Consider the following 60,948-nt stretch of genomic DNA (forward strand, 5'->3'; position numbering starts at 1 on the left):
CATAACTAATGTTTTGTGTTTCAATTGAGCACCACAAGATCATGGTCACAAAGCCCGCTTCTGAGTTGATCAAGGAGCGCTGGTCTACCGACGTGGCACCGGAAATGTGGGCCAGGGCTGCTGCCAGGGTTTCCACAGGTCCCTTCTCCTCAATCAGCTTCTCAGCTGATTGCTTGAAGTGACTGATTGCAGTGGGAGGTACAGAGTCCAAGAGCCTGATAGCATCTTTGCTAGAAGCTTTTATTATCTCTGTTGCAGAAGGAACACCTATTCATTTAAATTTAATTCCTGCTTTTTGCTCCACTTGGACTAACTGGTATTCTTCTTTGTGCTGGTAAAAGCAGATGCAAACCCCAGTTCTCCCAGCTCTGCCTGTTTGCCCAGAATGATGAATGTAGGATTCAACATCCTTTGGTGGAGAACTTTGAACAACCAGATCAACCTCGGGGATGCCTAACCCCCGTGCAGCAACATCGTTTGCAACCATAACTCCAAAATCACCATTTCTAAAACCTCTCAGGGTGATTTCCCTTTGCTTCTGTGGAATGCCTCCATGTAACAACTGGGCATCCTGTCTTACAGCCACATTCTGTGACAACTCCTGGGCTTCTTTCTTCGTTTCACAAAATATGATAGTGCACCCTTGAAAACCACTGTACACTCGGATCACACCTCCAATAAGTGTTGCCCTCTGAGTCCAGTGGCACTTGATAGCCAGATGATCTACAGTTATTGCCGTTTTCTGTGTCTTTTTACCATTCAGGTCCACTTGTTCATATGTAGATTTCATGTATTTCTTAGCAACATTATACACCCAATAGGGGCAAGTTGCAGAAAAAAGCAATGTTTGGGGATTGTCTTCTGAATCTTTCTTGTATGCTACACATAAAATCTCTTCCACTTGATCAGCAAAGCCCATATCCAACATCTGGTCAACTTCATCCAGGACAACATGCTTAAGTTTGGTGAGATCTAGCTTGCCATTCTGCAGGTGGTCTTTGATACGACCTGGTGTCTCAATCAGAATATCCATCCCATTCCTCATGTGTTCAATTTGTCCTCCATAGGGAGTTCCACCATAAAAACAAGCCACTGCCAGCTTTTTTGTGATGTCACTGAAGTCTCTGCTTACTTGACTTGCCAACTCCTTTGTGGGTGCAAGAACCAGTACCCGAGGGGCACACCTCTCTTCCAGTCTTGCAGGTCTCCAAGAAGTTTCTCAACCAAAGGGATAGCCAAGGAGAATGTCTTTCCAGTTACTGTCTGCGCCTGTGCAATCAAATCCCTCCCACCATAGACATGGTGAAACGTCTTTGCTTGTATAGGAAACAGGAAGGTCACCCCACAAGCTTTGAGAAGTTTAATCATTTCTTCAGATATGGGGAAATTAGAGGAAGCTTCTTCTTTTTGCCCCACAGTCATTCCTGCTCTAACTCACTGTTTTCTTCACTGGCAGTTTCCTTGGAGTTGTAGTTAGGTCCAGAGTCAGGGGATCCATTCTTGAGGTTGGGGCTTTTCTCTCGAATTTCTCCATTTATTTCTTTTTCTTTCTTCATCTTTTTGGGCTTAGGTGCACCCAATTCTTCCTCAGAAGGCTCTTCATTTTTTATAACTTTTTTAGTTTTAGGAGAAACAACTGTCTTTTCACAGGGCTCCTTTGATTTTTTCGAACTTGTGGTTTTAGGAGAAATAGTGTCATCTTGAGCTGGCTTCTCTTTCTTTTTTGCCTTTTTAGATTTAGGAGAATCCACGTCAACCTCGGAAGGCTCTGCTTTCTTTTTAACCTTTTTAGTGTTGGGAGAAATCATTTCTTCCTTTTCTTCTGCTGCCTCTTCAGTCTTACTAGATTTTGGCTTCTCTTTTTACCTTTCTTCTCAATTTGTTTTCGTGGCATCTCCACTTTTGCCATGGCTGCGTCTGACTCCAAATCCACGTCTTCTATTGATAATGCTATCATACTTTGCAACAGAATATGTATAAAATTTAAATTAGTATTTACTTCCCTATAACTAAAAAGTTCTAAGTGTTAAACTTTTTCTTCTGGGTTGAATCACTCCAGACAGTGATTGTAGCCGTGAAATTAAGACAGTTGCTCCTTGGAAGGAAAGCTATGACCACCCTAGGCAGGTATTTAAAAGCAAAGACAATGCTTTGTCAACAAAGGTCCGTCTAGTCAAAGCTATCATTTTTTCCATTACTCATGTATGGATGTGAGAGTTGGACCTAAAGAAGGCTGAGCTCCAAAGAACTGATGCTTTTGAACTGTGGTGTTGGAGAAGACTCTTGAGAGTCCCTTGGACTGCAAGGAGATCAAACCAGTCAATCCTAAAGGAAATCAACCCTGATTATTCACTGGAAGGACTGATGCTGAAGCTGAAGCTCCAATACTGTGGCCACCTAATGCGAAGAGCTGACTTACTGGAAAAGACCCGATGCTGGGAAAGATTGAGGGCAAAACGAGAAGAGGGCAGCAGAGGATGAGATGGTTGGTTGGCATCACCGACTTCAGTGGACATGAATCTAAGCAAACTCCAGGATGTAGTGAAGCACAGGGAAGTCTGCTGGCATGCTGCAGTCCATGGGGTTGCAAAGAGTCACACATGACTTAGCGACTGAACAACAACAATAACAAATTCTCTTTACAATTATTAGTAATACACGATTGATAAAATTCTACCTATGTGTGGGAACATATATGCTTTGGTAAAGAATTTTTAGCAACTTAAAGTAATTTATTGAAAATGAATCCTTTACTCATATCTATTATGTTTTTAAAAAATTAATTTAGGTATCTATAAATGAGATTATTGCTAGAATGAGACAGGATTAGGTGAAAATACAGCAAAAAGGTGATTTAGAGTAGAATTCATAACACATTACCTGTTTACTAAAATGTTATGGGCATGTGGTGAAAATTAATAAGGTCAAAGAGGAAGTAAAAAATGAATATGTATTTACAGTACCTAATTTGGCAAGAGTTAATGAAAATTGTTTGTCCTGAAAATCTGAATAAAAGTTAAGAAAATGCAAATTTTATTCTTGATATTGAACTCTTTTACTGGGAAATACAATGTTAATTGTCAGAGGTGGAACTTTCTACCTCTTGCCCCTAGAAATAAAGCAAAATATGCAACAGACAGGTGGTCTTGAGTGAGGAGGTGTTCTCCAATAATATACTTTCAAACTGCATTTCAAACTGTCCCTTTGTCTGGAGCAGTTTAGCACTTAGAACAGTGCCGGGTATTGAGTGTCTGGGTCTGTTCCGGCTGCTGTAACAGAATGCCACAGGCTGGGTGGCTTATAAACAACAAGAATTTATTTCTCATAGCTCTGGAGGCTGGAAGTCCCAGCTCTAGGTGTCATCAGGGGTGTGTCTGCTGACAGCCCACTTCCTGGCTCACGTGTGCGCTGCGTCTCTTCAGTCGTGTCCCCAGGGTAGCCCGCCAGGGTCCTCTGTCCATGGGCTTCTTCAGGCAAGAATACTGGAGTGGGTTGCCGTGCCCTCCTCCAGGGGATCCTCCTGACCTCGTCTCTTATGTCTCCCACGTCGGCAGGCAGGTTCTTTACCACTTGCGCCGCCTGGGAAGCCCATCCCAGTTCATAGATGCCATCTTTTCGATATAACCTCACATGGCAGAAAGCTCTCTGGGGTCTTCTATTAAAGACACTAAACCCATTCACGACGGTTTTGCCCTGATGTCCTTATCACCTTACAAAAGGCCCAGATACGTCCAAATACCATCCCTTGGGGTATTAGGTCTCGACACATGAATTTTGGGGGCGCACAAACCTTCGGTCTGGGTCCCTCTGAGTGTCTTGTGAAGGAGAGCAGGAAGACAAGAAGGAAGGCCAGCAGAGGGCGCCACTGTCGGCGGCGTCCCAGGTTTACTTGCTCTAGGAGAGAGAACACGTGGAATCGGGGCAGCTGGGAATTAGTGCCCTTAAACCTTTCTGAATGCTCCGTTCAGTCTTTTTGTGCCCGAGGGGGTCTCAGTCTGAAGACTGCGATGAGCTAGTATTTAAACCTAAGGGCGCACCGCTGGGAACCTCCACCAGGTGGCGCTGCAATCCCGCCCTTGGTAAAGGATGCTTTGCGGCCTGCTCGGCCTCCCGTGGACAGAGGAGCCTGGTAGCTACAGTCCATGGGGTCGCAAAGAGTCGGACACGACTGAGCGACCTCACTGGTCTGGACAACTCTGATCTTTGTTTGAGGAGCTAAGTAAGCAAGTTTCTCTTCTCTGCTGGATTTTTGGGGGAACAGGGACACTGTAAGAGAAAATAAAGAATGAGGTATGTGGAGGGATACTTCATGAAGAGAAATGATGTGACTTCTGAGAACTTAGGGAGTACAAGCATTATGAAAGTTACTGTCGATTACAGATCCACTGATAAAACATTAGATCCTGCTTCCAATCACCACAATTTTCTGTTGACCCACCAGTGGCACATCACTCCAGGGTAAGGGCCATGCCCCGTGTGTCTTCTGAGCCTCGGGTTAGGCCTTTAGCTCGAGGGGGCGGGAGAACACGCAGGTGCTAAGATGGAAGGGGCTTTGTAGAGGGGGCGCCCACAGACTGCTGGGGGCATGCACGGCCGCGCCCCTGGATGCTGGCATCCACCCTGACAGCCCAGTAGTTACACGAGCCACAGCACTCGTGCCTTTGGTTCCTGCTCTGCTTGAGTCTGCGTCCACTTTCTACCTTGACTCTGAGAATTCACTTCCTTTGTCTCAGGTTGAAATTTGTCAAAAGACAGCATTTGATTGGTTTAGCAAGCCACCACGAGGAGTCAATTTCTCTGCCAGGAAGAAGGCCCGGCTGGGTTCTATCCAGGCCAGCAGCCCGCATGCTGATGGCTGCTTCTGGGTCGTGCACCCCACCAGGTGCGACCCCAGCCTGGCCAAGGGGGCGACATCACAGCTCAGCCGGGCGCTCTGTGCTGCAGGGGCTGAGATGGACTCAGTCTGCCCGGGACCGTGGACGGGGCATCACCAGGGGCCCCGCCGGCCCGTCCTGCTCCCAGCGCACAGGCACGGAATAGAACCTTTTAGCCGGTGGAACTCTGGGGCGGCCTGCTCCAGCTCTCCGGTGATTCTTGCAGAAGTGGCAGCAGTTTCCATCCCATGTGGGGTCAGGTCAGGATGCCATCTCTGCATCTGAAAACACAGAACTGCCCTTCTCTTCAGGACAAAATCTCCCCCTGACTTAGCACCAACTTCCTGACTCATGGTTTCCAAGAAGGCAGTTTCATCCAAGAATCTAGAGGTGCCAACCTGGGTAGAGAGGTATGAGCAGAAGTGGAAGCGACAGCTTTTAAGTCACTGCTTTGAAGGAAACACCAATTATTCTGATGACTCCAGCCCCAAATAAACAACAGTTAGAGCAGCAGCAGCAGCTGCCAAGTCTGGTTTTCACTTTTTAAATCAGCATTTCCTGCTCTCTGGCCTGTAACGATATGACACCTTAACTAGGAGTATATTTAAGAACATCATTTTAGTGAATTCATAAAAACCCCTGCCATTTGCTCTTCTAACCCAACGAAATCTATGTTGACTATGCCAAAGATTTTCAAGGTCAAAGAGCTTGAAAGAGCTTCAAGATGTAAGACTCTGCTGTTCCCACTAGTATTTATGAGCTTTCTACAGTGAAACCATCGTGGGGAACTGGAACAGTATCCATGTGCCACGTTTACATTCAGAGCCACGGTTCTGGCTCTTGCCTCATGCCGTCATGTCCAGATCCTCAGGGCAGTCTCCTGTGCTTTATGGAATGTATTCTGAGCCACGTAGTTCTCACTGGAGACCGAGTTCGGCTGTCGGTGTGTCAGTTTAGGGCTGAATTTTCTGCTTTCTTTTAAACGATTTAGCTCGCTTTCTGGCTGTGCTGGGTCCTCCTCACTGCGTGCCCTTTCCCCCAGCTGCGGCGAGTGCGGCCCGCTCTCTAGCGGTGACACGCAGGCTCCTCATCGCCCTCTTGTGCGCAGGCTCTGGGGCACACGGGCTTCAGAAGTTCCAGCTCCGGGGCTCGTGAGCACAGGCTCAGTAGTTGTGGCCCATGGGCTTAGCTGCTCCGTGGCATGTGGGATCTCCCCAGATCAGGGATCAAACCTGTGTCTCCTGTATTGGCAGGCGGATTCTTTACCACTGAGCCACCAGGGAAGCTCTGAATTTTCTTTTTTAATGTTTGCTTTTTCAGAAATGGTTTTGTTGATGATCTCAATTGCCACACAGATCTTCATGTTGTAACACTTTTGGAAAGAGTGTTCTGAAAATCACAGCTGTGTCACAACCACACAAAGCTGTAACTGAGAACACCAAATGTGGGTCACAAGCCCTGAATTAGTCTAGTGCCTGGCACGCAGCGGGTGCTCACTAAACATGGAGAGTGAGTGGACAAAGGAATGGACAGATAAAGCTATTCTTCCTTTTGTTCTGTCCTCCCCTGCCTCGGATGGTCCTCTTGAGCAGGTGTATCTTACAGGTGGAGTGACCTGGAAGGAAAGTCACAACGCTGTCCCTCCCCCCAGATACCCTGCATCGGCAGCAAAATTATACATACGGTAAATTATACATGCAGGGCACTGAACACTCAGTCTTATTCATCATCCAAGGCTAGGCCTCTGAATAAATGTATTAAATCCTACTTTTAAAAGTTACAAATGTCCACAGGCAATCGAATGCCTTGGAAACTGCATCCAAAGTAAAAAAATAAAAAGTATGACTCCCTCCACTCCTGCCTCACCCTCCAACAAAATTTCAACACAAACCAAAATTTCTGCCATACACATGGTCATTGGACATAAGGGGAAAAAAGCCTCCTCCTCAATTCTTTTACAGATTTTGAGATGCTATGAATTGTTACCAGCTTGGTATGTGACATCTATTTAAAGAGTCTCCAAATGGTTTTACATTATCAGGAATCCTTGAATGAAATCTCCAGGTTTAGTCTAAACCTCAATAGGTAGTAATATCCCTTCAGGTCTTGCATTAATTATATCTAAGAAAAGCACATAAACATTCATTTAAGAGCACTATTTCCAAAGCTTGTAATATTTACACACTCACAAAGCACAGTTACATTCTTGATTGGATACACGGAGGCAGTTTTTTTTTGTTTTTCCCCTTTATATCCCGCTACCTTTCTGCTTATTTTCATTCAAACTTTATAATGAGCTAAGCTGGTTGGGGCTTGGGGGTGGGGGGTTAGCTTGACAAAGAGAAGGGATTTCTCTGTCTATAGTAATGATAGCATCACCTTGATTCTTATAGAAACCCTGAAAGACAATGGAATCCAGGGCCTCACTTTTTTTTTTTTAAGTATGACTCTTAATATACTAAAAGAGTTAACTGCCAGAATTTCCAAAAAGTTCCTTTTTTACTTGTAAGAACATTTAATATGAAGTCTATTCTCTGGACAGATTTATAAGAGCACAAATAGGTACCACATTGATGTCTAGGGCTGATTAATCTTGCACAACTGAAACCTCACACCCCCTGAATTATAGCTCCATACTTTCCCCTCCCCAGTCCCTGCCTAACACCCATCTACTCTCTATGGGTCTGACTATCTTAGATGCCTCATGTAAGTGGAATCACGTAGCATTTGTCCTTCTGCGTCTGGCTTCTTTCACTTAGCATAGTGTCCTCAAGGTTCATCCTTTGTTGCATATATAAAAAAGATTCATTCCTCTTTAATGGCTGAATAATATTCCCTTATGGGTTTCCCTGGTGGCTCAGTGGTAAAGAACCCACCTGCTAATGCAGGAGATGTGGGTCCGATCCCTTGGTCAGGAAGATCCCCTGGAGGAGGGCATGGCAACCCACTCCAGTATTCTTGCCTGGAGAATTCCATGGACAGAGGAGCCTGGTCGGCTACAGTCCATGAGGTTGCAAAGAGTTGGACATGACTTAGTGACTAAATAACAAATATTCCCATATATTTATATATATACATATATATATATGTATGTATGTATATATATGCACCACATTTTCTTCATCTGTTCATCTGTCACTGAACATTTAGCTTGTTTCAAAAAATTAAAAGTAGAGCTACCATATGATCCAGCAAGCTCACTTCTGGGTATTTTATTCAAAAGAACTGAAATCAGGATCTTAGAAAGATACCTGTACTCACATGTTCGCTGCAGCATTAATCCCAACAGCCAAGACATGGAAACAATTCAAAAAGCATTTCAATTTCCATTTGGCACTTTTTAAGTAAAGACTTCACAAAGTCGTTCACTTTTTTATACTTCAGAGAAAAACATTAACTTCTTATCCAGTAGAGAGAAACAATGGCCCAGCATTTGTAAGTAGATATCTGGAGAAGAAAAAAGAAAATTGAAGTCATTGTGGGCCATCACATGGATGGAAATTTTCGAAAACACTTGGAGGTCTGGAAGTGGAACCGTAAGCAGTACCAGGTCCCCTGGTGGCTCAACTGGTAAACAATCTGCCTGCAAGAGACCCGGGTTCGATCCCTGGGTCAGGAAGATCCCCTGGAAAAGGGAATGGTAACCCACTCCAGTATTCTTGCCTGAAGAATTCCGTGGACAGAGGAGCCTGGCGGGATACAGTCCGTGGTTGGCAAAGAGTCGGACACGACTGCGCGATGGACTGACATGTAAGCAGCGCCCGCACCGCCCGCCAGCACAGGAGTGAGCTTAGAGACTCGGGGCTCCGGGTCACAGCAGGTCAGGGTGTAAAAGTCTGGAAAAATTGCTCATCAAGTTTACCTGCCTGGGCTCTATTTACACCTCTCCCTTTATTATGACACTAACCTCAATAAAAATGATCTATTTTTCATCTTAGTCTTTTGCATTTATTCAGGTGTGTCAATTTCTACACCACTGTGGGAATTTGATACTCACTTTGGAGATTTGCCACTAATGATACCAACTGAGATCTATCACTGATACAATGATAAATTGTCAGGATTCACCTGTGACCTGGTGATGAGTCTTCTGGGTATATATCATCTCTCTTGGCTAAAAGAAGACTAGTATGAACTTCTGAATCATAGTTTTAAAATACCCAAATATTTAGGGATTACATTTACTAATTAATCAAGAAAAAAGTTTTTGATGTTTAAGCCTGCTCCAGCATGCCCCATCTTGCACTGATTAACCTAGAAAGGATCCAGATGCTGAGTCTAATTAAAAGCATACAGCACTTGTTGTAACTTCAGATTTAAAATAAAGAGTATTAAGCATGATAGAAGCATGTTTGCTCACCAGAAAGTATACCCATTTACCAATAATTCACAGTAGATTTCTTCCAAAACAATTCTCTAGATACATGTTCTATCTTGTGGTCCATGATCTATTATATTTTCACCTGTTTCTAAGTAAGTACAGTTAAGTAATAAGAGTTTCCATTTTCCTTTTTTTTGTTTGACTGACTCTCCATTTACCTTTCATTTTCCTATTTGAGAAGCAAAACATATTCTTGGGGATTTGTAAAAATTCATGATTTATTTACATTTCACTGGCAGTTTGAAGCTACTTTCCCAGCTTATTTTTTAAGTGAGAGGGGAAACAAAGCAACGAAACCTATCCTGTTTCAGAATATAAGCAGTCTAAAGCCCCTCAACAAGCAAAGGGAAATTGAACATTTCAGCAAATATCAAGAACTGTGATCTAATGTTCTAGCAAATACCAAGAATTCTGCATGTTTTGGACAACTGCAATTTGTCTAAAGCTGGAAAAATAGATGATGTGGGAGAGGTCAAGCCCGCTAAATAGTTCTTTGTATCTACTGCAGAAACTCTGCAAACACAGGCTGCAATTCTCAGTTTCTTCCTTGGGACAAGCGAAATAACCAAACGTACAGAGAAACATCCAGCTACGTGACAGACATTTCTGCTCGTGTTCAGACATTTGCTTCCTCTGGTGCCGGCGGGCAGATGTCAGATGGCTGCTTGGGCAGAACAGGGTTTTGGCCTGAATGAGTCGTGCGCACCTCTCCTGGGCTCACGGGCTCTCGGGTCTCACCCCTGACGGTGACACACGCCGTGTGCGTGAGCTCCAGGCACCAACACAGTTCGGGCTTTTCCTCTCGCACTGCTGCACGGGTACTCGGCCGCCCCGAGACTCTTTATATATACGTGCCTGTTAGGTTCCGGGGCTGCTGCAGCAATCAGGGCGGTTGACAAACAACAGAAATGGGTCATCTCCCAGTTCTGGAGGCAAGAAGTCAGGGGCCAAGGCATCAAGGCCTCGGCAGGGATGTGGTCTCTTTGAAGGCGGTGGGGAGGACCCCTCCTGCCCCTCCCGCTATGGTGGCCCCTGGGGGCCCAGGCTTGGAGCCCCAGCCTCCAGGGTCTGCTCTGCCCTCCAGTGGCCTCTCCTCTCCTCTTCCAGACACCGATTTAGGGTGCCCCACCTGAGTTCAGTAAGACCTCATCTTCACTTATTACACCTGCAAAAGCCATGTTCCCAAGTAAGGCCCGGCTCGGAGGGTCCAGGCGGACGTGAGTTTGAGACGACACAACTCGCACCAGTGAGCGTGCGTTTCACCATCACGGGCTGCACGCAGGCTGGACACCCCCACTGGTGGGCCCCCTCCTACAGGAAGCAGCTGCTGCCCCCAGGACCCGTGGCCCCCCGATGCCACCCTGCCAGGCCTCCGTCCACTGAGTCATCCCACAGACACCCCGACAATCCAGGTCTCAAGCAATCTCTGACCCCCGCTGGCACCTCCAGAAGGAAGAAGAGAAATAGAAAGAGGAAGAGAAATGGGGAAAGGGACTGTCTAGTGGAGAGGAGGCATGGAGGCAGGAAAGCGCAGAGCAGGGCTTGCAGTGGCCGCGGTGTCTGGGCGGGAGGCCCAGGGGATGGGCGAGCCTCTGGAGCCCGGACGTGCAGGATGAATGATGCCCAGGGTGGAGCTTCTACTCAGACGGGGCATCTGTCCAGCAGGGCCCTCTGCTCCTCCTCACATCCCACCATGTGTACTGGGAGCAGCCCCAGGAGCTCCTGGGAGATAAGCCTCTCACCGCCCACTTTCTAGAACGCAGTAAACACGGAACATGTCAGTCCTTCCCCAGAGGGTTAAGGCCACCCTGCAGGGCATCACAGTGAGGAGGCAGCCAGGCCTGGACCCTGTGCCCGCGCCTGGCTGGCTGCCACCAGCAGAGCCGTGATGGGTGTCCGGGCCAAACTGGAGAAGATCACCTTGGAGTTAATGACATGCAAAGCCCAGGGCTCCTCTCCCACAGGCGCCTGCTAAATAAATAAGTATCCACTTGTGTGCTGAGTTTTTATTCCCAGTTCTCTGTTCCTTTTCCTAAAGAGATCCCCTAAATTCTAAGACCTAAATTCAAACCTGGGTCCAGGCTGGGCGAAGGAGCGACGGCAGAGCCGCCCAGACCCAGCAGGTGAAGCGTTTGGGCGCCCAGCCTGGATCCCAGCTGCTGCCTCGGATCCCCACTCGGACACCACGGGGGCTTCATTCCGGAGGCATCTGCCTGCTCCTCCTGACTCAAGCTGTCCTGTCTGTTTTTTTAAAAAAACTCATTTATCTTCTCACTCTACTTAATTTTACAGAAAATAAAAAGGGAGAAACTACAGGTGCCCGCAGTTCCGCTATTGCATTTCGCCTGGCCTCTTGATGATCCTCGAGAACGACCTCAGCCTATGGAACATCCCCTGGGAAACCTTAGGAAACACAGCTGTCTCCTGGGGGGGTCCTCACGCAGCGGGTGGGGGCTGGGATGGGAGCCCCAGGACCCCCAAAGCCCCCAGGCTCCTAGGTTGAGGGCATGGATAGGATCCAAGCTAGTTTACCTGCTGTGGCGGTGTCATCAGGAGAGGCCAGTGGGAGGCAGTGGGGGGTTTCTGGGGGAGTGGTCCGCTTGGGGAGGGTGATGGAGGGGAGGTAGTGGGGATGGTCTAATCCTCCTCCTCCTTGCTAAGATCCCTAGGGAAGGCTCTTCTTCCTCAGGAGTTGTGGATCCAGCAAGGATTTGGAGCAGGTGGGGGCACGGGGCAGGAGACAGAGGGTGCTGAATGTAGATGTGTTCTGAGCACTGGTGGGGAGCAGGCCAAGGACCAGGCCAGGTGGACTTGCTTCTCCACGGGCAGGAAAGAAGGAAGAGCTTCCAGATGAGGGCAGAGGATGGAGTGTGAGTGCCAGACGGAGTCTCAGACAGCGGAGGGAATCATGGGTCAGAGACCAGCCCCATCGCCACAGCCCCGGGAGAGTTATCTCTGAATATAAAGCATCTTTTGAGGAAAGAAATCAGCATTGAAATTCACCACATCCCAAGGGCCCCAGTGTCAGACGACAACCGTCCTCATCCAGGGAGCCCTCTTCCTCCCGTGGCCGCCATATATGTGTGAAAGCCACCCCAAGGAGTTGTGCAGTGCACAACCTGAGCCACAGTTCTCACCTTTCTTCCACAATGGGGTGAAATGAGAAATCAATAAGAGAAGATAATTTGGGGAAGTCACAAATATGTGGAAATTAAACACCATACTTCTTATTAATCAAAGAAGGAGTCATAAGAGAGTTATAAAGCTCTCTGAGATGAATTAGAACAAAACCACAACATGCCAAAACTTACAGGCTGCAACTTCAGCACTGAAATAAAGCAACGGAAGGAGTGAAATGTATAGGTGCAAATGTCTATATTAAAAAAGAAAAAAGATCTCTAATGAATAACTTAATCTTCTACGTTAAGAAATAAGAATAAGAAAAGCAAATCCAAAATCTAAATCAAGAAAGGAAGCAATTAGAGGTTAGAGTGTAATAAATCAAATAAAGACTAGAATAACAACAGAGACAATCAACAAAACCAAAAGCTGGTTCTTTGGAAAGACCAGTATAATCAACAACCTTTAGTTAGACTGACCAAGATAAAAAGAGATGATGTAAACTATTAACGTTGGGAATAAAAGAGGGGACACCATTGCCAACTCTACAGAAATAAAAAGGACCATAGGGGATACTATGAACAACCATATGCAAACAGATCAGACAACCTAAATTAAATGGATAAACTCCTAGGTAGGCAGAAGCTGCTGAAAATGAGCCTAGACAAAACAGAAGATCTGAATATGCTGATAAAAAGTAAAGAGATTGAATTAGTGATTTTAAAACTTCCCACAAAGACAAGCCCAAGTTGGTTTCACTGGTGATTTCAACCATGTGTTAAAAGACAAATGAATACCAACACTTCATAGCTCTTCCCAAAAAACAGAAGAGGAGGAAGCACTTCCAGTATCATAAGCCAGTATTACCTTGACACCAAAACCAAAGATCACAAGAAAAGAAACTACAGACCAATATACCTTGTGATACCATAAGGCATATTAACACAAGAACCCTCAAAATGCTAGCCAGCTAAACTTAGCAATATGTGAAAAGAATTACATCACATGACTGAGTGGGACTTATCCAAGCAAGGTTGTGGGTAGAATGAACAAGATGCTTCAGCGCCTTTATGTGTATACTATAATATGCATTTATACAAATATTTATTGCCTGAACTACTTGCATCTTTTAAAAAGAAGAAAGTAGAAAACCAGTGAACTAAGTTTCAGACTTAAGACATTAGGAAACATTATCTATAGATCAATTGAAAATAAAATAGATGTCAGGAAAAGAACATGAGAACTCAAAAAAATGTAAAAAGGAAGAGAAAAAAAGAAAAACCATATATCACCATAAGCTATAAGAAGGCTGATCAAGCCAAACATTGGTCATTTAAAACTTCTGGTAGATTCCTTAAAAAAAAAGAGTAATAGTGAAAAAATATATGAAGTAATAATAATACTAAATAAATAGTAATAATAATAACAGTAAATAAATAAATGAAGAAGAGGACAAGACTGAACAGAAGAGCTATTAGAAACTACAAAAATTTACTACATGTGGCAAGAAAAATAGAAAGCTCAAATAATCCTAAAGCCATTATAGAAAAGTAGGAGTAATTAAAAATTTTCCCCAAGAGAATACAAAAATTTTTTGGCAGATCCAAAAAATTTTGCCAAATTTTCAAGAAACAGATCATTCCAATCTCATAGAAGCTCTCGCAGAAGAAATGCTCTCCAAATCATTCTAGGAAGCCAGTATAATTTTGATACCAACACCAGATAAAAACAGCATGCAAAAAAGAAATTAGAGCCTTATTTTACTCATTAATATGGATGAGTTCTAATAAAATATTAACTGAATCTAACTGCACATGAAAAAAAATAACATGCTATGCTTAAGTTGGAGTCATAGGAATTCAAAGGCTCTTTAATATTTTCATATCTATACATTTGATTTATTACATTAAGAGATCAAATGATCCTAAGTGGTTATATATATATATATAGCTATACATACATATATGTAAAACCATATATGATCATATCAACAGATGCAGAAAAAAAAGCATGATAAAATTCAACATCCATTCATGATAAAAAGGCACCTTGACTTGATAAAGAATATGTATAAAAACTTACAACAGGGGCCTCCCTGTTTGTCCAGTGGTTAAGAATCTGTCTTGCAATGCGAGGGACACCGGTTCGACCCGTGGTCCAGGAAGACCCCACGTGCTGGGAAGCAACTAAACCGGCGCCTCACAGCGACTGAGCCCATGAGCCTAGAGCCTGTGCTCCGCCACAAGAGGAGCCGCTGCAGGGAGAAGCCCGTGCTTGCCATAACTGGAGAATGCCGCTCCGTGCAGCAACCAACACCCACCACAGACGAAAAACAATCTTAAAAAAAACTCGTACAACATAAGTCATTATAAATGGGAAACTAATAGAAGTATTCCCTTTAAAGGCAGAAACAACAAAGTCAGAAACAGCAGGATGTATGTGCTGAAAATACAGACTCTGTAGGCTGCAAACTGAAAATGTGATGAAAGAAATCATAGAATACCAAATAAACGAGGAAATGTATTATGTACATGGATTGGAAGACTGAAAATAGTAAAGGTGTCAAATCTTCCCAAAACAGTCTTCAGATTTAATGCAATTCCAAGCAAGACCCCAGAAGAATTATTTTGCAGATATAGACAATCTAATTTTAAAATTTATATAGACAGGCAAAAGAATTAGAAAAGTCAGTTTTGAAAAAGAAGAAAATTGGAGGAATCACATTTCTCAACTCTATGACTTAATGTAAAGACAACAGTAATAAATCACATCAGTGTATATTAGCAAAGGGATAAGCACATAAATCAGTGGAAGAGAACAGAGTCTAGAATTAGACCCACATAAATACAGCCACGTTAATTTCTGACAATGGCAAAACTGCAGTTCAATGGAACAAAGACTGTCTTTTCCAGAAACCAGTGTTAGAACAGTCGGACGTCCATATGCAGAAAAGGGACCTTATCGTGAGGCTTTATTAAAAAATTAACTGCAAGACTGAAATCTGTGGTTAGGAGAATGAGAAACTAGTGGGAAAATACCTGCCACATATCCGTTAAAGAACTTTATCCAGTATACATAAAGAAGCCTCAACTTCAATAGTCAGAAAACTCTAAAAATTAGGAAAAGACTCTGAGCAGACACTTCCCTAAAAAGGATCTACAGACAGCAAATAAGCACATATAAACATGCTTGATGTCACGAGATATTAGGGACATGCAAACTAAGGCCTTGTGCGTGGTCTACAAGCCTTGCAGGCCTCTTCCCAGTAAGGTCATCTCAGACTGTAAACTCCAGGAGGGCAGGGGACTTGTTCCTTCTACAATGGTTGAAATACAGGAATCCTTACCACAGCAGGTCTGAGCAGAGATGCACTGAGCATCTCTGCACTGCTGGCAGAGATAGGAAATGGTGCAGCCACCTCGGGAGACAATTTGGGCAGTTTCTTATAAAGTTACTGGAGAAGGAAAAGGCTACCCACTCCAGTACTCTGGCCTGGAGAATTCCATGGACCGTATAGTCATGGAGTCGCAAAGAGTTGGACACAACTGAATGACTTTCACTCCACTTTATAAAGTTAAGCAATCCCAATCCTAGGTATGACTTTCCTAGAGAAATAAAAATGCACATTCACACAAAATCCTGGACATGACTATTCACAGCAGGTCTATTCATATTCCCCCCAAACTGGAAAACAACTCAGATCTTCTTCCACAGGTGGACAGATAAGCAGCGATATATCCACACGGTGGAATGTGACTCAGTAATATACAGGAATAAGTTACTAGGCTTCCTGGTGACTCAGTGGTGAGGAATCCGCCTGGGATTCCCAGGAACTGCAACTGCTGAGCCCAAGTCTGAGCGCCCTGGAGCCCGTGCTCCACAGCAAGACCAGCCATTACATCTCACAGCCACCGAGAAGTTCGTGACACCGCTAGACATAGCCCCCGATCCCCGAAACTAGAGGAGCCCACGCAGCAGTGAAGACCCAGCACAGCCAAAAATAAATAAATAAATGATAAAAAATGTAAATAAAATAAACGCCAGCCTGAAATATGAGCCAACATGGCTCATCCATTCAGTCCCCATGAGGTTGAACACCAACAACAAAAAGAATAACTTACTGATACAAGCAACTACTTGTATGAACCTCAAAAGCATTATGTTGCATGGGAGAAGCTAGTCTCAAAAATCCACGGTTCCACTCCTATGACCGTCTCAAAAGGATCAGTTCAGTTCAGTTCAGCCTCTCAGTTGTGTCCAACTCTTTGCGACCCCATGAACCGCAGCACACCAGGACTCCCTGTCCATTACCAACTCCCAAAGTCCACCCAAACCCATGTCCATCGAGTCGGTGATGCCATCCAACCATCTCATCCTCTGTCGTCCCCTTCTCCTACTGCCCTCAATCTTTCCCAGCATCAGGGTCTTTTCAAATGAGTCAGCTCTTCTCAATAGGTGGCCAAAGTATTGGCGTTTCAGCTTCAACATCAGTCCTTCCAATGAACACTCAGGACTGATCTCCTTTAGGATGGACTGGTTGGATCTCCTTGCAGTCCAAGGGACTCTCAAGAGTCTTCTCTAACACCACAGTTCAAAAGCATCAATTCTTCAGTGCTCAGCTTTCTTTATAGTCCAACTTTCACATCCATACATGACCACTGGAAAAACCATAGCCTTGACTAGACCGACCTTTGTTGGCAACGTAATGTCTCTGCTCTTTAATATGCTGTCTAGGTTGGTCATAACTTTCCTTCCAAGGAGCAAGTGTCTTTTAATTTCATGGCTGCAATCACCATCTGCAGTGATTTTGGAGTAAAAGGATAAAGTCCAACAATTCCCAGGGGAGGTGGGAGGGGAAGCGCAGCATGAGGGGTTTTTGCATGGTGGAACTATTCCACATACACAGTTATATGACTCCACACACTTGTGAAAATTCTCAGACTGGTACACATGCCCACACAAAAGTCAGTTCCACTGTAAGTTGGTTTAAAAATCAAACAGAAGAAGCTAAGAGTGCAAGTTAGAACTTGCACCGATGATTATTCCCATGTACTTTCAATGATATAAGTATTTTCAAAGTCCTCATTATAGCAGAATTCCTTAAAGTGCCCAATACCAGTTATCTATTTTCTTCAGTTATACAAATTTGATTTATTCACAGGGAAAAAAATAATGTAGGAGTCAGACATGGATTGGAATAGGAAATGGCAACACACTCCAGAATTGCTGCCTGGAGAATCCCATGGACAGAGGAGCCTGGCAGGCTACAGTTTGTGGGTCACAAAGAATCAGACACAACTGAGTGAACCCAAGACATGGATGCTTATTACTACTGCTTCTAAACAACACTGATGGGAAGATAAAAAAACAGAAGACAGAAGGATTGGAAGGGAAGAAAGCAAATTATCATCATTTGCAAGTCGGGGGGAGGGAGGCTAAGAAACACACAGTAAAGGGGGTGTACCCCCTCCTCGACGCAGATGTTCTGGACCGAGGCTGACCTGAGCCAAGAAAGAGGGCATCTGTGGATGATCTCTGGACCCTTGTGTTGAACAGGATGAAAGACTTTACTACTTAGAAAACAGTTTATTGTTTTAGCACTGAAACTGACTAAGCTGTGAGAACCGCCAGACCATCTTCAGGAGCCAGAAGCTTTGAAAACACCACATGTTATGGGGAGAAAAAAAGACCAGGAAATCAGCTTGCTGATTGCTCTGAACGGGACAAGCCCATTCATTACGGTGAGGAGACGGTGAGGAGATGTGGAAGCAACAAAAAAGCTTGGGGCCAAGACTTGAGACCGCCCCACCCTGGATGCCTTCACTACATCCACCGTCCACCGCCGAGAGAGACAGGAGACACCGCAACGTCCCAGCTCACAGTAAACAAGACCAGTGCCTTCCCTTCCTTCTTGGAATTTACAACCTAAGACCACTGTGATATGAGTGGTGGGCGAGTCTCAGAGCCTAGATCTTCTGCATTAAAACCGAAACCTGTAGAAGCAAAAGGGTAAGTGCACTTGGCAGAAGGAGCACGTGAATCAAGGGAAGAAAATGACGTGAGAGAATGAGACGACCTTGACATGGGACTGAACAGGGAGCCAGGATGCTGCGGAAGCTGCAGGTGAGGGAATGAGGTGAGTTAACTTGTCTGCATGATGAAAGACAACTTTCCTCCCCCTCTGGCCAGAGTTACTCGACTATGTGCATCAACTGGCACTTGTTGTATGAGATTTTCTTTCTGAGTAATCCTGTACCTTGGCAAGCACGTGAAACATAGTTTTTGTAACTTAAGAAAAAACATTGCTGATATCTGTTAGCTGTAATCAGAACAGCCCTAAACTGTGCTTTGGAGAGAATCTGTTTTCTGATTTCACAAAAGCCGCCACGCTTTATCAGCGGGCTCACTTTCATTGTTGTTTGATGTTTTCCTTTATTAACAATCATGCATTTTAGCAGGGACTCACACAGATGTTAGTCCACCCATGTTCGCAGCAGTATTATTCGCGACAGCCATTGATTCATGGAATCAATCCAGGTGTCTGTGGAGAGACGAATGGACAAGCAAAATGTGGGCTAGCCATCCAACAGAACATGACTCGGTCATGACACCTGCTGCAACGTGGATGATCCTTGAAGACATTACACTCAGCGAAATTCGCCGGGTACAAAAGGAAAGATGCTGCAGGATTCCATCGATAGGGTACCTGGAGTAGTCAAACTCTTAGAGACAGAATGTAGAACAGTGGTTGCCAGGGTCTGGGGACAGGGAGGGATGGGGTTTTATTGTTTAATGGTGACAGAGTTTCAGATTAGGAAAATAAAAAGTTCTATAGATGGTTAGTGGTATTGTTTGCACAACAAAATGAGTGTCCTTAATGCCACTGAACTATACACTCAAAAATCTCTAAAATGGTAAATTTTAATGTTCTATATATTTTACCATTTGTTTCCAATTGAGAATTATATACATTTCAGGTTAATTTATCCTTTCACATACTGGTTGCTTCTAAGTGTCGGCCATCAGGAATAAAGCTGGCGTAAACATCCACATGCAGATTTCTGTGTGGAAATAAATCCTTTGGGTCAACACCAAGAAGCACAACTGCTGGATCATGTAGTCAGAATATGTTTACTCTTGTAAGAAGCTGCTAAACTGTCATGCGAGTGGATGAAACTGCTTTGCGTTCCCGCCAGCGGTGCACGAGAGTGCCCATTATCCCGCATCCTCACCAGCACTGGGTTTTGTCAGTGTTTCGGGTTTTGGCCGTTCTCATAGGTGTGTAGTGATATCTCACTATTGCTTTAGCTTGCAGTCCCCTGAGGACACGTGATGTTGAGTGAATTTGTTTTTAGTGAGGTTTGTGAGCACATGCTTGAATGACACAAAAACTCAAGATATTTGTCGAATGTGATTTAATTTTCTTTTGGATGGCTCATGAGAAGCAGGAGAACACTCATCACTGGGAAAGCTAAATCTGTTAGGCTTCCATGCAGTTAACTTAGGGCCAAGGGTTATCTTTACGCTCCCTTAGCTGGGGGACGGGACCGCGCTTCCAGTCTCGGGTCACTACAGGCCTCAGCGGGCCCTTCAGGCCTCTCAGCCACGCTTCCAGGACGACGGCCCATCCTCGCCCCACAGCTGCATCCAGCCCCACCGCACGGCGCTGAGAGCTGTCTTCTCGGGCAAGGAAGCCGACTGCCACACTCTGGGTCCTGGGCCCCCAGACGGCTCCGTGCTGGGCCGCCCCCCCCGTGCCCTCTGACACAGGACCCCCACCCCCCCCACCACCCCCCGTCTGCACCTCCGAGTCCTGCTCCTGGGGCCCCGAGACCTCCCTCACTGCTGGTGGCCCCTACCCAGCCGTCTAGACTCCCCTCCAGGACGGCCCCTCAGGGTCTCACCCGACGCCCCTCCCCTGGCTCCACCTGCCCGTGTCTGAATGCCGAGCACATGCGTGTCTCACAGACCTGCTTCTCCCTGACTGGGAAGAGCAGTGTCTCCTCCTCTTGAATTCCTTGGCATCCAGCCCGCTGCCCCAAGGAGCTGAAAGCTGTGTGAGGTTAAGGCTGGGAGACGCTGTCTGGGCTGCAGGCTTAGGGCATACGGCCTCCTGGATGCAATCGCACGGTCTTTTCTCTCATGAGGCCACCCCGTCTGTCAGCGCTTGCAGAGCCAAGGTTCACGGCGGGGAAGGGAACGAGGTGATGGACAACACCACGGTTTCTCATAGGCTGACACCCAGTAACCTGCTGAGAAGACCCTGATTCCAGAACCATCGGTATTTTCAGGATGCGTATTTGGCGCAGCAGCAGCAGCTGAGGTTTCAGGCTCTCCCGACTTCAGGGGCCCGGGCCCCCCAGAGCCGAAGGCCTTCTCCTTTCACCTGCTGGTGACGGAGACCCACCAACAGGACCCAGCTCCATGCTTGCCGAGCAGGTGGAGCTGCAGATGACTCCGACGCGGTTTACTTTCAGCATGTTCCGCGCGGCGCAGCTTGTCACGTGCCGAAAGGGAAGTATTCTGGCACGTCACCCTTTCCTAAGAGCCCTGGGGTAGGAGTCCCAAGGCCAAATCTCAGGATGCATTCTTTCCCTGAGAGAAGCTCTCACAGGAACAGAATGGGCTTGATCCCCTCTTTGCCGCGAGCTCCGTGATGACTGCCCCGCACCCGGGGCATGGGCTGGAGCAGGGGCGTCCACGGACAGGGAGGAGGTGTGATCACCCCCATCTCCCCTCTCACACTGGCAGGAAATCCCCACTAGCAGCTGTGTCTCCAACCGAAAGGAAAATGCAAGAAAGGAGGCCAAAAATGCTTGGAAAGCTCCTCAAGCTTGTCCCAAACAGTGCAGTGCAAGTGTGTGGGTGGGCAGGAGACCCCAGGGGCTTTACACACCAAGGCGAACCCTGCAAGGAACACGGCGATGTGTTCTGTGTGAAGATTTCAGGCCAAACTCAATACACAGCAAAGGCATCAGCAGAACAGCACAGCAAAGGCTGCAGAGGGAGGCTGTAGAGTCTCCTCTTCAGCACCGCACAGGAAACCGTGCCGCGAGCGTGCAGGTCTCCAGCTCATGGACTTAACCAGCATCACTGGTGCCCCAGACCGCAGGGCAAGGAGCCGCACTCAGGGCCCTCAAAGTGCATTTTCCTCATGAAGAGCCGTCATTTCACTTCCAAAGGCCAGAAGTGGCCCCACAGATTCTGTGGTACTTCTTTCCTGCCCTGCAGTTTGGTCCTTTTATGATAGAACCACATTTCAGGCCAAGCTAGGCATGAGCTAAAATCTTATTCTTACAGTTTCGCAAAAGGCTGGTAAAGCAGATAAATATCTGAAATGTTCTTGGCCTGAGGCAGGATACGTCAATAAATGATTGTGAGATGTACAAACATTCCACCCGCTGACTCCCAAAGTGGGCAATTCCAACATGGAAACAGGAACTGGAAAATCACACCTAGGACTTCCCTGGTAGTACAGTGCATAAGAATCCACCTGTGGATGCAGGGCCATGAGCTCAGCCCCTGGTCTGGAAGATTCCACATGCCTCGGGGCAGCTAAGCCCATGAGCCACAAATATTGGGCCTGCGTGGTGCCACCACTGAAGCACTCGCGTCTGGAGCCCGTGGTCCACACAAGAGAAGCCGCCCCACGAGAAGCCCGGGCGCTGCAAGCCAGGCCGGCCCTGCACGCCACAACTAGAGAAAGCCTCACGCAGCAGTGAATACCCAGTGCAGCCAAATATGAACCCATAAATATTGTTTTAGACAAAGAATATCATACCTAGAAGCAAGTAAGTTGGCCTCCAACCCTGTTACTCCCACTAACAGATCATAGATTTTTTTTTTAAAGTCTATTACTCTCTTCTGTAAAGTATTAGATAACAACATTCACATGCTGCCAGGTTACTGGGGGAATTGTATGAGTTAATGTGTGGGAACACATCAAGTATTATACACACTGAGGTCTATTTGTTGTTGTCAAAGTCCTTTTAGGAAAAAAAATACTTTAAAAAGCTCATAAAAATGTAGTAGGGAAAGCCGCTCAGTCGAGTCATTTATGAAAAGTGAAAGTCGCTCAGTGTCCGACTCTTTGCAACCCCATGGACTATATAGTCCATGGAATTCTCCAGGTCAGGTCAGAATACTGGAGTGGGTAGCCTGCCCCTTCTCCAGGGGATAGTCCCAACTCAGGGATCGAACCCAGGCCTCCTGTATTGCAGGTGGATTCTTTACCAGCTGAGCCACAATGGAAGCCCCAAAATGTAGTAGAATTAAGCACTCAGTTCAGTTCAGTCACTCAGCCATGTTCAATTCTGCGACGCCATGGATGCCAGATTTCTCTGTCCATCACCAACTCCCAGAATTAAGCACTAATAAACCTATATATCTAGTACAGTAACAGCCAAAACTGTAGAATTTTACTCTTTCTTCCAGGAAAGGCCTATAAGCAAAATATTCATACTCTGTTCTCAGTGACAAGTTCAACTGTCAGTAGATGAGTTCAGAACCCAGAAGATATGTTCAAACATATTCCTAACCCCATGACGTGTCTGGATCTCTCCATTTAGCCTAGGGAAATCAGAAAGATATACTTCTGTGTTAAAAGCACTTTCTCAAGAAAAATTCCACAGGGAGCTCAAAGTTTTCTGATGTTTCAGAGGAAAAGCTTGGATGCATATTCCACTCACTTTTTAGCAGCTCCTTAAGCACCTCCTGTGACTAAGGTACCCGATTAGATGCCGGACCCTCAAGTAGCCTCTGGTGTAATGGACATTAAATGAATGCATACAGTGCCGTCTCACTGCAGAGGTAAAACAGACACACCCTGGTTCCATGGGCCACCTGTCAGCCCGCTTTAGTGCTGCCTGAGTGTGGGCACAGGGCCCTGCGACCTGGGTCCCTTTCTTTGGCTGAAAGGACTTCTTGCCTCGTCTGGTTATAAAAAGCCACGCTTCCATCTCCTTCAAGACAAAGGAAAACCACCGTGTGCATTTCTTGTGAACAGAGTGTGACTGGCGGGATCATTGCCCTCAAGCCTGTTCTCATGTTGTGACTTCAGTTTTCATAGTTTGGGTGAGGGAGTGGGGGAAAGCGGCTCTTGGATTTCATTCGTTGTTTTTTTTTTAAGGAGTCAGACACTATTCGGATCAACTGGAAGTGAAGCCCGCACTGGGCCAAGCCCCTCCCAGCGCAGCTCTGCCTGCACCTGACCCTGACCTGCAGGCCCCCCCGCCAGGCCCCCTCAGGCTGCCGGGCTCTGGAGTTCCTGCTGGTGCTCCTGGCAGGCAGGACTCAGGGGAGAGGAGACCAGACTCGTCCTTCCTTGTTGGTTAAACCAAAGCTTCGTGTTTCATTGTTTGTGTGGTTATTTGTTTAGTTGCCTGCTGCTCCAGGGGAATATCTAGCACCAAGGGTATGGCTGGCCTGTGAGACACCGTCTGTGACTCCCCAGAAAAGCCCCCTTCGCACAGGTCATTTAAAAAGGCACCCCCTCTGGTCAGATGGAGGCCCCAGGGCAAGGGTCCCGTGGCCTGAGCTCTGGTGACCCCAGCCCCATCCAGCCCTCCTTGGCTTCGTGCAGTGCACAGACTGCACAACAGCGTGGCAGCCGGCTTGGGTTCTGTACTGCAGGCTCTAGAGAGAACCATCACCTCTGTGTTAAAACAACACTCATGTACATCAACTGTATTTCCATTTAAAGAATGCTGAATGTTTAAATACTCTCTTTACTGGGGGATTATCCTTTTCTTTCTTCGGTATACTTTTCTTTCTAAAATGCCCAAAGAAGTAGTATTAAAAATGTATTTTAAAAACTTACCAAAGTAGAACTTACCTTGAAAATCCTAATGTTAGTTTTGATTTCATGTTTTGCTTTTCCCCGTGGTTTTCATTCCTAGATTTTAAAGGATACGTGTTAACACTTCTTTATCTGAATCTTCTTCCTATCCTTGCCGCATTCCATAAAATTCCTGGGAAAGACAATCAGCTTTACATCATCAAAGAGATTTTAAAGGATTTTAAAGGATGCCTCCTTTGCTCCACGACTGTTTTGAAAGAAAGAAGAGACCAAGTTCTGACACAGGGGCCTTGAGGAAAATCCCCATGGGGTTCTTCTGGTGGGTGGGTTTCCCTGGTGGCTCAGTGGTGAAGAATCTGCCTGCCAATGGAGGAGATGTGGGTTTGATCCCTGGGTCGGGAAGATCCCCTGGAGAAGGACATGGCAACCCACCCCAGTATTTTTGCCTGGGAAATCCCAGGGACAGAGGAGCCTGACAGGCTACAGTCCATGGGGTCACAAACAGTTGGACAAAAACAAGAAGGAACTAGAACAGGCACTACCGCAACCAGGGGAGTGAACCCAAATGCCAAGTGTCTATTGCATTATGGAATAGTTGTGGTGTACCCAAAGTGTTCCTTAGGGCTGAACATTTAATTGGATGTTTCATAATTCCTGGAGACTCCACCAGTGAGCCATGAAACTCAGAGTGAAACCAGAGAGTTGCAGAACAGACGACATTAAGAAGTCAGTTTCTCAGGGGTAATTACAGGATGCTTCTTCATAAGGGTGAAAACAATTCTCTTAGCTCCTCGCTGTGGGTGGGGTGGGGAATAGGTGAAATTCAGGCGCAGCACAGTCAGGTGGGGTCTGACCAACCAGGACGCGCTGCCTGTACAACCGGCGGTGAATAAGCTTTTGTTGAACTTCTGGGGCGGGACGGCTTTCACGGGCCTTCAGCTGTGACATATGACCCGCCCAGGACCCTGTCTCTTTAGGGGAGAAACGCTTTCAGGGAGCCCAGAGCAGCTGGGGTTGGGTAGGGGCTGGCTGGCAAGAACCAAGGACAGTTCTGTAGGCCAGGGACTCCTGCCCATTCTATGTAAACCACTGCAGCTGGACGTTGAAGCTTGCTCCCCAAAGGCCGCTGCAAATACATATACACACATACTTAGAGACACAATCGGGGAACACTTTCTTCTCTATTGGGTAAGGGAATCTTTTAGAGAGTGCGGTGCTTTTTCACCCCAGGAAAGGCGGTCCTGGAGTTCTGGGCAGCCTTGGGGGTCGGCCGTGGGATTCCGGAGCTGCCTGGGAAGGATGGGCGGGGGTCTCCACGACCTTCGCAGGCTGTCCTGGACTCCCAATTCAGAACCTCACCCCGGGGAGTGCTCGGAGGAGACCCAAGTAGAGGGGACGGAGGAGTCTAGTAGAGGTAAAAGTGGGTGCAGCTACAGCAACCAGGGACCTAAGAGGTGGGGGAACCCGTAAAAAGAACAGTCGCCCGGAGAAGGGGCCAGCGTCTGTCTGAATTACAGTTGTGTGGACAGAGGAGCCGGGAGTCTAAACTCGGGAGAGCCTGAATTCTGCTCAAGAAGGGACCGGTCTTCTTGGGGAAAAGGTGCAAAGAAAAAAAGTGGAAATGGTGGCGGGGTGCGGCGCGCAGAGCAGGGCGCGGACACCCCGTGGCCCCCCGGTGCTCCGGCCAGCGCGGCTTGTGCCCGTAGGACTCCCCACCCCAACCCACCCCGCTGACGGCCTGGCGCCGGCCACCCGGCGGCCTCCCCTCCCTCCCCTCGCGCTGCATCTCCCCCGCGCCCCCTCCCCCGCCGGGCGGTGGAGCCGCGGAGCCCGGACGCGAGCGTGGGGCGCAGGCGGCGTGGGGCGGGCTCGGCGGGCGGGCCATGGCGCGGGCGCGGGCGGCGGGCGCGCGGGGCCGGCCCGGGCGCTGCGGGCTGGGCGGGCGCTGCGGGCGCCGCGCGCTGTTGGCCTGCGTCGCGTGGACCGCGGGCTGGGTGCTGGCGGCCGCGCTGCTGCTCCGCGCGCACCCGGGCGTCCCCTCCGAGCACTGCAGCGACGAGAAGAGCCGGCGCATCCTGGCCGCGCTGGTAGGTGCTGTGGCCGCACTGCCCCGCGCCGCGCGCCCCGGGGCCGGGGTGGGGCGTCCTCTGAGGGTCCTGGGAGCCGGGGACTCGGGCGCGGCCGTGGATCCACTGGGAGGGGGTCCGGACACCGGGCGTGGAATGCCCGACGCGTCCCACCCGGTCTCCAGCCCGGGACTCTGTCCGGGAGTCCTCTGAGCGCCTGGGGGGACGTCTTCCCCCATGTCGCCCAACTGGTCCTTTGTCCAAAGATGCTTTTCCTGTCCGACTGTTCTCCCGCCGGCCCCGAGACCCCGCTCCTAAGCAAACTTTACGGGTCCGCTCCCAGCCTTCTGACTCGGACCGCGGCGCTTGGGTCGAGCGGAGACCACGCCTCGGCCCCTGGGGTCCCGGTTCTCTCTCTGAGCTGCGGTTCTGTGATTCCGATCTGGGCTGCACCTCGCCGACCCCCTGCAGCCAGCCAGTGGGGCCCCTTCCTCCGCGCGCCGCAGAGCCAAGGCTCTCTCCGGCGCGGTCTGCGGGACCCAAGGCAGAGCGCGGTCCGGCGAGCCGAGCGCGAGGCAGGCGGCTCGGACCCCCGTAGACCTCGGTGCTGGGGTCCTGCCTGCCGTCTGCTAAGAGGCGAGGGCGGGGGCGCCCCTTAGACAAGACCCTCAATTAGGGAGAGAAAGAAACGCCCCCGCTGGCGGGCCGCAGAGCGCACCGGCCCGGTTGCGCTCTTGGTTGATTCCAAACGTTGGCTCCTCCTTGGTCTCTCTGGTTGGGAAGATTAAGCGCATTAGGAGACTTGGATAAAACTACGAATCCCTAGAAGGAACGCCAAAAAAAGTGAAGGTAACAGGCAACTATTGTTGTACTGATTGATTATTCACTTCCCAGAACAGTAACCTGTTCTGGTGGGAAAAGGGATCTATTTTCTAAGAAATCTTCAAGAAACGCACGGGAAGCTTTCAGCCCAGTTGTTTACATATGTGTGAGCCTTTGGGGACTGCAGGATTTCAAAACGTGGCAGCATAAAGGCTTTGAAGTAATTTTAAAAATTTTATTTATGGTTGTTCCAGGTCTTAGTTGCAGCATGCAGGACTGTTTTTCTTTCTCTTAGAAAACAGCAGCAGCTGTATTTCAGGACATAATCACCTGTTATGCAGGATCTTTAGTTGCTTGGCAGGTGAACTCCTAGTTGAGGCTTGTGGGATCTAGTTCCCTGACCAGGGATCAAACCCAGGGCCCCTGCGTCGGGAGTGCAGCGTCTTAGCCACTGGACCACCTGGGAAGTCCTGAAGTAAATGGCTTTTTAAAAGTGAAATTGTAAAAACTAAAGAAATGAGGTGAAATGGGCAGGCTGAACCGAATCATTTTCCCTGATTGAGCCTGACGTGTCATCATGAATGGATCATCTCACATTGGTGAGAGGTGAGATACTCACTGATTCCCTGCATCCTACCTATCAATAATCTATCATCTATCAAATTATCTGTTCACCTTTACACTGGCATTCTATCAAGTTTTCTTTAAGTTGCAAGAGCTCATCAGTTTTCTCAGTAACTCATCTAAAAATTCACTTAACTGGTAAAGATTTTTCCCCCTCCTTTTTGGGGAGACAGATTGACTAATTACAGTAAAAAATTAATAGTCTAGCCAGGATGGAACACTCATTTACAAAAACAATATAACAGTCTTTTTAGGTTAAAATAAAAAGCAAACACTCTTTTCATTTCTTTATGTTTGGTTAAGTGAGAGAAGGCCTAATGGAAATTAAATAGCCTACTATAACTTTAGTAATTACCAATTGTTAACTTTCCCAGCATTTCGGCTCATAAATTAAAACCAATTCTGTTTGGAGGCTGAACCAGTATACTTCCCGTGGCAGCCAGATGGCTCTTTTTTAGTCCGAAGAGATGCGTAATGAGAGGGTAACAGGTAGGAAGGCCAGAGGGTCCCAAGCGGTAGGAGGAAATAAACTGCAAGTGGCAGATGTTTTTTTCCCTTCTCTGTTGAAGAAATCCGTTCTGCCTAACACTAACCTTTTTCTTTTCTCAAACTTTGGGCTGATAATGGCTCAACAAACCATTATTCATGTCAATCGTTTTAAGGCCAGGGATGACACATGTTGTGCCATCCTATCTCAAAAATGCACGTTGCGGGAGAGGGGCCTGGTGAAGCTCCTTCAGCTTTGAGGTGTTTCTTTTATCTGACTGAAAGCTCACTAACAGACATAAAATGCCTTGCTAAAAACTAGCAGGGGGCACTCTGTCTACTTCTGATGTCTACAGCAGAAGCTTTCCCTATCTCTGTTGTACTTGAGTAAAACTTGGCTACACAAAAAGCTCCAAGTAGTCAAGCCTCCTCTCTGACCCAGGATTAAACCCTCTCCTCCGGAGGTCATGAACACATGGCTTGCAGCAGCAGCAAGCTCTCATCTCCGCCTCTGAAGGCTGGCAATCTTTCCAGCTGCCAAAAGAACTTGAAGTAGTGTGTCTGTCTGTCTGATTAAAGTTCACCTGCCCTGCTCTCAAATCAGGGGCCTGATTTGAGGGGGGCTCACCGGAAGGGGCCCCTCTGAGGCTGCTGTTCTCAGGGTCCGACTTGCCCTGTCCCCTCTCCACCCTGGGTTTGCTGAGCGGAGCACCGGGGCTCCCTCTGGCCCAGGATGCAGGAGTTTGAACAGGACCCTGCCCTCCACGTTGTAGACTCCGCCGGGCCCTGGCTGCCATGCAGAGGCGGGCATTGTGGCACCATACTCTCCCAGGACTGAATTGAGCCTCTGTCTCTTGGTTCCCCCAGCCCTTTCAATTCACCCTGCCTGGCTTTTATCCTTCATAATAAACTGGCTGTTATTTTTCTCACGGCCCTCCAGACTCTCATTAGCTTTCACTCTGAGTCCCAGGACACCAAAGGAATGGCTGCAGCTGAGCCAGCGGGAGCCCCCTTTTCTGGGGCGGAGCCAAGGGCCTTGTGAATCTCTGAGCAGTTCCTGGGCCCTCTGACCAGGCAGGTGACGCTGCTGGCCTGCGGCAGGCTGGAGGCTGGAATGAAGCTGAGGGGCTGAGGCCCCTGGGTGCTTGTGCCCCTGAGCCACACCCCATCCCTGGAGGGGGCCCCCACACGCCACTCTCAAGAGGGAGTTTTGGAAGAGCCAACTGGAGTGCTTCCAGAGCTGATCTCGGGTCCTCCAGCTTTGGAATTTTCTATGCAGACAGCAGCCCTCCTTTTTACTGCGGCTTTTCAGCACATCGCATAATCAAAACATCTCTGTAGGTTTCTATAGCCCCGCTTTCCCAGGGAACCGTGTCAGAAGGCTAGGCCGGAGCTTTGGGTCCGGCCATTAGCAGGCCTGGGTTCCGGTTCTGCAGGCGGAGCACTTCCTGGGGCGGTGAGGATGTGAGCTGTGGAGCCGCGGATGCTCACAGGGGGCGGGCCCTGTGCTCAGTCCTTTCACATGTAATATTCCATCTAATCTCAACCCCTGGGAGCCAAGTGCTTTTATTCCCCCATTTCACAGATGGTGAAATCGAGCCCCAGAGGGGTGAGTAACTTGTCCCAAATCACACAGTGACTGTGCCGTGGAGCCAGCACGTGACTCTGATAGTAGAGACACGGTGACGCCACTGGCTTCCCCAGCGCTGAAAACCCGAAGGAACAGCTGGGCGTGGGCTTCCCCAGCGGCTCCATGGTAAAGAGTCTGCCTGCAGTGCAGGAGAGCTGGGTTTGATCCCTGGGTCGGGAAGATCCCCTGGAGAAGGGAATGGCAACCCACTCCAGTATTCTTGCCTGGAGAATCCCATGCACAGAGGAGTCTGGTGGGTTATAGTCCATGGGGTTGCAGAAGAGATGGACGCTACCTAGAGGCCAAGCAGCAACAACAACCCTCCCGCAGCATGTCAGTTTCAAAGCATCTCAGAAAGATTCCCACAGACTCTGTTATTCAGGAGGTTTTATGTCCCTTTCGGCTAGTTAGGTCTTCATGTACTTTCATTTAGTTGCCTGCATGTGGGCTTTCTTTTCAACAGGACTGGCTTATCTGTCTTTGCTCTGATAGAAACCCTGGCCCAGCGGGACTGCGGCATCCAGGGCACTCACCAAGAAAGATCATATCGCAGGGGCTGAGCCTGCTTCCCTGAGCACTCTGGCCATGTCTGTAATGTCTGTCTTCTAAGCTGTCAGGGGTCAAGAAGGGTTGCAGAGTGGCCTGGCTAATTGCACAGCGTAACCGTTCAGTTGGGGAAATCCACTGTGAGAGATGAATGCTATGAACCACATAGGAACTTGATGCTCCTGAAAAACAAGAAAGCAAACACACAAAAGAAAACCCAGCCCTTAAGCATGACCTCTGAGAACTCTCTCTGTCACCAGTTTCTCAGACTAGAGAGGACAGGTTTTGTTTTTGCCTGAGAACCGTGATACAAGCTGGAGAGCTTCTACTATCCACCACCAAAACAACGCTTCCCACCAGAACCGGGGCTGTTAAGAGTATGCATTCTCACAGTTGTACACAATCTATAAGAAATATGGGCTTCCCTGGTGGCTCAGATGGTAAAGAATCTGCCTGCAACCTAGGAAACCCAGGTTTGATCCTGGGCCAGGAAGATCCCCTGGAGAAGGGAATGGCTACCCTCTCCAGTATTCTTACCTGGAAAATTCCATGAACAGAGGAGCCTGGCAGGCTACAGTCCACAGGGCCACAAAGAGTTGGACACGACTGAGTGACTAAGACTATAAGAAATACAAATTCACTGTTTCATTAATTAAAAAAAAATGCCAGTTAACTACAATGAGACTTTATTAACTTGTTTTTTTCCCAGCTTATCTTAAAATCTGATACCTGCAGATTTTGTGTGCTCGCACATTTGGGTACAGAAGTGTACCTGTTCAAGCTGGTTCTTAGGGCCTTCATCAGTCAGAGGAAAGTGATTTTTTTTAAAATGGAGTTAAAGTATATAAAGTACTTCTATTGAGTTAAAAAATTAGTTATCTCAGTAGGGCATGCTGCTAAGAAAATAATTTCTCTTGTCTCTAACATGATGATCGTTTTTAGTTAGCCTGTAAACTTGTAATCTGTAAGTTTACTGTTTTTTTAAGTGCTAAGCTGTCTCTCTCTGGGTTTAGTAAGCACAGGCACGCATCCTGATGCTATAGACTCGCTGAACACTGGTAACCACATGGGCCACAGAAGAGATGAATCTTACATTCTGCTTCTGAAGAGCAGGGACTGATGTGCCAAAAATACCTCATCATAAAGGAGGAAGACACAGAGTAGCTCTGTACTACTTCATGGACACCTTGCTTTAGTGTAGACTCTCTCCTACAACAAATGAGGGAGAAACCCAGTTCATCACCTCTAGTAGCCGGCAGACCAGGCAGGGTTCTAGGCACCCCGCCCAGCCTCTTCCCTTCCTGATTCAGAGCATCCCCCAGGCATCTGGGAGGCAGGCTTACACCTCAACGTGCTGCTCTTTAGAAAAACAGCCAAAATTAATGTTCCCCTCCTGAAATCAGTAGCTGTTATCATTGTTCAGCCACTCAGTCACATTCGACTCTCTGCCACCCCACGGACTGCAGCACACCAGGCCTCCCTGTCCATCACCATCTCCCGGAGTTTGCTCAAACTCATGTCCTTTGAGTTGGTGATGCCATCATCACCGGTAGACTATATGCCACATTTCCTGCAACCCTTGTGTGGAATTGCCTTCTAAATGTGCAGGGGTGAATCTCATATAGATTCTATTTGAATTTGATTTCATGGACGTGGTACAGTTTTGTCGAAAACACAGTGCTGTGGGGAGCCAGTGGGGTGGGGATGGCACAGAGATTCGGGGAGAGGGCTTACTGGATGGAACCCCGGGCGGAGTGGGGGCAAGGACTCCCAGCGGCAGGTGAGGCGGCCTCCTGGGCAAGGTGGAGTTGACTCTCGCACGGGGGAGGCATTTTGTCACTGTGGCCTTTTGGCAGGACACACACTGGCACTTGCTCTAACCTTGCCCTCCACTCCCCTGAACCGTGTGGTCCTCTGAACACACGAGCGACTTTGCACGTCTGGGTCCCTGTGCAGGTGCTTCCCCGAGCTCTCCCTCCTCGTGCGCTAGGGAGACTTGCAGCTCACCTTTCAACACTAGGCTCAGGTGTTTCCCCCCAGAAAGACACATCCCCGGTCCCCTGCCTTCTAATGACCAGGGCCAGAAAGGGCAGGCGGGAGCTATCACAACACTCATGCAAACTGCTAGGGCTTCTGCATCCGTGACCTTGGTTGACCTTCACAGGTCTCCCATGACACAGCGTCATCCTCCCACGTTACAGACTTGGAAACGAGCCACACGCCAGCCCCAGGTGCAGCTGGGAGGCAAACCTGCTCTGCCCCAGAGCCGAGCCTGGCCACCTTCCTTTAGCGCTTCACCCTGATGTCATTTGGGAGTCCTGGAGGCAGTCACCTTGCTGTGACTCCCGAGACAGGGTCTGTCACCGGATCGTGGCCCAGCTCATACACAGTACTGCTAACTGGAGGGTGGCCAGGGGCGGCCGAAGCAGCTTGCCCACAGCCACTCCCCGCCACAGGTATCTCTCACGGGCAGTGACAACTTTGTTCACGGTTCCAGATGCAGAGAGTGAAGGCCCCAGCGGTCACACCTGAGCTTCCGGGTTTCCACTCACAGCGCCGTGCCTGGGCCAGGCCACATGTGTCTCCTCCCCCATGTCCTGCCCCGCCCCGCCCCCCTGCAGGATTCTGATGGTCAGGACCCACCTCCTCCTGCCCATCTCGGTTCTATCACCCACTTTTCTTTCTTTTTCACAGTTCTGCTCTCTCCCTCATAGAAAAGCACTTTTGATGACACTACAACTTTGATGACACCCTAAAGATGACTATGGGATTGCATTAAACCATTTTGGATCTACTGAAAGGGGATGGGGGCCTTATAAGGCAATCGAGAAGAAAAAAATATTGCCTTTTCTTATCAGGCTTATTACAGAGGTATGAAACTGTAAACACCAGATAAAGTAGGAAGAAGCTGCACTGAGTAACATGAACACTCTGTATTATTTCTGTCATTCACGTCTTTCTACTCCTGAGACTCTCCATCCCCACTTTTCATCCCCACTTTGCATGCATTCTCAGTCACTGCAGTTGTGTCCAACTCTTTGTGACCCCATGGACTGTAGCCTGTAAGGCTCCTCTGTCCATGGGACTTTCCAGGCAAGAATACTGGAGTGGGTTGCCATGCCCTCCTCCAGGGGGTCTTTCTGACCCAGAGTTTGACCCGCATCTCCTGCATCTTTGGCATCCCAGGCAGATTCTTTACTGCTGAGCCACCAGGGCAGCTCCATCCCCACCTTCCAAGATTATCCTAAAAGGGCTCAGAGGAGCTGGAATGGGCGGGTGCTTTCCTGCAAGGCACCGAAATATGGAAGCGATTCCAAGCAGAGAAAGTCTGCCATTCACAGGGTCTTGATCCTCAGCTGCTCCTTTCAGGACCCCAAACCTGGAAAGAGGGACCAGAATGAAGAGTAAAAGGCAGGCATTTGACCAAAGTTGTGTTACATTAAATTGCAAGATGAACACTGCATTACGCATATTTAGAGCAGTTTCGTGGGTGTTTATGAATACAGCTGCATTACGGCTGTTGGTGTTCCAAAGACAAAAAACCAGCTCCAGGCAAACAGGGTGGCGTTGTTCCCAAGCTCCAGGGTCAGGACTCCACCACTTGTACCTTTGAGTCTGGCACGTGTGACACCCCCACCACCTAATACAGTCTTCGGAGATCTAATGCTGGGCAGAGGAGCATCAGCTTGAGGAGTGCCCTCAGTAGGGGGTCAGGTCAGATAGCGTGACTTGCGCCTTTTGGACTGTTGTCCAGTACTGCCTGAAAGGGTCCCTAAAATCCAGATACTTGTTTTAAGAACCAGGAGTATAGCTTTTTAATAAACATTTTGGTCATATGCTTTGAACAGTTCTCTGAGAGTATTTACAAAGATCCACCATCCCTTGGCCAGTGCTCTGCAGCCAGGCCTGTTTTGGAATTCACACTGTTTTGGGTGTTAGATAATATGCAGTATATATATTTATATCTTCTGGTGAACATGAGGATATGCCAGGAATCAAACAGATCCAATTAATTAATAATTCTGCATCAAAGTATATGCAAAGTCACAGGTCAAATACATTCAGACTATAGATAGCCTCATCTTCTGGGTGGGGTTTGACACTCCATGAGAGTGAATGAGTCATGAAAAACTTGTTTTCAGGGTCTTTTGGACTTTGGGATTATTCACATATCCAGGCATTTTTGGAGGCGTATTATCTGACTTGAAGGATCTGTTTATAATCCACTTGGGTTAATAAAGCCAAGCAGCACAGAACGACCAGCAAGTCTATGTGACCCGCCTTTGCCCATGTGGAAGGAAGATGAGTTGTGGGGAACAGGTGGGCTCAGAAAATATGCTCAACCCCTCATAAAAGTGGGTCCAGAGGTTTAGGTTTCCTGAAAAAGATTAAAAAAAAAAGAGAGAGAGAACAGAGTCACACGTCCTCCTTTGAATCAGTCTCACACCAGCTTCTCCTGCTCCTCTACTAGGTCTGAAGGGCAGGGCCTGGATGGACCATCTTCTTAGGAGAGGTGTTTGCAGTGTGGTGGGATTGGGGGTCACCAGTTCCCCCACAGCACAGGAGGGCCTGTGAGCCCCAAAGCTTAGGAGAAACTCCCCTCCTGAGGGCTCCTGAGTGCCTTCCTCACCACCACCAGGAATCCAGCACCACCTGCTTGCAGGATTCACCCCGCGTCCTCCCTGGCAGGCCTGCTGATGCTGCCAGCCTCCAGGCCAGTTCTAAGCCCTGCTTCCTGCCGCAGGCGCTGTTGAGCCGTCCTACCTGAAGGGTGGTTCCTGGGGTCGCTCTCCAGGGCTGGCTGTGCTGTTCTTGGCTGGGGGCTATTAAAAGCTCTCCAGGTGACCCAACGTGAACCCAAGAACGGGGAACCACTGGCCTGGCTCTGTCCTTCCACTGATGGTCCAGGACACCTAGCCGAGAGGCAGACGGCCTTTGCCAGCATCACCCAGCTCCGGAGAAAGGATGGGGTGGGGGCGGGTCAGTGGGGGGCACCTGCTTCCTAAGACCTGGTCCTGGGCCTGATGGAGAAAATAACAAAGGTGAGATTCTATCACAAACCTTTCACTTCAAAATTCTTCTCTGCCCCGAGTAGCCCTGTGGACCGTATGCCCGAGGGTTCTCTCCGGGACTGTCAGGAGCATCCTGGCGCGGGGCCCAGCCTCCGCGGGGTGACCCGTGCCCCTTCCTTCCAGTGCCAGGACTACCGGGGCGGCGCGCTGGGCGGAGACCTGTGTGAGGACCTGTGCGAGGCGGGGAAGCTGCGGTACCGGCGCTGCTTGTACTATGAGCGCGGCAAGAAGGTGCTGCAAGCCGACTGGCGCGGCCGGCCCGTGGTGCTCAAGTCCAAGGAGGAGGCCTTCTCCAGCTTCTCGCCGCTCGGCCTCCTGGACGGGCAGCCCGGGGCTGGCGGTCAGGACTTGCCGGAGGCCGAGCTGCTGGTGCTGGCGGCCGGGGAGGCGCGGAGCGCGCTGGGCCTGGCGCCGGCCGAGGGCGGCCTGGGCCGGCTGGGGCTGGCGCGGCGGGGCCCGCGGCGGCGGGGCCAGCTGGCCAGCCTGTGGGCGCTGCTGCAGCAGGAGGAGTTCGTGCTGCTCAGCCTGCTCCGCGGCCGCAGCCCGCACGCCCCGCCCGTGCTGGGCTCCTGCGGCCACTTCTACGCCGTGGAGCACCTGGCGGCCGGCAGCCCCGGCCACCGCGCCCTCTTCCCGCTCGGCCCGGACGGCGGGCGCCGCGGCCAGGCGCGCGCGGTCAGCGGCGTGGCGCTCAGCTTCCTGGACATGGTCCGCCACTTCGACCATGACTTCGCCCACCGCCTGCACCTCTGCGACGTCAAGCCCGAGAACTTCGCCATCCGGAGCGACTTCACGGTGAGGGGAGGCCGGGGGAGGCTCTGGACCTCGCGGGGGGCGGACTTCGGTCCGGGGGGTCCTAGACCAGAGGGAGCTGAAGCCCCCCCATCCCCCTTCTCTCCCCCGCCCCCCGGGAAACCGTGCGGCGTGATGCCGCCTTCTGGCCTGGACAGCTCTGACCCACCGGACCTTTGCGAGTGGGAATGAGCGCATTTAAAGGAGGAAGGTGCCTGGCACCCCGGGAAGGGAACGGTAAGGCAAGCCGTCACAGCAGAGGCTCAGTGGGTCTTCCTCCACTGCTGCCCTGGTTCCTCCCAAGCAGCTTAGCTCTGTCCTTCGGGCTTATCTGGCTTCAGATGGTGAAGGATCCACCTACAATGCGGGAGACCCAGGTTCCATCCCTGGGTGGGAAAAATCGCTGAGAGAAGGAAATGGCAACCCACTCCAGTGTCTCACCTGGGAAATCCCAAGGACAGAGGAGCCTGGAGGGCTACAGTCCATGGGATCACAAAAGAGTCGGATACGACTGAGCGACTGCACTTTCAGGAGATGAGGGAAGGCTGGCCTTTGGGGGCTTCGGTACAAAGGTCCAGGGGGCGGGGACACCGGTTTCCAGCCGCCCAAACTCTATGACCACAGGCCACGTCTCTAGTTCTTTCTTCTGGAGAGGTTCTAGTCCGTTCCCTTCCCTGGGTAGGACTTCTAGAGGAACAGATGAATCTTTGCTGCTTTACACGAGAAGATTTGTCCCCCGGTGGACACGTAAGCCTCCATGTTGCCTTCGAGTGGCAGGTGAATTTTATGTCCCACTCCAAGCTGTGCAGTTTAGTCACTAAGTCCTGTCCGACTCTTTCCCAACCTTGTGGACTGTAGCCCACCAGGCTCCTCTGTGCATGGGATTTCCCAGGCAAGAATAGTGGAGTAGGTTGCCATGCTGTCCTCCAGGGCATCTTCCCAAGCCAAGAATCGAACCCGAGTCTCCTGCATTGGCAGGCAGACTCTTCACCGCTGAGCCACCAGCGACGCCCTGACTCCAGGCAGTGCCGGTATGCGAAGAATTAACCAAGGTGCAGAAGCAGCAGGAGGACTCAGGCCCCAGTGGTGGGATGTGGCCATCTGAGTTTGGAAGCCAAGCCCTCAAGGCAGTTACTGATGCACTCAGTGTGAGAACTAGTGAACTTGGGGTCCAGCAGATGGGCCCCCCTTTGGGCCATGTTGCAGTGTTGCCCAGGTGGATGGGGGCATGTCTCTCAGGTAACCTGTGAGAGCTGATGACCCGCAGCCATTCACTTTTTTCAGGTCTTCCCTTGCAGGTCTTGAGAATTTGTCCAGTGGTTTCAAATGAACTAGGAACCCCTCTTTACTTCTTGTTCTCAAAATGCCACCAGAAAGCACACTTTTCAAACAGATTTCCTACTCTAGAGGCACAGTCTTAAGTAGAGAAGGAAATAATTCTCACCAGTCCTTTCCAGTCTGATGCTAGGATGGAGTCTGATGATGATGCAAGTTAGGTAATTTTGTGCAGGAAGAACTTTACAATTCATTCTGATGTAATCTAAGAAGGCTTGTGCAGGTTTTTCTGCTCATTTTGTTACTGTTGTTATTGTAGGTGCATAGAGTTATGCTTCCAGTAGCTATAATCCATTCTATGGACTATACTAAAAATTAAAAAATAAATCTAGCTCTTGTTGGGAGATGAGAAGGGAACAATCAGAGCTGGAAGGTCCTGGAGGAAGCTGGAGAGATGACCAGGGATTATCAAAAGAAGGGTCTCGCAGCTCCAAAAATAAATTATGAAAAACAGTAGACTCATTATTGGTAAAGAATCTGCCTGCAATGCAGGACACCTGGGTTCAGTCCCTGGGTCAGGCAGATCTCCTGGAGAAGGAAGTGACATCCCACTCTAGTACTCTTGCCTGGAGACTTCCATGGACAGAGGAGCCTAGAGGGATGAAGTCCATGAGGTTGCAGAGTTGGACACGACTTAGTGACTAAACCACCACTGATGTATTTTTAGTGTGTTAACCAGGATAAATAATGAAATGAGCTATTCTTTTGGCTAAATAGAGATAGAGAAAATCAATTAAAATGATAATTTCTGTTTGCAGTCCCTGAATTAGTAATTAGGCAAAGCTCTCAAATAGGGAAAAGTTCCCTGTTCATTTTTTCCCTTTTTCTCCACATATCTTGAAATAAATTATTTTCCCTCCTGTGTTTTACTGAATAATCCCCACGAAACTTTACTGCCTTCTGGCATCAATCGTGAAGAAAGAAGAGAAACAAGCAGCTGGGAATGTGCCTCCTGACTTTGCATAGATTTGAGGAGAAAATGAACCCGTTTTTGAGATGCTACCAAAGGGAGAAAGCTGGTGTGTTGAGGCTGACCTGTGAAGGCTTGTGAAATGCCACAGACGCCGTCAAACTCATCCAGTCTTCTAATAGCTCTTTAATACCTTGAAGCTATACATTACCTGATTTGGGCAGAGTCCAGGTTTTCTCAGGTTTGAGCTCATCTTTTTTTTTTTTTTCCCTAATTCAGGTGGTGGAGGAAAATCTGCATAATTTAAATGCTCTTCTTTTTTTCTGGTTTTGAAGCCTGTTTGGGTTGAAGCCAGGAAGATAAATATGAAATTCCAGGGGGTCATCACATTTTCATGCTGATAGTGGGACTTAGTTTTTGATGCTGTTGCGTCTGGGTCCATAAGTATTGATCCTAATTCGACAACTTTGGCCCTGCCACTTGCCCCTGTCAGTTGGAAACTAGTCAGCTCAAGGAACAGGCCATAAATAGACAAGGTACACGTTGCCCACCTCATTCTCCCCATCACACCCTCGCCCTGCCCCTTGAATGTAGTTTTCTTTTGTTGCTTATATTCATAGGAATAAATGACCTGTGTCTCATAGCTTTTATATTCCTAAACCTTAAATGTCAGAAGCCAAGTGGTAAAGCAGTGGAGGGGGCGTCAGTTCATTAGTAAGAAGTTTCAGAGATTCACCGTTAAAATCTGAGAAAACATTCAACAGTGAAGAGCGATCCTGGTTGCACGTTCCCGACCCCCGGTGACCAGAGTGGTCCTCTTGCAGTTAAAGCCGTGCAGCCAGGTCTGTGTCCCTGGCCCGGCCCGGCCCTCCTCGCCGAGGCCGGAGTCCTGTGCCCCGTCCTCCTGAGAGCCGCTTGCTGTTTCTGTCGTAGGTGGTGGCTATTGATGTGGACATGGCTTTTTTCGAACCTAAAATGAGGGAAATTCTCGAGCAAAACTGCACGCGGGATGAAGACTGCAATTTCTTTGATTGTTTTTCAAAGTGTGATCTGAGAGTGCACAGGTGCGGGGCCCAGAGAGCCAACAGCAACCTGCAGGTGAGCGGGCCGTCCTCTCCGGGGGCCGTCTTCTCCGGGGGCCTGTCCTCTTTGGGGGATCCTGTCCTCTCTGGGGGGACCCTGTCCTCTCTGGGGGAGGCCTGTCCTCTCGGGGGGATCCTGTCCTCTCTGGGGGGACCCTGTCCTCTCTGGGGGATCCTGTCCTCTCTGAGGGATCCTGTCCTCTCGAGGAGGGCCCTGTTCTCTCTGGGGGGCCCTGTCCTCTCGAGGGGGGCCTTGTTCTCTCTGGGTAATCCTGTCCTCTCTGGGGGACCCTGTCCCTCTTTGGGGGTCCCTGTCCTCTCTGGGGGGCCCTGTCCTCTCTGCGGGAATTCTGTTCTCTCTGGAGGGGACCTTGTCCTTTTGGGGGGACCCTGTCCTTTGTGGGGGAACCCTGTTCTCTCTGGAGGGGACCCTGTCTTCTCTGGGGGAGGAGACCCTGTCCTCTCTGGGGGAGGGGACTGTGTTCTCTTAGGGGAACCCTATCCCCTCTGGGGGGCCCTGTCCTCTCTGGGGAACCCTGTCCTCTCTGGGGGAACTCTGTCCTCTCTGGAGGGGACCCTGTCCTCTGTGGGGGGGACCCTGTCCTCTCTGGGGGAGGGAACCCTGTCCTCTCTGGGGGAGGGAACCCTGTCCTCCTTGTGGGGGGAACCCTGTCCTCTGTGGGGGAGGGGGCCCTGGCCTCTCTGGGGAAGGGAACCCTGTCATCTCTGGGGGAGGGAACGCTGTCCTCTGTGGGGGGAGCTCTGTCCTCTGTGGGGGGAGCCCTGTCCTCTCTGGGGGAGGGAGCCCTGTCCTCTCTGTGGGGGGAACCCTGTCCTCTGTGGGGGGAGCCCTGTCCTCTGTGGGGGGAGCCCTGTCCTCTGTGGGGGGAGTCCTGTCCTCTCTGGGGGAGGGAGCCCTGTCCTATCTGTGGGGGGAACCCTGTCCTCTCTGGGGGAGGGGGCCCTGTCTTCTCTGGGGGAGGGAACCCTGTCCTCTGTGGGGGGAGTCCTGTCCTCTGTGGGGGGAGCCCTGTCCTCTGTGAGGGAGGGCCCTTGCCTCCTTGGGCCCTCTGCCCCCTCACCATGGCTCCTGCTGACGCACCTGGAGGCCGTCGCCCTCTCCCCACCACCAGGGCTCTGCGCGCCCAGTGAGGGCAGGGATGGGGGTGGGGATCGTTCATTCTTTGTCTACCTGGGGGAGGGGCTGTGGGCAAAACAAAATTACAAAAAATTTGAGTATATTTAAAAGTTAAATGAGAAAACTGGCAAACTGTCTGCAACTGCTCTCACAGATGAGGCTAGAGGACAAAGGTGGCCTTTACCCCCAGCTGCTGAGATTCAGTGTCCCCCAGGATCATCCTTGGCCCACCAGACATTCTCCACTGTGGTTACCCCACATCCCAGGATCAGTCTAGTGACTGGTCAGAGGGGGCAGGGGGAGATGCAAAACCCAGCCCCCTTGACCTGTATAAGGAACAGCTCTATAGGGCATCCCACCACCAGAAGTTCACCTTCTCCCTCAGTTCCATGGAAAGATGGTTCCTGAGAACACCTCTCAATAAATCCCTGCATGCGAACCTCCGTCTTACAGTCTGCTCCGAAGGAAACCAACCTAAGCAAGGGGCCAGTGTCCTTAATATATAAGGAGCATTTACAAATCAATATGAAAAGGCCAACAACCTAACAGAAGTGTGGGCAAAGTCTATCAATTTGACTGGTCACTGGAAAGGAAGAACAAATACTTTCAACCTGACTGATCAGAAGAGTGATACAAATCAGATTATTTTTCCATGGACAAAAATGAAAGTCAACACACATTGTTGAGGGTGTTCTTCGTGTACATTGCTGTGAGAGTGTAACTTGGTACACCTTTTATGGGGTCAATCTGGTAATACCTATCAGAACAAAAATGTGCATACCCTTTGGCCCAGAAATTTCATTTCCAGAAGTTTAGTCATGTTCAAAATGAAAATGACATATCTGCAAGATAGGCATTTTTCATAATAGCAAAAGTTAGTGAGCAACCTAAATTTCCATCAGTAGAGAACAAGCTAAATAAATTATGATACGCATTTGAGGTACAGTCATTAAAACAAATGGAATAGCTTTATAGTGATTTGGAGAGTCTCTCTGATATTTGGTTAAATGAAAGCTATAGAACAGTGTGTGTAATATACTCCCATCCATGTAAAGTAAAAGAAAAAGGAAATGCATGAAAAAATAACTCTCCAGAAGGACATTCAAGGGAGTGGGTGCCTCTCTGAGCTAAGAGCTGAGTGTCTGGTTTTTAGGAGTTGGATGGAGCTTAAGATTAAAGCCTATTTGGGGGAACATTTTCAATGTTTGCACCTGAAAATGCATTATCAATTCAAAAGAGAAATAAGATTATTTGTTTTTAAATAGAATCCTCATCCTTGCAGAGATTAGGAAATGAAAGTCAAAATTATTTGTCTCCCATGAAACAATAGATCTATAAAATTGAGGCATTTGTTAAATGAGTCCAATATAAAGTGTGATGTAGAAAAATAGAGCAGAATATTAATTATGTATGAATTGTGCTCCATCCAACAGTGAGAAAATCAGGAAGGCTATAAAACAGCAGAACAGAATGCTTAAATTGAGAATTTAGAGATCTTCAGCCCCGTAAATTTCATACCCAAGGAGAATTAAAGACTGTGAGAGAGAGGCTTCATTTTTACTTCTCCTAAAATAAAGCATCTTAAAGGCTCCTTGGGCTTCCTGGGTCGGGACGATCCCCTAGAGAAGGGATAGGCTACCCACTCCAGTATTCATGGGCTTCCCTGGTGGCTCAGATGGTAAAGAATCTGCTTACAATGTGGGAAACCTGGGTTTGATCCCTGGGCTGGGAAGATCCCCTGGAAGAGGGCATGGCAACCTACTCCAGTATTCTTGCCTGGAGAATCCCACGGACTGAGGAGCCTGACTGGCTACAGCCCAAGGGGTGGAAAAGAGTCCGGACATGACCGAGTGACTAAGCACAGCACAGCACACAAAGGCTCCTTAAAAGAAGGAGCCTCTCCCTTCCAATATACCTTTTTCTCAGGGAGCCGGAAAGTGCTATCACATTCACATACCCTTTGTCACCAGCGTGTCCCGTGGCCTTGGGGACTACCTGCCAGGTGGTGATGACTGTCACTGTGACCAACCTTGAATGAAAAAGCGAGGCCTGTGATTGCAGGGCTGGCAGCCTAGGGCCGCCTGGGGCCTACTCCTTCCACGGCAGTTCCCGGCTGTGACTTCCTGCTGCACGCTCCTCCATGGTCTCTGAGCATCACCTGGAGCTTCCCCCTTGACATCTCTGCCCCTGCGGGGCAGCCTTCTAGTCTCCAGTGTTGCTGAGCGGGTGGGGTTCTGGGAGAGGTCCCTGGGGAGGGACAGGTGCTGGAGGCAACCCCCCCATGCCCTGAGCTGACCGTCCCCCTCTCCCCCAGGTGGTCTGCGACAAGATCTTCCGCCACTGGTTCTCCTCACCCCATGGCAGCTCCGCGATGTCAGGCCCGCTGCGGGGGCAGCTGCAGGCAGCGGTGCAGGAGTGCGCGGCCCCCAGCGCCCAGGGCATGCCCCGCATGCTCGGGAGGCTGCGAAGCCTGCTCCAGGCCGCGCTGCGGGAGCTGCAGGATGGCGAGGAGCTGCACCCCTGGGCGAGGAGCCGTCCGCGAGGGGACACTCACCGTGGGACCCCGGGCGCTACCCGGAAGGCCCCAGCCGGCCTCGGCCATCACCCCCTTGAGTGACGCGAGGGACGGGTCTGGCGCCAGGGTCTCCCCTGTGCAGGAGCAGGAGTGTCCACGGGGCCCTGCAGACTCCCAGTGCAACAGCGTGCACAGGGGTGTGCGCATGCATGTGCACAAGGGTGTGCAAGTGTGCATGGGCACATGGCCGTGAGAGCTGTGCAGGTGTGTGGACGTGTGTGAGCAGGTGAGTGCCTGGGGCGTGTGCTCCTCCGGGCGGGGAAGGCACTGTCTCTGGCGGGTCCTGGAGCTTAGGGCCTCCGGAGCAGAATCACCTTTGTTTGATTGAAAGCATTGAAGGAATTGAAAACATTAAAAAACACAAGTCTGGGAGCTGTAGTCTGTACTCTGAGCGTGTGGAAGCACAGTTTATTGTACTTTTCATTGTGAGAAATGCATGGCTTTCCTGGATTATAAAATCAGGAGCACCTCTTATCTCAGTCCGTCCTTCCTCAGAGCAGGGCCTGCAGGCTTGGTGTGCTCGGGGGCGGGAGGGCCAGGTGGTGGGTGCCCGCCGTCTCTGCCGCTCCAGTGGAGACCAGGCCGCAGACCTAACATCCTGCATCTGTGGGCAGAATTGCTTCTGGTGGGCTCCCGACCACTGTGCTCTGCTGCAAGAGACCAAATGGGAGGAACCGCATGCCAGTCTCTCCCTGGTCGGGCAGCTGAAGCCAGGCCAGACGTCTGTCCATCCTGGGGAGACATAGTTCTGCTCCACGTATGGGGACCATGACAGCTCAGCAAACAACCACCCTGAAGATTGATCCAGAAAGACGCCAAGAGAGGATAAGGGATTCTGTTGAAGATTTACAAATAGAAGACTAATTAATTTGAAGTTTTAAAAAAGATCATTGTTGTTTAGTTGCTAAGTCATGTTGACTCTTTTGTGACCCTGTGGACTGTAACCAGCCAGGCTTCTCTGTCCATGGGATTTTCCAGGCGAGAATACTGGAGCGGGTAGCCAGGGGATCTTCCCGACCCAGGGATCGAACCCGTGTCTCCTGCATTGGCAGGTGGATTCTTTACCACTGACCCACCAGGGAAGCCCCATACTCCCATAAAAGTGTTTTGGAAAAAGAAACTAAGTTGGAATATTTGGGCTGACTTGAATTCTTTGTGGGCTTCCCAGTGTCACTAGAGGTAAAGAATCTGCCTGCTAATGCAGGAGACATAAGAGATGCAGATTGGATCCCTGGGTCGGGGAGGTCCCCTGGAGGAGGGCATGGCAGTCCACTCCAGTATTCTTGCCTGGAGAATCCCATGGACAGAGGGATTGTGGGCTGCCGTCCATGGGGTCACAACAGAGGCAGAAACTGAGTGAATTGGTATGCACAGCTGCTTTGCCCTTTGTTCTCTCCAACAGAGACTGGAGAGGAGAAGAATGGTATGCACCATCCTTATCAAGCAAGAGTTGGGACAGATGGTCAATCCCAACTTTCACAATGTATTAACGCAAAAAGTACACAAGTAGAGCATTTACTGAATCATTTATGAAAAGTGAAAGTGGCTCAGCCGTGTCCGACTCTTTGTGACCCCATGGACTTCTCCAGGACAGAATACTGGAGTGGGGGATCTCCAGGGGATCTTCCCAACCCAGGGATTGAATCCAGGTCTCCTGCATTGCAGGCAGATTCTCTACCAGCTGAGCCACAAGGGAAACCCAAGAATACTGGAGTGGGTAGCCTATCCCTTCTCCAGGGGATCGTCCCGACCCAGGAATCGAACCGGGGTCTCCTGCATTGCAGGCGGATTCTGTACCAACTGAGCCATTAGGGAAGCCCCCGTTTATGGAAAGGGATATACTTACTGGAAATTACAGCTGCCTTGGCGACTGCCAGGTGGTTGGTCAGCACATTTCTGGAGAACAAGGAAACACAGAACATTCAGAGAACTTTCTGGAGAAAAGCACCTTGAGAAACACTCCGCTCTTCATTTTTATGTTGTTCCAAAGCAGCTTGTCATCTGGATACCTTTTCACAAGAAGGGTGAATTTTCTCTTAACCACTTAAATTATTTTCTGTCTTTGGTCCCAGTTTTTTTTTACTGCTGTATGTCAGAACTTACAGATTGACCTGGCGTTTGAATGATAGTAAATATGCGCTTATTGGAAGGCTCCTGAACTTGGAGCCAGAAGCCTGGGGCTAAGGTTCTGGTTCTCATGCTAACTAATTGTGTAACTTTAGATGAGGCAATTGCCTCTGCTTCAGTTTTCTCACCTGCAAAATGTGATGTAAATGTTCCTTGGGAATCGAACGAGCTGAGTAGTCAAGAGAATTAATGCGCAGATGCAAACATTCCCCTCTAAAGTATGTGTGTTTTAATCCACTTAGCCATTTAAGTCAATCCCCTTCTGGCCCATGTTACTGAAGGGGGCTCTTCAAAGAGCAAGGACACAGCAGAAGAGGGAGGGGGTCGGTGGGGTCTCTGGAATGGCCCTGGGTGGGGCTGGCTGGAGCAGAGCTGGGAAAGGCTCATGAATATTCCATGATCGGCACAGAAAACGTTTCTACTTATCACTAATTTTTGAACTCCCCAAAGTCAGATTTTCCGTCATCTTTTCATTTTAGAACTGTAGAACCCTTTCTCTTGTGTCAAGAGAAAGGCTTGGCTCATAGAAGATATGCTGAAAAGTGCAGTGGTTCCAAGTATGATTCAATCTTTATTAAAACTTCTACAAAAGGCACTTGTACTGTAGCTAACAGGGCTTCCCAGGTGGCTCAGAGGTAAAGAATCCACCTGCAAAGCAGGAGACACAGGTTCAGTCCTTGGGTCGGGGAGATCCCCTGGAGGAGGGCACGGCAACCCACTCCAGTATTCTTGCCTGGAGAATCCGCATGGACAGAGGAGCCTGGTGGGCTACCGTCCATGGGATCCCAGAGAGCTGGAGACAACTAAGTGACTAAGCAACAACAAAAAGCTGTAGCTGATGTGGAGAATTGAGCCTGACAATCCTGGAGGGAAGAATGCTACTTGGACCCAGTCAGGCACAAAGCGGGGATCTCAGTCACAAACGGAGCTGGCAGAGACATTGGAAGCGTTGCCATCATGGCAGCTCCCTCTGAATAAGACTGGTTGACAGAAAACAGTGGAGCAGGGGTCCTCCGTGGGTCGTCCCAGAAGCATCTAGAAGCACCTTTGAAGTGGGAAGGTCCCAGGTGTGGAGCCAGAGTCTCTGGGGCTGAGACTGCACTCCAAGAGCTGGAGGACAGCGTCTGCATCTGCACTAGGGAAGGCCTCTTACCGCCTGGCTCCCGGGGCCTTGGCTGGGGTGTGAGGCCTCCAGCTGGTGTTTGCTCAAGCAAGATCCTCTGAGCTGCAGGGCATTGAGTCGGTTTGTCCGTAAAGGATCATCTCTACGTAAGAATGGCTGCCCGAGCGATTCTGCATAGTAGACATGGAAGGACTTCTGTACTCCCAACTCCTATTCCTGACGTCAGAGTCAGCCATCATCAGCCCATTTATCAGACTTCCAACCGGTGCTCCAGGGGTGTGTCTACCCCGGCCCTTCAGCCCCCTGTCTTAGCAGGGAAAGTGCCACTCTGCCCCCATTTTGCTGGGAACTGCCCCCTCCTGTGGCTCCTTGCTGCTCCGTCTCACAGCCCTAAGAGAATGCCAGGGCAAGAACAGAAGATATGCAGGCACCCACTGGGTGTGTGATTGCTAAGTGAGAAAGGTGCCCCCGACCCCACTGGGACCGTTCTGACTCATTCACTCCTCTCCCTCCGCCTTTGCTGCCAAAGCTTGAAAGAAATCTCTGGTCTGGGGCAGAGTCCAGAGTCCACTTACCAGGCGTCACATTGAAAACACGTCTTAAGAAACTGCAGGACCATTTTCAGCGGCTCTGGAGGACTTCCCTGGAGGCTCTTGCCCCCTTCTCAGCAGGAGCGCGCTCTCTCCCTCGCATTCCTGAAGACTACAAGCCTCTGGACCTGGTTTCCCAGAGGCGATGATGAGATGGACCCCCATCCCCTCTCACCTGTTTCTCTTCTGAGCAGGGCACCCCTGTGGGTGTTCTAGAACTATCTGCCTAGCTGGAGGGGATCTGACTGGCTCGATCCTCACCTTCCTTCCAACCACGTCTTCTAGGCACCGCACTCCGTTTCGGAGCCTGGAAAGAGCAGGCGAGGCTCCGTCATTTTGTTCCGCTTCATATCAGACCTCACACTGCTTCCCCGAGCTGGAGGCAGAGTATCATCCCCAAGCCTCTTTTCTCCAGACTCTCAGCACCTCAAACCCACTACTTTCCTTCTCCCTAATCACTTTTCCTTTCATCCTATCCAGCGTCTGACCAGCCTTTGAAGGCAGGGAGATGAAACTGGAGAGGTCTAACCAGGAGTCGTGTCCCTCTGAGAAAGCTACAAAATGAATGAGTGCTTTTAATTTGCGCTTTGACTTACTGTTAAAAGCTTCCTGCTTAACCTCTTCTCCTGCCACATCTTTAATTTTCCTCTTTCCTCTGAAAGTATTTGGCTGAACCCTCTGCAAACCGGGGGATTCCCAGGTGGCTCAGTGGTAAAGGGTCCACCTGCCAATGCAGGAGATGCAGGGGACGTGGGTTCAATCCCTGGGTTGGGAAGGTCTCTTGGAGGAGGAAATGGCCACCCACTCCGGTATTCTTGCCTGAAAGACAAGTAGCCTGGTGGGCTACTGTCCATGGGGTGGGTAACGAAGAGTTGGACACGGCTGAGCAACTGAGCACGCACCTTTGCAAGCTGGGGCCCCAGGCCCTGTGGCTTCTCTGCTGTGCAGAAGCCAGGGTTGACCTGGGGGCTGCCCCGTGAGGAGCGGCCGGGTCCCCTGGGGGACAGCCCCCAGGTCAACCGCTTCACAGAATCAGGGTGTCCGTAGCAGCGGAGGAGCTGAGCGGCCTCCAATCCCTTTTTCTTGCCAGGCATCCTGCTCCAAGGGTGTTAACATTGAGGGCTTTAAGTTCTAAGAAGGCAAACTATGAAGCTTTTATAAGCGGTTCTGATTTATTGCGTTTCTTTCACGCACGTTTTGTGGAGTTCTGTGCGCCTGGGGCCTCGCCTCGTAGCCACAAGTTTTCCTGCAAAGGGGTGGATTTCTCCAGCAATGCTCAGGACAGAAAGAGGTGCGGAGCAGGCAGGGACCTGTAGCTTGCACGTGACGGGTCACGTCAGGGCACCCCGTGGCGTTTTTCACTTGTGGTAAGTACATAGATATGAATAATTGACCATTCTCCAGTGTATAGTTCGGGGGCTTTATGCACCCTGACGGGGCTGTATGACCATCTCATGATCCGTTTCTGGTCTGTGTGTCTGCACACGGAGACCAGAGCCTGCTCTGGGGCCGCCAGGCTGCTGGGCCCCTAGCTGGGGTGGGGGTGCCCGCCACACGGCGGTGCTCTGGGACCCTCCCGATCAGCCACCCCAGAGCAGGCTCCCACGCCAGAGCTCTGTGAACCCGGGTCTGTTTAATTCTCACCACAACGCTGAGGCTGGAACGAGCTCGTGTTAGAGATGAGAAAGCAACATGTGAGGTCAGATCTGATTTCTGCCCAAGGCAAAACACCCTGGTCTCTTGAACTTCAGCTCCACTGGACCAAGATTAAAAATGCTTCATCAGAATCCACCTACACGTCCTGTGTGGGGCCGACGGTGGCCACGATTCCAGGACTTCAGAGAACTGTGGGCGCCCCTGAGCTGGGCCGTGAGTCAATGCTTCTCCCAGGGGCCACTCCTGCAGGGGGCCCTCTCTCTGCAGCTCCGGGATCTTTGGGGTGCACAGGATGCTAGGGGGACTGCTGATGAATCCAAACTCCAAGGAGGTCTAGGATGCAGGTCGGGTGACTGTGAGGCTGTGCTCGGAGGGCGGGGCTGGCCAAGAATGAAGACCCTAAAGCAGGCTGTATGTGGCTGGGGTCTGTCTGCAGGAGGCAGGACCGTGTCTGACCCCGCCGAATCACGCCCCTTTCATCCCGTTTGCTCTGCCAAGTTCTCTGCATCTCAGTCCCAGCAGGGCAGGTTCTTAGGAAGGATCCGTCACAGGAGGACAGTGCTGCCGCTGTTTCAGCGCTAACTGCAAGTCTGTTCAGTGAACACCTCACGGGGCCTACGCCATTTAATCCTTTTGATTCTAACAGGGAGGGATGACTAATGCGCACGTAACACAGAGCTGCAGCCCAGGGCGAAGAAAGGCCAAGAGCTTGTCTGGTCTCACGCGGCCCATACACGCTGGGTTTGGTGCCTGGGCCCCGCGTTGTTCAGCTCCAAAGCTCTCGGACTGAGCAGCAATCATTCACGACGGGGTTCGGCCTTCTCATCGGAAAATGGAGGGATCACAGGCCTGAGTGTGACAGGCAGGGGTGAGGCCTGGGGCTCCCCCGGAGGGCTGCCTGCTCCCCCAGAGTTAGGGCGCTGGAGGGAACCCAGGGGAGTGGTCGCTGCAGTGACGGAGCCCGAGTCCTCTCCCGCGGAGGCTGGGTTCTTGGGCCTCCCCGTGCTGTTTGCAGGCTGAGGTTCTCGTGTTGCGGCCACCACAGCCCCTCGCACCAGCAGCTCCAGTGGCCTCTGGCCATGCCACCTGGTTGGCATGGGATCACGAAGGACAGGACTCAGTTAGGTGCCCGGATCTGGGTGCAAGGTCAGGAAGACGGAACTACGGCCTGGGAGCTGAGTGCAGAATGGAGCACTCAGCCCGGGACAGAGCACACGGCCCCACGCAGAGCACACGGCCCCAGACAGAGCACACGGCCCCGGACAGAGCACACGGCCCCACACAGAGCACACGGCCCCAGACAGAGCACACGGCCCCATGCAGAGCACACGGCCCCGGACAGAGCACACGGCCCCACACAGAGCACTCGGCCCCACGCAGAGCACACGGCCCCAGAGAGAGCACACGGCCCCACGCAGAGCACTCGGCCCCGCACAGAGCACACGGCCCCACGCAGAACACTCGGCCGCGGACAGAGCACACGGCCCCGGACAGAGCACACGGCCCATGCAGAGCACACGGCCCCGGACAGAGCACTCGGCCCCACGCAGAGCACACGGCCCCGGACAGAGCACACGGCCCCGGACAGAGCACTCGGCCCCACGCAGAGCACACGGCCCCGGACAGAGCACACGGCCCCACGCAGAGCACACGGCCCCACGCAGAGCACTCGACCCGGACAGAGCACACGGCCCCGGACAGAGCACTCGGCCCCGCGCAGAGCACACGGCCCCAGACAGAGCACACGGCCCCACGCAGAGCACTCGGCCCCAGACAGAGCACACGGCCCCGGACAGAGCACTCGGCCCCACGCAGAGCACACGGTCCCACGCAGAGCACACGGCCCCGGGCAGAGCACGCGGCCCGGACAGAGCACGCGGCCCCGCGCAGAGCACGCGGCCCCGGGCAGAGCACGCGGCCCCGCGCAGAGCACGGGGCCCCGCGCAGAGCACGCGGCCCCGGACAGAGCACAGGGCCCCGCGCAGAGCACGCGGCCCCGGACAGTGCACTTGGCCCCACGCAGAGCACACGGCCCCGGACAGAGCACACGGCCCGGGACAGAGCACGCGGCCCCACGCAGGGCACTTGGCCCCACGCAGAGCACGCAGCCCCACGGAGAGCACACGTCCCCGCGCAGAGCACTTGGCCCCACGCAAAGCACGCGGCCCCAGACAGAGCACAGGGCCCCGCGCAGAGCACACGACCCCGGACAGAGCACACGGCCCCGTGCAGAGCACACGGCCCCGGACAGAGCACAGGACCCATGCAGAGCACACGGCCCCGGACAGAGCACTCGGCCCCACGCAGAGCACACGGACCCGGACAGAGCACACGGCCCCGCGCAGAGCACACGGCCCCGCACAGAGCACACGGCACCGGACAGAGCACTCAGCCCCGCGCAGAGCACACGGCCCCGCACAGAGCACACGGCCCCGGACAGAGCACACGGCCCCGCGCAGAGCACACGGCCCCGGACAGAGCACACGACCCATGCAGAGCACACGACCCATGCAGAGCACACGGCCCCAGACAGAGCACTCGGCCCCACGCAGAGCACACGGCCCCACGCAGAGCACTCAGCCCCACGCAGAGCACACGGCCCCGGACAGAGCACACGGCCCCGGACAGAGCACTCGGCCCCACGCAGAGCACACGGCCCCGGACAGAGCACTTGGCCCCGGACAGAGCACACGGCCCCGGACAGGGAACTTGGCCCCACGCAGAGCACACGGCCCCGGACAGAGCACTCGGCCCCACGCAGAGCACACGGACCCGGACAGAGCACAAGGCCCCGCGCAGAGCACACGGCCCCGCGCAGAGCACACGGCCCCGGACAGAGCACTTGGCCCCACGCAGAGCACACGCCCCGGACAGAGCACACGGCCCCGGACAGAGCACTTGGCCCCACGCAGAGCACACGGCCCCACGCAGAGCACTCGGCCCCGGACAGAGCACACGGCCCCGGGCAGAGCACACGGCCCGGGACAGAGCACGCGGCCCCACGCAGGGCACTCGGCCCCACGCAGAGCACGCAGCCCCACGCAGAGCACACGTCCCCGCGCAGAGCACGCGGCCCCGGACAGAGCACGTGGCCCCGCGCAGAGCACACGGCCCCGGACAGAGCACACGGCCCCGGGCAGAGCACACGGCCCGGGACAGAGCACGCGGCCCCACGCAGGGCACTCGGCCCCACGCAGAGCACGCAGCCCCACGCAGAGCACACGTCCCCGCGCAGAGCACGCGGCCCCGGACAGAGCACACGGCCCCACGCAGAGCACACGCCCCGGACAGAGCACACGGCCCCAGACAGAGCACGCGGCCCCACGCAGGGCACTCGGCCCCACGCAGAGCACACGGCCCGGGAAAGAGCACACGGCCCCGGACAGAGCACGCGGCCCCACACAGAGCACACGGCCCCGCGCAGAGCACACGGCCCGGGACAGGGCACTCGGCCCCGCGCAAAGCACACGGCCCCTCGCAGAGCACACGGCCCCGCGCAGAGCACACGGCCCCGGACAGAGCACACGGCCCCGCGCAGAGCACACGGCCCCGGACAGAGCACACGGCCCCGGGCAGAGTACGCGGCCCCGCGCAGAGCACACGGCCCCGGACACAGCACACGACCCCGGACAGAGCACACGGCCCCGCGCAGAGCACACGGCCCCGGACAGAGCACACGACCCATGCAGAGCACACGGACCCGGACAGAGCACGCGGCCCCGCGCAGAGCACGCGGCCCCGGACAGAGCACACGCCCCGGACAGAGCACATGGCCCCGGACAGAGCACATGGCCCCGGACAGAGCACGCGGCCCTACGCAGGGCACTCGGCCCCACGCAGAGCACGCGGCCCCGCGCAGAGCACACAGCCCGGGACAGAGCACTCGGCCCCGCGCAGATCACACGGCCCCTAGCAGAGCACACGGCCCCGCGCAGAGCACACGTCCCCGCGCAGAGCACACGGCCCCGGAGAGAGCACACGGCCCCGCACAGAGCACACGGCCCCGGACAGAGCACACGGCCCCGCGCAGAGCACACGGCCCCGGGCAGAGCACGCGGCCCCGCGCAGAGCACGCGGCCCCGGACAGAGCACTCGGCCCCGCGCAGAGCACTCGGCCCCGCGCAGAGCACGCGGCCCCGGACAGAGCACTTGGCCCCACGCAGAGCACACGGCCCCGGACAGAGCACACGGCCCGGGACAGAGCACGCGGCCCCACGCAGGGCACTCGGCCCCACGCAGAGCACGCAGCCCCACGCAGAGCACACGTCCCCGCGCAGAGCACGCGGCCCCGGACAGAGCACGCGGTCCCGCGCAGAGCACACGGCCCCGGACAGAGCACACGGCCCCGCGCAGAGCACGCGGCCCCGGACAGAGCACTTGGCCCCACGCAGAGCACGCGGCCCCGGACAGAGCACAGGGCCCCGCGCAGAGCACACGGCCCCGGACAGAGCACACGACCCATGCAGAGCACACGGCCCCGGACAGAGCACTCGGCCCCACGCAGAGCACATGGACCCGGACAGAGCACACGGCCCCGCGCAGAGCACGCGGCCCCGGACAGAGCACAGGGCCCCGCGCAGAGCACACGGCCCGCGCAGAGCACACGGCCCCGGACAGAGCACACGACCCCGGACAGAGCACACGGCCCCGCGCAGAGCACACGGGCCCGGACAGAGCACACGACCCATGCAGAGCACACGGCCCCGGACAGAGCACTCGGCCCCACGCAGAGCACACAGCCCCGGACAGAGCACACGACCCATGCAGAGCACACGACCCCGGACAGAGCACTCGGCCCCACGCAGAGCACACGGCCCGGACAGAGCACTCAGCCCCACGCAGAGCACACGGCCCGGACAGAGCACACGGCCCCGGACAGAGCACACAGCCCTATATGAATCACCTTCCTGCCAACCGCCATCCGGGAGAGACATTTTGACAGATCCTTACATGACAACGACAAGCGGCAGAACAGTTGGTATATTACACCCCGGTTGCTTTCCACTTAAGAAAAATTGAAATGTAATTGGCACAGAACAGTGGGCACGTTAAGGTATACCACGTGTTGATTCGATGCTTGTGTGTACTGGGTTATGGTCGCCACCATAGTGCTAGCTAACATTTCCATCATGTTACATAGTTACCATTTCTTTTTCGTGGTGGGAACAATTATTATCTATTCTCTTATCAAGCATATTCTGCTAAAGAAAAAAAAGCACCTCTATGTACATGTGGGTATACATGTATATTTGAATATATATATATGTGTGTGTGTGTGTATACAAATGTATCTATCTAAAACTCTGACAATATACACACAAAACTATGGCTTGTGATGATCTCCAACAGAGGGTAGGAAGGATAGATACTTCTTCGGACTTCTGGTGGTCCAGCAGCTGAGACCCCCAAACTCCCAATATCTATATATGTATACATATATACATATTCACTTCTTGGGCTTCCCTGATGGCTCAGTGGTAAAGAATCCACCTGCCAATGCAGAAGACATAGGAGATTCGGGTTCTATCCCTGAGTCGGGAAGATCCCCTGGAGAAGGAAATGGCTACCCACTCCAATATTCTTGCCTGGGAAATCCCATGGACAGAGGAGCCTGACAGGGTTCACAAAGGAGTCCATGGGGTCACAAAGACTCAGACATGACTTAATATGCATGCATTCACTTCTTAAATTATACCCTTCTGCATTATTTCTGACTTCGGGATAATAATCACTTTTGATAGTTAAAAATTAATAACATATATGTCAAGGTTTTCAATGTTTTCTAAGAGTCAGTTTTCAAAGTTTCCCAGGGAAGCTTATTTTGAACTGTTACATTTAATAAGATTACGGGCCAAGGCCTTGGAAAAAAATACAAGTCTATAAAAATCAAGGTTATTTTTGCTCCTATCCCTAGTACAGAATAGTTCTGTGAGTTAGGACGCAAAGCAGTTCTGTTCTCACACTCAAAATATGAGCTCCCTGTCTTTGAATAACATGGGGGGGGTGTGTGTGGATATGTGTTTTCATGCAAGGGGTTTGATTTCATGCTTTCTGAAACTTAGCATTTATATTTATGAATACGATCCCACATAAACACAGCATCTACGCTGGGCTAGGTTTGTAGTTTGAGAGAAAACTGCATCATTTGAAAGGCTCATTCTTCAAACGCTTTATAATTCAAGGCATTGTATATACTCAAATATTTTGACTGGATGAAATTTGACTTCTGATTTTAAACAATTTAAAAAAAATTGTTCTGTGGTTTTCTGAAGTAATTAACCTCTTTTATTTTGTGGGGACAAGTAGACTACACACCTAAATAGGTTGTTATTTGTTATTTAGTTGCTCAGTCAAGTCTGACTCCACGTCCCCATGGGCAGTAGCCCACCAGCCTCTTCTGTCCATGGGATTCTTCAGGCAAGAATACTGGAGTGGGTGGCCATTTCCTTCTCCGTGTGATCTTCCCAACCCAGGGATCGAACCCACGTCTCCAGCACTGGCAGGCAGATTCTTTACCACTGAGCCACCAGGGAAGTCCCATAACTAAATATAAGTAGAGGTAAATGATACGCCTTTAAAACCCCTCTCTCTACAAAGATGGGACGAGTTTCCGATTGCTGCTACAACATAATCGATCAAGGACACTGATGTCATGAAGCCTTTCCTTAAAATTTTCAAGATACAGGGAGAAAAAAAATCAGGGCAGACAAAGAAATCAGGCTTGTAAAACTTTGAAGGTAATTCACCGAAAGAATCTTTGGGGCCTTTGATATATTATTTTGCTTTGGCTCCGTGATGATTTTCCTGCTTAAAGATTCTCAAGAAACTATATTTACTTCCGAACACAGAGGCTGTACCACGGTGATCTCTGGAAGGCTCTTTGGACCGAGGAAGTGATGACTCAGCGCATCTGCGGGGGTCCAGGGTTAGCTGGTGAGCAGGATCTGCTGGAAACAGCACCAGACATCTGTGTTTTGGCCACGCCTTTTTCTTGGATCCGTCTCTGTGACTCTGTTTTCCAAAGCTTCCTAGAACTGGAAACTTCCCGCAGGGTGACCCTTCGGGGAGGGGCTCACGGAGGACAGGAAGCGTCCCATGATGACTTGGAAAGTTCATGGTGTGGTGGGTGAAGAGGCCAGCGGTGCAATGAGTTTCTGATTGCTGCTACAATATACTTGATCAAGGACACCGGGGTCGTGAAGCCTTTCCTTAAAATTTTCAAGACCCAGGCCGGCCAGCAAGGGCCTCAGAAGACAGCTGTTCCTGCTGCTACTTCTCAGGGTCCATGTGGGCTTGAAGCAAATTCTGACACGCATTTTCCTGGTGACGCAGAGGCCTGAGCCCCCTGATGAAGTCGTCAGTGCAGCCGTCTCCTCCCCAGCTTGACGAAGGCTCCTCTTCAGCTGAGTCTGAAGATTCACATGGGAGGCCCCTTTTCAACTAATAAGCCGCCAGAAGGCTGAGGCGCCTGCTCCCAAGGAAATAGCTGGAATGTGTTAGGTTTGGAGAGAGAAAGTATTATCTTAACCATTCGTTGGTCCATAGGACCATGTCCAAGCACCCATCATCTCTATCTGTCTATCATCTGTCTATTTATCTATCATACTTACAATAGTATTTCCTTAAAAATATTAATAGCTTGTGCAGAAGTTGAGAGTGTTACGTGAATGGTGCTATTGCAGGGAAAGAAAATTCACAGAGGCGCTGAGAGTGTAAGTGACAGATCAGCAGGGAACGGACCCTCTCCGGGCCAGGTGCCAAGCGCTTGTACACGCGCTGGCGGAGCCTTTGAGCCAACATGCTCTCGGAGCACTCAGTGTTCCTGAGAGGAGGGGCCAGGAAGGTCAGGGGGCAGGAATGAGGTCCTCCCTGACCCCCTCCCCAGCTTGGAAGTTTCCTTTTAAAATGCAGACCCTGCTCCTTGCAGAAGTGTAGGAACGAATCACACTTCCTTTCAGTTTCCCACCTCACTCCCCTCCTGCCCAGCTGAAGAGCATGGCCCAGCCCCTCTGTCTTTGTAAGAAATGGGCTCATTTCTCCAGACCAAGGAAGCATCATCTGAAAGGTGTGGGGCGGGATTGGCGGTGAGTGAAGCACATTAGGACAAGATGCAATTACAAGATGTGTGTGTGTGTGTGTTGTCCCAGCTGGCACCAGCTTGATGTCTGGGAGGGAAGGATGAGGAGACTAGAGGGGCCCCTGTGGGGGCCATGGCAGCCTGCCTGATCTAACACCCTCGGGCGCATTCTGAAGGCAAACTCAGCAGGGGGCCAGGTAACCCCCCCCCCGCCCGCCCCCGGCTGAGGACTGGCTCTGCAAGCCAGGGGAGAAGGGGTGTGCCTGTGATGGTCCTCGCCTGCCTGGTTTCTCTTCCCTCTGGACCTGTGGAGGGGATGCTACCTTGTGCTGTTAAAAACCTCCTACTCTGACCGTGTCATTCCCTTGAGCTGTTCTAAATCCTTCAGGATAATTTTCCTCGATGTCACTTGTGGTGGTATGGAGAAGGGGTGCTGGGCAGAGAGGCAGGTGAGCAGGCAAGCTTTGCCCTCTGCTTTGCCTGGGAGGGGAATGTGGGTGCCCCCAAATCCAGGAGGGGAGTTCTGGGGAGACAGGCAGGGGCACTGCAGAAGGAATAACTGGGGGCACCCCCAGAGGAATAGCTGAACTTCATACCAGTGGAAACACTCAAGTCCTTTCTGGTTCACTAACAAAGGACCCTAGGGCCTCCCTGGTAGCTCAGATGGTAAAGAATCAGCCAGCAATGCAGGAGACCTGGGTTCCATCCCTGAGTTGGGAAGATCCCCTGGAGGAGGGCATGGCAACCCACTCCAGTGTTCTTGCCTGGAAAATGTCATGGACAGAGGAGTCCATGGTGTCATAAAGAGCTGGACACGACCGAGTGACTAACAATTTCACTTTTCAAGAAGAGACCCCAGTAAGTCAATTAGCGACTGTAAATAACTTATAATTGCTGAGCAAATCGCTGACATGGCTGGCAAAGTAGTCTATTTGAAATTATGGGGAGGGAAAGAAATGTCCACGCACAGTTGGCAGAACAATCATGAAGGGACTGCTGCCAAACGGAGCTAGTTTCTGGACATGGTGACAAGCTTGGTGAACCAAGAAAGGGCAGCGAACTAGAGTATCTTTCTTCTTTGAGCGTTTGGAGCCTCTCCATAAAACCAGTGCATTTTATACCCATGGATTACAGTTCTACTGGCTTCTGTTTTTTTTTTTTTTCCCCAGTGAAATCGTACACCAAACAGTCGTTAATACCTCCATGTCAAGTCAGGAGGAAGTATTGATCCAGAGGAAGCACTTTTCTCAATTGCTCCGAGGTTTGGAAATTGAAATTGACATTAAGGTTTCTGAGTCCTTGGAGGAAATAAAGGGGAATCAATAAGGGAAGACTGGGTGAGGCCTAAAAAAAGAAAATTGTTTTAGAAAAACTAAAACAGTAAATGAAAAACAGTGATGACAGACATCTGAGCAGGCAAAGAGGAGCGTGCCTTAGAGGAAGACCATGAAGACCAAAGCCCTTCCTGGGTGCCTGCTGTGGCCTGACCCATTCTTAAGGAGGGTAGCCAAGTCTCTACCAGGCACACACGGGTGCTTTGCAGGCATGTCAGCTCTACCCGGAAGGCTTACTGACCGAGATCCCTAAGTCACAGGTAGAACCCAGCACTGCCAAGGTGCTTCCTCCACCCTCAAACAGAGGATGCCTGAACCTGTTATGGCAAAACTCCGGGGTGAGAGGAAGTAGACCGGGATTCTCCCTGGGCCTTGAGGGAATTCTGCTGTTCACGCAGGTTTCTAGAGTGGATGGCCTGCGAGCCATGAGGTGGAAGAGGCCCTCCCCACACGGTTCCAATGGGCCCCCTGACTCCTTGCTGGCTCAACTAATTCCCATTCAGCCATCTTCCTAAATCTCGCTAACGATCTCATCATTTTTCTGCTTTAAAATATGCATTGCCTCTAGAAAAAGTTCAAGTGCCGGCTGGGGTAATATGGGTTATCATGGGCTGCTGGAGCTGCTCTGCACTGAACTGAATCATGCAAGCTCTGCACTAAGTCATGCTATCAAAAAAAAAAAAAAAGAAACTTTATTTCTTGGAGCAGTTTTAGGTTCATAGCAAAACTGAGCAGAAAGGACAGAGAGTTCCCACAAAAGCACAGTCTCTGCCACTATCAACATCCCCCCACCATCCTCATAACCAAAGTCCACAGTTCACATTGGCGTCTACTTTACGGGCTTTGACGAATGCACAGAGACACACATCCTCTATTACAGCGTCACACGGGGGAGTTTCGCTGCCCTAGAAATCCTCTGTGGAGAGCAGAAGAGCAAATCTCTACTTGTTCACGAAGGAAGAAGGGGAACTTGTGGGTGGGACACGGGCAAGAGCCATAAGTTTGATGGGTGGATTGGAGTCAGGGCTGGGCTGGGAGATGTTCAAAGAATAAAAAGATGGATTGGGGTTCCTCATCTTTGAAAGGAGAAATCAGACACCATGGGGGACTTTCAGTCTGGTGAGTGACTGGATGGGATGATCGGATGTGGATTAAAGGGCGGGGATTTGTGTGTGTTTCCTTCACTTTTATATTCCTGGTTCCTGGCACTTAAGTGAAAGTGTTAGTTGCTCAGTCATGTCTGACTCTTCATGACCCCATGGGTTGTAGCCCGCCAGGCTCCACTGTTTATGGGATTTCCTAGGCAAGAATACTGGAGTGGGTAGCCATGCCCTCCTCTGGGAGATCTTCCCCAACCAGGGATTGAACCCAGGTCTCCTGCGTTGCATTATCCACCACAGAAGCCCTCTGGCACATAACAGGTGCTTTATAAACGTCTTGGCTAGACAAACTACAGAAGAGAGAGCTTCGCTGAGCATGAAGGGTTTCCCTGCCTGGCCATCACCAGCTCTGGCTGTCATCATGGGACCCTGCCTCTTGAGGCGGTCATATTTGAAGGAGGGCATGATTCAACACCCATCTCCTGAGTGCTGGAAGGGCAGGGTGTCCGGCAGTGACTAAATGGTTTCTTAAATATTACCTGACCCGGGGAAGCTGCAGGTGCACACTTAGCTATAAACAGAGTGAGGCAATGCTCTCAGAAGAAGGAATATTGGCAAGCTCACAGCAGTGCTTTTCCAAGCTGGCCGAGCCCAAGACTCTCCAAGACAGCAAACGTTCAGGCTCCATCCCAAACCTCTAATTCAGACACTCTAAGGGCAACACCGGAACCCTCCCCTGACTTTTTTTAAAAGCTTCCCTGTGTGATTCTGATGAACAGCTAGATTGGTGTGCCAAGTGTTGGTGCAAAAAACCAACCCAGTGTGATGCCTTTACAAACTGAGTGGTCTTTCAGAGTGGTCTCACTGCAGTCCTTTGTGGAGGCTGAGGGCCAGCCTTATGCCAGTGAGCTGAGGCAGGGTCAGTTCGGTCAGGACACCCCTCACAAAATTGCCCTTCATTCTGCAGAATACTCCACAATCAGCAGGGGAGTCCCCACTCCAAGGACGTGCCTCTACAGAAACAAAAGCTGCATTTCTGGGAGAGGAAACTATCAAGGCCTTGCTGTCACACTGAGTTTACCGGGTGTTGCTTTCGTAACCGAGGAAATAAGGTAACTGGGTACAGAGTGTCACAGGTTCGGGTCCTGTGAAAGCCTTCCTTCACAAGAGGGTTGAGTAAGCATCAAGCATTTGTTCCTCACATGGCATGTCATGTGACATTGAAACAGACAACACTTTGTACCAAAAGACCCTGGGTAGCTTACTGCCATCATGGGCCCGGACACTACAGAGAATAGGAGGTGTGTGCAGAGCTTTGACCAAGGAGTCTCCAGGAGGCACCAAAATAAGTGCCTATTAGGGACTTGCTTTGTGGCTCAGCTGGTAAAGAATCCACCTGCAATGCAGGAGACCTGGGTTCAATCCCCGGGTTGGGAATATCCCCTGGAGAAGGGAAATGCTACCCACTCCAGTATTCTGGCCTGGAGAATTCCATGGACTGTATAGTCCACAGGGTTGCAAAGAGTCAGACACATGACTGAGCGACTTTCACATCGCTTGAACTATCACATGGTGTGTGCTAAATCACTTCAGTCATTTTGTCCGACTCTCTGTGACCCCATGGACTGGAGCCCACCAGACTCCTCTATCCATGAAATTCTCCAGGCCAGAATACTGGAGTGAGTAGCCTT

The 60,948-nt window shown here is 51.0% G+C and overlaps 1 protein-coding gene and 1 pseudogene across 1 annotated transcript; one reads left to right on the top strand and one right to left on the bottom strand.

The window, feature by feature from the left end:
* LOC133047441 (nucleolar RNA helicase 2-like) overlaps positions 1-1,957 on the bottom strand; it is a 2,428-nt pseudogene extending 471 nt beyond the window's left edge.
* Positions 1,958-18,480: 16,523 nt separating this feature from the next.
* Positions 18,481-43,637, top strand: DIPK1C (divergent protein kinase domain 1C). The gene is made up of 7 exons (XM_061130641.1): positions 18,481-18,498; positions 19,991-20,129; positions 20,789-20,901; positions 25,879-26,259; positions 35,542-36,213; positions 39,389-39,553; positions 42,990-43,637. The coding sequence occupies exons 1-7, from the start codon at positions 18,481-18,483 to the stop codon at positions 43,290-43,292; spliced, it is 1,791 nt and encodes a 596-aa protein (XP_060986624.1). The 3' UTR covers positions 43,293-43,637.
* Positions 43,638-60,948: the final 17,311 nt, after the last annotated feature.

Source organism: Dama dama, chromosome 27 (genome assembly GCF_033118175.1).
Source record: "Dama dama isolate Ldn47 chromosome 27, ASM3311817v1, whole genome shotgun sequence".
Classification (NCBI taxonomy): domain Eukaryota; kingdom Metazoa; phylum Chordata; class Mammalia; order Artiodactyla; family Cervidae; genus Dama; species Dama dama.

Excerpts from the sequence above, each read along its gene's own strand:
- DIPK1C (XM_061130641.1), top strand. Across the intron at positions 26,260-35,541 it reads GGCGCATCCTGGCCGCGCTG|TGCCAGGACTACCGGGGCGG; the intron begins GTAGGTGCTGTG and ends CCTTCCTTCCAG. Across the intron at positions 36,214-39,388 it reads CCATCCGGAGCGACTTCACG|GTGGTGGCTATTGATGTGGA; the intron begins GTGAGGGGAGGC and ends TTTCTGTCGTAG.